Raw genomic sequence first — 72,089 nt, forward strand, 5'->3', positions numbered from 1 at the left:
TTTTAATCGCGCTCTCAATCCTGTGGTGAAGAGAGTTTTTCAGGTGCCTTACAATCCAGAAGGCAGTGGTTTGCGCAAATGTGAAAATACATGTCATGTTCAAAAAGGAGAGAAGTAAAGCACAAAAGAAGGGAACAAATTCCGATGTCATCTATGGTTCTGTTTTATAGAATAAATAATTCTCCCTGCGTAATCGAGGTCTAGGGCACTCTATACTCGTGAGATATTGCGATATTATGAGAGTTCAGAGATTGAGTAGCATTCTGCATTGCTTCACAGCATTGTTGCACAGGCGATTCGAGGCTGCAGGCAACGCTACCCGTGCAGCAGCTAAGCAAGCCCTTTGTTTTCTGCAGATCGCTACCTGGCACATGAGCATTTACATTTACATGGTCATCCTGAACGAAGCACGGATCCTGGCACCACAGCAGCGCCCTTCTGCGGCAGGCCTGATGATATAAGCCGTCGCAGGAATCACCGAGCCATCATTGCTACACAGGCGATTCGAGTCTGCAGGCAACGCTACCAGTGCAGCAGCTAAGCAAGACCCTTGTTTTCTGCAGATCGCTACCTGGCACATGCGCATCTACATTTACATGATCATCCTGAACGAAGCACGGATCCTGGCACCACAGCAGCGCCTTTCTGCGGCAGGCCTGATGATATAAGCCGTCGCGGGAATCACCGAGCCATCATTGCTGCACAGGCGATTCGAGGCTGCAGGCAACGCTACCAGTGCAGCAACTAAGCAAGACCCTTGTTTTCTGCTACACAGTGCGACTGTCATATCTTTTTCGCGAAAAGCAGCCCTCGAATCGTTTATGCACAATGACTGTTGGGTCTCTTACAAAAGGACTTGAATAATTCAAGCAAATGTTTGAAAAAAGAATGAAAGAAATGCTTCAAGCCATCAGCGATTCAAAAACAGAATTAGCTCAGCGTTCTAAAAGCGAATTTGACGCATTAAAGGCTGAGATTGAAAGTTTCAGGTCAAGCATGACTTTTATTAATCAAATATTTGAAGAACTAAAGACCGTGTGAGCTGACATCGACGCCCAGTGCAAAACGCTTCCTGATAGCAACAAGCAGCTCGCTCACCGTGTGGCTGAGCTGGAGCAGTATTCCCGTCTTAACAATCTTGAAATAAAAGGCATGCACAAGGTAAGGACTGCAACCAGATAATGCAAAAAGTGGGCGACGAGGTCAGCTGTGCTGTTAGAACTAAGCATTTTGAAGTTGTGCATCGGGTTCCTACACGTTCTGACGAGAAGGATCTGATAGCACGTTTTCGTTCCCGGGAAAAGCGAAATGAGTTCTACGCTGGAAGACGCGGCTGACAACGAAAAGTATTGGCTACTCGGCGCTGCCTGAAAATGTTGTGTGCGTAAATGAACACCTCACAACAAAAGGCTGCAAACAAAAGGCTGTTTGCCGCTGCAAACAAAAGGCTGTTTGCAGCGGCGCTGAAACTAAAGAAAGAAAAGAAATTGATGTTCCTTTGGACAAACAACTGTGTCATCAGAGCCCGTCAGTGAACAGACAGCACTGTGTTCAGGATAACATCCGAGAAGGATTTGCGGGTTTTTTCTGAAACTTCAGCCCCATTAGCCATCGAGTGAATGCATTATTTTTCAACTTCAGGTTTGGCAAATAAACTAGGCGGAAACAATCTTACTTCGGCTGTACATTTTAATGTCCGGAGCCTAAGGAAACATTTCAGTGACATTGCTACCTTCCTGAATAGTCTTCTGGCGGGATAGTTGGTGCTGTTCGTTCATGGTTAAACTGCGCTCAGTGTGTACGTGTGTTTCTGTCTCTGTCCTTGTTTTCTTCGCGCAGTTTAACCATGAACGAAGCTACCTTCCTGCAGTTAACAAACCATCACTTTTCAATCATCTGTTTTTCGGAAACTTTGCTTCACCCAGCAGACGAAAAACTGTTCTGCTTACAAGGTTACAATGCTGAATTTCTCCATCGCAGTAGCAGTCCCCACGGGGCGTTGCCATGTACGTTTCATCCTCCCTCTCGTACAACAGGCGGGATGATTTAAGCAATAACGTGAATAAGTGTGAGTCCTTGTGGCTGGAAATTGAAAACTTTTTGCCTCAGTACAACAAAAAGAAAATAATCGTGGGCACTGCTTATCGCTCCCCTTCATGTTAAACTGTTGACTTTTGCGACTCTTTCTCCCCTACGGTTGAAAAAATATCTATCGAAAACAAGAACGCGCTAATATTGGGCGACTTCAATATTAATTTACTTGATGGTACATGCCCAGGTTATGAAGAGTTCATTAACTGCTTTAGTGGATTTGGCTTTGAGTCTCTTGTAAACATACCGACCCGATGTGTGCCGCATAATCCATATTCTTTGTTGGACACTATTCTGTCTAATGTCGAGCTTTCGCCGAATGTTGGAGTAGCAGAGGTCGACATCACTGACCACTATCCGGTGTCTTTTTACTTTGACTCCCATCATAACTACAAAACTAATTATGTTAAGACGAAACTAGATATGCAGGCTTACAGCGATGAAATAGCACGGGCAGATTTCTCAGCAATTTTTTCACGTTCAGACGCTGAGCAGGCCATTGATATGTTCTCAAGTCTTATAACAGCTGCCGTTACATCCTGTACAAGACATATAACGACCAATAGGCATCGCGCACCTCGCTGCCCCTGGGTTTCCCCACAAATACTGGAATCCCTGAGGAAAAAAGAGAACTTATATAGAAAAACAAAACGACAACAGTTTAATACGCGTCTTTTACATCGCTACAAGATTTTATCTGAACAAATAAACCAGTCACTTAAAAATGCAAAAGAAAAAGTTTTTTGAAACCAAGCTTATCGAATGCAGTAATAATGCGAAAAGAAAGTGGGAACTGATCAATCAATTTATAAACACGAGACATAGTCAACAATCTATTAAGACTATCGAGAAAGATGATTCAGCTCTGCGCGACCCCTTACCGATAGCCAATGCGTTTTGTGAATATTTTTCCTCCTCTGAAACAGTTCAAAGCGTTGAAGTTCCTGTTTTATCACGTCAGCCGCAGTCCTTGTTTCTAAGAGCATGCACGCCTCAGGAAGTTTTAGGTGTAATAAGCAACCTAAATAACACAGGTGCTGGATTATACAATATACATTCTTCCCATATTAAAAGTGTCAAGCACCTTATTTGCGAGCCTCTCTGTCACGTTATTAATGTCATTTTTGGAACAGTTTTCCCTACTCAACTAAAACAGGCTAAGATAGTTCCAATATTTAAGAAAGGCGACCGATCACAAATTCAGAATTACCGCGCTATTTCTATATTTCCCTTCTTAAGCAAGGTTGTAGAAAGGTTACTAGAAATACAAATACATTCCTATTACGTCAAATTTAATATCTTGTCTCCTTTTCAATTCGGTTTTAGACGTGGTCATTCAACGGAAAGTGCCCTTTTATATTTTTCTGACTGGATCAAAACACAACTTGACAGCGGTATGATAGCCGGCGCTGTCTTCATAGACTCTACCAAAGCCTCCGATAATATTAATCATTGCATTCTTTTTCTAAACTCGAAAGCTATGGTATTACAGGCCCGGCATTGACTCTAATCAAAAGTTATTTATCTGACAGGTATCAGAGCGTGTGTATTGAAGGTATATTGTCATCTCATAGACTAATTAATAAAGGAGTGCCCCAAGGTTCAATTCTAGGCCCCCTCCTTTTTCTAACCTATATTAATGACCTTCAGACTTACTTAAATACAATCCAACGTCTCTTGTACGCTGAAGACACAATCATCATGGCTACTGGTAACACGTCTTCTGAATTAACCACAAATTTTGACTCGTTGCTGCTATACTTAGAGAACTGGAGACCGCTAACTGTATTAAAATTAATCCGTCTAAAATCAGTTTTGTGGTATTTCACGCCCCTCAAAGAATAATTACTCCACCTTTATCAATATCTATCAATAATGTTTCCATACCGCAAACACATTCTCCTACATTTCTAGGTGTGATTGTTGACTCGAACCTATTAATCATCATGTTGCCTGCGTTGTTAATAAAATTCGTTTCGGAATAAGGGCTCTCATCAGAACAAGGCCGCTCTTTAGCTTACCTACGTTGTTTTTAATCTATTACGCATTCATACACTCCCATATTAATTACTGTATCACTTCATGGGGTAGCACATACAGAATTCATCTTTCTATACTCATTTCTATGCAAAAACAAGCACTTAGAATCTTCACTTTCTGTTCTTTTACCCAGCCTTCTGCACCTTTGTTCCATTCACTTCATGTCCTGCCCCTTGAACATCTTCACAAATTTCAGGTCCTGGTTTTTCTTTTCAAAGTCATCAATAAGTATATATGTGTTAATTTTCTCCCTGAAAATATAATTACTAATAATAATGTCACGCTTTTTGCTTTGTCGAACAATTTATTGTTGCCAAAAGTACGGACTAATTATGGAAAGCAAACTACATCGTTCTTTGCCATCTCCACTTGGAATAATTTGCTCCCTTCACTGAAATCCCCAATGTCATTGTACAAATTAAAAAAAATGTTAAAACACCACTTGTTTGAATCCTTAGATGTATAATAACGTTGTGTTTGCCCTCACTATGTAACATTACTTTGCTGTACACTTCCTTCCTTTTTGTCTGTTCATTTGCCTTTCTTTTTTCTTTTTTTTTACCTCGGATTGTTGCGCATTCGCCAGTTTATGTACTCTGTTCCTGTAGCCATAGGAGGCCCTATTTGCAGTTTCGACTTTTGGGCCTCCTGTAACCATGTACTGTAGTGTAGCTATGAAATAAACTTGATTTCATTTGATTTATGCGCTATTGGGCTTACGAAAGAAATTCATACTGTATACCTCCTAGTAATTTTTACATGCTGCACGGAAGAAACAAATTAATTTCCAAAACATAACTTTGTAAGCCACAAAGCCGCCACGGTCGCTAAGTGGTTATGGTGCTCGGCTGCTGACCCAAAAGATGCGGGTTACATTCCGGCCGTGGCAGTCGAATTTCGATCGAGGATAAATCCTAAACTCCCGTGTACAGTTCAATGTCAGTGCACGCTAAAAAACCCCAGGTTGTCGAAACTATCTGAAGCCCTCCACTACGGCGTCCGTCATGGCCTTAGTCGCTTTGGAACGTAAAACCCTATAAAACCAAACATGTAAAAGAGATTGTGCTTGTGTAGAGTACTATCCAGTAAGCAAGGAAGGATCTTTCAGATGCTGATTAAAATTTCTCCTGACATGTATGGGAAAATAACTTCTTATTGAAGCGGTATACTGGACAGGTGGCGTTAAGCTTGCCGCAAATTCTTAGCAAGGTGAAGGCCCAGTTCTCTTTTAGTCACTGTGATCAGCGTCCACATCAGTTGTTTCTTGTGAGCTTTAAACTGCGGACCGAATAGACCATGAATTGGCGGTTCGACATGGTGTTTGGCAGCGGGCAGGCAAATTTTGATCTGATATTTTCTTCGGCCCCCCACACTCTAACAAATACATCGAACAGATATTTTAACTTCATAAGTAAAAAGGCATAAGCTGAGCTCCGCCCCCTTCGTCTCTTTCTCATCTTTCAGATTTTTAGGTCTGGTATGAAGTGGGAAGGCATAAAGTTTAAAAATCTAGGCGAATGGCAGCCGCTAACATTTTAGAAAGCATGGTTAGGCACCAGGCCAATGGCATTGAAAGTTGAAATATGCTATCGGGAAAGCAAACGTGTAGTAACCGCGTCACTCTCGTTGCTCACCGTTAGGATCGAAAGACAAAGGAGGAGTGACAGAAGAATTACAAGAAAATGCGCGCAGCGGAGTACTCTGTGTTTGTTTTGCATCATCTGAGGTTTTTTATTGTGCAATAACATCGTACAGCACACATGCATCTTTTGCGTTTCGTCGCCAACAAAATCCACGCCCTCCGGCTCAGAACAGTGCCGCTGGCTACACGCCAGAAAGTGAACTGTGTGAACATCAGAAGGAGAGCCTGGGAAAGGCGGCTGTCGAAATTCAGCGGGGTTCTGGGTGGTTACCCAGGCCGACCTCAGTCAGGAAAGTTTATCGCAACTAAGAGATGACGCCCTATGGTCCATATCTTAGGAGACGAAATTGCGCGCTTCCGTTGCAACGTAGTACTCTTGGCCGAGAAAGATATTTCATTCCCGCCTCTCACCGCGTGTAAACACGTCAGTAGTGGAATATATATCTCTCTTTTCCAGAGGCCTTTAACGCCCAGCCTCTTACTCACAAAACCAAGCTAGGTCGCTGGATACCTCATGTTAGTTACGCATTTATTCAAGCCCACAATTTTCCGGGGTTTTGACTGCAATTGCAATTGCCGACATTCATTATGTTCGCTGCAAAGGCGTCGTCATCACGGGGCAAAATGACGGCTCAGGTAACGACTGTAAACGCCAATATTGCGAGTTGAATTTATTTGTCGAATTTACCTTCGCCTTAGGGAACGATTAGAGCGCTTGAACACTTTCTCGAAATTTGATAAATTACCGCAGAAAGTTTCGTACACTTGCATACATTTCATCGGCGTACCGCTATACATGGCCTCAGGAGTCCAAAGTACCCGGCATCCTTTTCCTGAAAGTAAAAATGTATGCCAAAAGTCTTATGAAAGAACCTGGTTTCAACTTTCAGTGTTTAGTTACATTACACGAACACAGAGTATGGCATTGTAGCCTACCAGGCTTCCACAACTGCAAGTACAGATGTCGCAAAACTGAATTGGACCTCTGTCCGTGCAAATATTGGCCTTTTCCTCCTTCGCCGCACAAGGTGTGAACATCAAAATAGAAGTAGAGCTCAGCCGCATGCACAAGATCCGGTCATGCTGTATGCACCCGCATCCGCTTCTATAGCTCACCGTATTTTGAGGTTTACTCTCGTTTTGTGGTCCATTCAATTTTGGGACACCCGTGCCAGCGACATAACCAGTGATGAAGACAGATTGTTATGAATTATTTCCTGTTTTATCTGTGATGTCGCTGAAATCATTTCATTAAACTGTAGAGAACTACATTCATTAACTACATTCATGAACTACATTTCATTAATTTGGTTATTTCATCTTCTCTTACTTTCGGCATGTTATTTTTATTCTCTAGTTACTTTGCTTGCTGCTTTTTATGAGTAAAAACATACGGTGTACAGCCACACACCAGCCAGGGCAAAAACAAGAAGAATGTTTCCCCACTTAGATTATTTGCTGTGAAAACGGCTTTATTCGTAGGTGATCTTGTGCGACGCCCTGGTAGGGGAGGCAAAGGACCGTTCCGTACTCAAAACAGTTGGCGCCCTAGTCTCCCGGCGCGTGTCAGCTCCGCTGCTGCAGCTGCCGATCATCTTAGTCTTAGCAATTGGCCCCGGGGGAAGAAGAGCTATCCTGACAATTTAGGGAGACAACAGAACGCAAGGGTTGTAGTGCGGCTTCAAACAAGACACGTGAACGGTCGCTCATCCACGTCGCTGGGATCGGTCGAGGACGTAACGGGCTCGACGATATAATTAACGGCAGAAGTGCGCTCAAGAATGCGGTGGGGTCCATGGTTCTTCGGAAGCGACCTCGCAGAGAGACCGGGTGAGGCAGAAGGCACAAGTAGCCAAACAAGAGATTGATGAAGAAAACTGTCTGTGCCATGTAAATTGTCCAAGACGTATTCGGCACGCCTCGTCGCCGGACGTGAACAAGCCGAGGTGCCACCAAAAAAAATGAAAAAAAAATAAAATTGGTTTTTGAGGAGAGGAAATGGCGCACTACTGTCTCACACATCTCGTGGACACCTAAACCACGCTGTAAGGGAAGGGAGATCGGTGGGAGTGAAAGACGAAAGAGATGCCGTAATAGAGGTCTACGGAATAATTTGGCCACATGGGGATCTTTAACCTACACTGACATCGCACACTACAAGGGCGCCTTTTGTTTGTCACCTCCATCAAAATACGGGGGCACTCCAGCGTATCTGGTGTGTACATAAAGAGTTGTGGACTCCAACTAATCAGAATGGTGCCAAGTGATGAGGATGGTTCGCTGCTGTACAGAATGAGAAATGGCAAGAAGCCAGTAGGGCTCTGCGTAGCGGCATTGTATGCGTAGGTGCCTAACGGTAGCACTACATCCCAGTTGGAATGATCAGCAGCCACGTACAGTCGGGGACGAAAGTCTTTGGACCACGTGTTTTTTAAACGAAGCTGATAGCTGCGCACTAAGCCGGCGACTGGAGACCATACTTGTGGAGGAGAAAGTCAAAATTGTGTTGCTTCATCTCCACAAGTGTATACTCTCACCCGCCGTCTTACTGAAAAACTATCGGCTTCGTTTCAGGAATACATGGCTTTCTCCCCAACTATACATTGAAAAGATTTGAGCTACTGTGATTAAAACGTTCGGTCAGGCCTTTTGTCTGCGGGTGGTAGGCCATAGCCCTGCGATCAATAGTGTTGCGCTGGAGCGGAAAGAAAGAAATGACATCAGATAGAAATGCTAGTCCACGGTCGCTAAGCAGTTTACGTAAGGCGCCGTGCCGAAGTATGACGTTGTGAAATGGGAAGGATGCCAGATCCTGCGCCGTAGCAGCAGGGAATGCGTCAGTTTTGGCATACCGGGTCAAGTGGCCTACAGCGACCATGACCCAGTGGTTTCCGGTAGTACTGTAGGACAGCGGTCCGTACAGGTAAATTCCAAATCGGTCGAAAATCCTTGATGGGCTAGGCAAGGCAGCATTGGGACGGTGTAATGCTGGTGACCAGGCTTGCGCCGTTGACAAATGGAGCAGGAGTGGACGAACATGCGAGTGTAGGTGTACATCCGGCGCCAGTATTACCAGAGGCGAAGCCGGGTATATGTCTTCAAGGCTCCGGAGTGACCGGCTTGGGGGTCATTGTGATATGCATTGCATATTCTGGAGCGTAAATGTCCGGGAATGACAAGGAGCCATTTCCGGCCGTAAGAGAGGCAGTTTCGGCGGTACAAGAGTTCATCACGAATTGTGAAGTGGACAGCCTGACGGCAGACTGTGCGCACGGCCTAAACGACTAAAGGGTTTCAATGATAGCTGACAATATAAGTGACAAAAGCTGACAATATCAACTGCAGTGCAGTCATTAGCCAAAAAAATAAACTCTGCTTTAAATGACAGCACACTTGTGGCTGTGGTCTTTCTAACTTAAGAAAGGCTTTCGATACCGTTGACCATTCTATCGTTTTGTGTAAGCCAAACACTAGGGTTTTAGAGAAGGGATTTTCGAGCTGTTTTCTAGTTACTTTCATCAACGTCATCAGGTAATCGTAATGAAGAAGGTATCATCGTCACGACAACGTATACAAACGGGCGTGCCCCAAGGGTCTGTTTTGGCCCCCTGCTTTTTTCTTAATATTTTTGCGATCTTCCACGTGCACTACAATTCGGAGATATGCTGATGTACGCCGACACCAACGCTAAAATTATTACATGAAAGAACATCGAGGAAACTGAGTCTAAAACGAACTTAGATTTAGTAAACATCTCACTGGTTTTCAGCTAACAAGCTTTCTGCTAATGATGAGAAAAAAATATACTATATTTCACTCCCGTAGTTGAAAAGTAGTGATTAACTTTATGAACATTACCATTTACAACTCTCAACTGAAACACGCACCTCATTTTAAACATCTTGGTGTAGTCTTTGATGGGTGGCTTGACTGACAAAATCACATATCAGCAGTGGTGTCGAAAATGCTATCCGGGAGCTACAAACTGCTGCAGGCACGCGACTTCTTTGACAGAAATATACTACGCATTTTATATTTCCCCTTTATCCACAGCCACCTTTCATACTGCCTCGATTCGTGGGGATGTACCTATAGCAGTTATATTCAGCCAATTCGGTATTTACAGAAACGATCATTAAGAGTCATAACTCATTCTAAACAGGATCATCCCACCAAACCATTATTCTACGGCTTAGAGATACTACCTTTCAATTCACTGCGCCTACTAAAACAGCAACTGTCGTAAGCAGCAACGTAAGATAGAACCATCCTTTCCATATATCCCTCTTCCACACGTCATCACGTCCCACCAGCAATGTAACGACAGGAAACTTTAATCTACCACCCACTCACAACGCATATAGAGAACGACATCTTGCTTTTATTGGGGCAAAAATTGGAAATACCCTGCCACACGAAGTAAACTACGCTCAAAATTTTATTCCGGCCTTCAGCAAAAAAATTCTTTCGGCATATGCATAATGTGAGCTAACGCTCATTCAACCTGCTGCGTGACTTCGTTTCTTTTATTATTACTATTTCTTTTTTGACATAAGCGATGTTTTTATTCTTTTTTATATTATGGAATTGTTCCTTGTGATATCTTGTTCTTTTCATTTCCGCACTTGAATTCATACCTATGTCTCCCCCACTGTTACAAGTTTCTGGTGTATTGTGTAGGAGCGTCTGTTAATTTTTGGACCCATCACTAGCCTACGGCTACGAGTCCAGACAGTGCTGGACACACCTTTTTGTACTTCGAAATATAATTAAAGAAATTTAATTTGATCCAGGGATCCGTCTAATGCTCGGTGGACATATTGTGCAACGACGAGGGGTTAAGTGCCAGCCCATTCAGCGGCCAGAGGTGAGAGAGACAATGCGTCGTCGTCGTGATGCTTCCTGCCAGAGCCATAGACGACACGAATATCGGACTCTTGAAGGCGTAAGGCCCAGCTGACGAGGCGACCGTTTGGGTCCTTGAGGGAGGACAACTAACAGAAGGAATGGTGGCGCGTAATGACCTCAAAGGTTAGCCGCATACGTAAGGACGGAACTTCCCGATCGCCCAAACGGTGGCAAAGCACTCATCTTTCATCTTCCTCTTCAGAGCTGTTGTTATGGCACCATGTTGCATGGCTCTGGGCTGAGAACGGGATATTTATTTTAAGAAGATTCATTTTGGAATTTTAAGCTGGTCTGATTTTTCATTCCGGACACTTTAAAATATAATATATCTGGATTGGTCACCCCCACAATGCTCTCTCTCTTTTCGTTTGCACCATGTGGTAGAAAGGTGGCTGAGGCCCATCCTGATCGCAGGCAGTTTTTCATTACGCCGAAAATTGTGTCTTTTAATACAATGTTCTCCCTCCCGTTTCGCATATTTTTCGCTGCATGTAGTAAGCATACTAGATACTCCGCGTTTGATTTCAGCTTGATCGCACCGCAAAAAAAAATGCTAGCGAAGCACCGAAGAATACAATTTCACATTTGCCGCCGCGGTGGCTCAGCGGTTACGGTGCTCGGCTGCGGTCCCGAAAGACGCGGGTTCGATCCCGGCCGCGGCGGCTAGAATTTCTTTGGAGGAGAAATTCTAGAGGCCCGTGTACTGTGCGATGTCAGTGCACGTTAAAGAACCCCAGGTGGTCCAAATTTCCGGAGCCCTCCACTACGGCGTCTCTCATAGCCTTAGTCGCTTTGGGACGTTAAGGCCGTTGTACGATCGCTTTTGAGCGGATCCGCCAGGCAGGCGGACTGGCGGACCGAACGACCAGACAATAGGCATTCGCCCCGTTCGGCAGGCGAAAGGAAAGTTGGTGAATTTCAACTTTGGGGCGGACGAGCGAACCGCCCGGCGACCGAATTGCAGCGATTGGCTGCTTTTTACGTGACGTAGGCATCCGCTCCTGCCGGGGCAAGATGGCCGTCCGTCGACTGAACTGGGGAGCGAGGCATAGGTCGTGGCTGTAGAGATGGCACCTATGCCGCGAGGCATACTTCTCCGCGTGCAGCAGCGGCGAGCAGCGACAGTTTCCCGAGTTGAAATCGACGCTGATGTAGTTGACAGAGCGCCTCTTCAAACAGACGCAAGACCTACGCGTTGGCGGTGTCACGAAGTGTTTATATGGAGCTGTTTGTGGTTGCTGCAAGCGTTCCTAATTCCTGCGAGGATCATCACGCACAGCGGCGAGCAAAAGCTGCTCACGGTGAACTTCTGTGCGTGCATGAGCTGCCTAGCACAGTGACTAGTGTCCGCGTAGTGAAAGTGATTGCGATCGAAGCGAGTGCTTTTACGTCAAGGCAGTGAAATGTGCATCTTCGAGAGCTCACTACGCACGCCGTGCTTTCCGAATGCTGAAATGAACGTGGCGTTGTGCAGCTAGTCGCATTCGTTGCGATGGTTGCAGTGATCGCGACCGAAGCGTGCACACGACGTTGTTGCTGGCTACGCATTCGTTACCATTTTGTTCGCGATTCGTGTTGGCACTGTGCTTGAGAATTGCCGTGTGTGCGACGTGACGCGACGCGAGCTTGGCTGCACGGCCGTAGGACTGTTTTGCGGCGACAACAGCGATGTCGCCATCCTCTGCGCTTTGGTGCTCCATTCAGTACGTTTTGTGATGCTGGGTGCTCGGGTTACGACTCGCCGGAGAAACTGTGCAACCTGTGTTAAAACATCGGTGCAGTGCAAATGTATCTTCGGGAGCTTCATTTCTTTTTATTTCCTGCCGGCTGTGCGCACATTTGCCTGCAATAAACATATCGGCGTGATGAATGGGTGACTGAACACTTCCGCTAGCCATTTCAGTTTAGGTTGTAACAACATGGAAACAAGAATCATTGCCGCTTTTGAATCACGACTGATTGACAGTGTACAAATCTCTAATATGTGCCAACTCATAAGTCTGTTTTTCATGAGCATTTCAATTGATGTAGCGCAGAAAAAAAAAAAGTGTGGCAGCAGCTTATGCAATCAAAACTGACCACAGAGCAAGTTGAGCATAACGAGTCTTGATGAAAAAGAAAAAATAGTGAGAAAACCTTTGCCATTGCTTTTTTTCTCTTTTTGCATAGCAGTGTTAAGTCAATATTGACAAATACTTGGCAGTATTCAGTTCAAGTGGGATGTTGGTTTCCACTGCAATCAGAAAAATACAGTGGTCTTGAAGCACCTCATAGGCAATGACAGTGTCTGTTGTTGATTTTGCTCATGGTCCTTTTCGATCCGGGGATCAGTGGTACGAAACTGGATGTGTTCGCAATGCTATTGTTGCAGAGCTGCTTGCGAAATCGGCCTTATTGGTGTTAAGTGGTTGTTCAGCGGTGCTTCCTGGGTCAGCCGCAGCACTTTGTTTAACAAGCCATTCTCAAAGCTTTGAGAAGATCTCGTCGATGCACTTGCATATGTCTGTCTGCTACCACCTTCATTTGCCTGTGACTGCTTGCTACAGACATGACTACTTGCAGACTGCAAAATAAGCCCTGTGGAGCTGGTAAAGCTACGCTAGGAACAAAGACGATGGTAACAACATCACTGCACAGGGTAGCAATTCTTGCTCTGTCGTCGTCCCTTAGCACAGTTTCGACATGCCAACTTGCCACCGGTGCACCCCACAGTACGCTATGATCAAGTTCTGTGAAATTTACAGAAAGCAACAACGGGAGAGGAAGTAGGTTGTATAGGCATATCTAGTGCATGCTGTACAGATAGCTTCCTGCCTTATTATAGCCTGGCCCCTCTGTTTATAATCCTTCATCACCCAGCACCTATGGCCCTATTTGTGTTATTGGCATGTGCTGCAAATCACCAAACACATTTCATACTCTTGACCCTGCTAGATTGTTTTGGCCCATTAAGTTGTTTGATTCAAATTGGCAAGCTTTTAGAAGACATTTCTGCAATAGCCAACTTTTTCTTGTTCTTCACGACATGCACCGTGACTGCAACATCCCCCTATGATGCTTTTGTTCTTTGCTTTGAAAAAGCATGCATTTCCCCTATTTATGTGAGGCTGGTTTTCTCGTGCTTTAACTTGCATCCAATAGCTCTAAACTGGATCCAAGCTTAAACAGCCAGCCTTCGGCAAATTTCCCTTGCCAATTCTTATGTATCTTGCCTTTTCCTGCAATCTCGGACGTCCGCCAAGGCACTCCTTTGGGCCTCAGCTTTTCATTACTTGCATTATTACCATCCCTTCAGTGTTTTGTCATATGCCTTCACTGACAGCCATATGGTGTGTGCCATATTGCAATCAATACCAGCATTTCAGTTCAAAACAACAATTAGCATGCCCTGGATTGTCCTGTTTGCTAATGTTACTAAGAATGCCGTAATATTGTTTTTTATTGTCAGCATTACATTTTGCCAACTTATAAGGCCTTCCGATAAAGGTATATTCACTGTATACTGGTTCAAATACCTAATAATCCTCATACACCCACCCACAACCTAGGATATTTACACCATGACGTGTTGTTAGTATCACCGTCTTCCAAGTTACTTGCATTCAATTCCCCTGTGTGTCATCAACTTGGGTATTCTAATGGCACATGGCACAAATCTAACTTAACTAGAATCCTTGAATTAGTTCAGTCTTCAGTCCTGAGCCGCTTGTTTTATTTTCTCAGGCCATTTTTGAAGGTCCAGTGTGACAGCACCAAAAGTGCATATTTGAATGTCTTCATCTTATGCAGGTTTTTTTTGCTCCTTACCAACACGTCCCCAACTAATCAGTCCCAACTTGTAGTCTCTCGTGCACTAGGTGCACTAACACTCTTGTGCCTCGTTTAGCTCATATGCCACTGAATTTCAAGATTCGTTTTTGTTCGTGCCACAGAAGGCTGTAACGGTCTTGCATCCCACAAGGCTGTGTATCTTACTGTCCTGCGAAGTGGTTACTACAGAAATCATGCTATAAATTACGAACTCACTGAGCTCCTACCTGGCACACCATTTTAAAGCTCGCTACTAAAGTAACGTCATTTAGGACCATTGAGGTGTGATAAATATGAAAACAAATAGATCTGATATAGTGCTCAGTCACTCGGTCACCTCGGCAAACCAGTACAATGCTCTCTTATGCATAACGTGTTCATTGAGAACTATCGGGGCAGATTTACACAATAGTAGCATTTGGGCTAACTTTGCGCAAGCTAGCTCTAGCTACCTACATTCGCTCACTGCAAAGCTAAACATGCATTAGTGCACCCACCTGTTGTTGACCAGGCTTCTTTTTGTGTTTGTCTGTTCTGCTCAGCTGAGCAACACACTGACTTCATGATGTGGCTCAGTGAGAATTCTACATCTGTATGCTTATGCATGTAACTTGTATATAGTCACATGTACTAAGGATAGTATTAACTGGGCAATTGGTTCAGCTTAAAAGCTCTCATCATCAGATTGCAGCAAAGAGATAGCAATAAAAGACAAAAGTCATCACTGCCTTTCTGTTTTTCTTCGTCATCCTTCAGCCGGACTTCAACTTGGTTTTTTTCCAACTTCCTTATGACTACTGATGGCTCAGTTAATTCGTTTCCTTGCAACCCAGACTGGCAGTGGAATAAGGATATTTTGCTAAGAAATTGGTAATTAGTAACTAGTACGACATCATTCTATATATAACAAGTGGTGCGGATATCGATTAACAAATACAGATTCTCTCTTTTGCTTGCTGCTTTGGGAATCATAGTTGCCCTTAAAATTTCTCATATTATTTTTTACTGATCAGAAAGGACGTACCTTCAAGATTGCTGTAGAGCTTTACTGGAGAACTTAAGCATCTATGGCCCACACATACTTCAATGGCTTATTTTTCAATTCATTCTGTCCTGAGATATCATAGCTCTTATTTCTGAAAATTAACTTTTTCGCATTCTGCTTGATATGATTGTGTTTGTTTGAGGTAACTGCAAAATATGAAGCAGTTCCCGTTCCCTTGACTATACAACGCATTCTATCCTAGTCTCCGCCAATATTTGCTATGTAAACTTTCCAAATCGGTTCTTGCATTTCCTTAACCTCTAGGCCAGTGTACTTACTCCCTTATCTAATTATGTATGGATTAATGAGGATGGCACATGTATACTTTTCTGAAATATGAAGCAACCACTTTGTTTTAAATTCATGGGACAGTTATGAATGCTTTGTGGTCGTACTCACAATACGCCACCTTGTTTCTGTGCATGTCAACATTGATTGGCTCTCAACAGAACTTTCCACACTTGTTTACTATGCTGCATACTGGTTTGCACAATGTTCACTGCAATGTCACCTCAGGAAGCACTGGTAAAAGGAAGCGGCCTGCCCACTGTCACTGCAGAACAAAATCGTGCACTTCAGTACAGTGATGCGCACCATATCCGCTTTGAAGCCACTGAGCGGTATTTCTATTTCGATTTTCGTAATGGTGTGAAAAACATGACGAAAAAAAATCAGAAAAGAAATCAGTATTATTGCGTCGTCATTTTTCTGTGATATTGTAAACACCTGCAGTTAACACTGATCTTCCATATTAGTAAAGGTTGGGAACATTGTAATTTCCTCATGTATAGATGCATTCATATCTGATGGTAACATGCTAAAATATGCTGATTTTTTCATGCATGCATAATACACACATACACCTTTTCTTTAATGAGAGACAGTGGCGTGTTTGATGTCATTTGACCACACATACTATGATGTGGATAGAGTTGAAGTGCGGCGGGAGTGAACAGGGACACAAGAAGAATGATATACAGGTGATGCTGGATTTCCCACAGCTGAAGAACCAAGCTGGGCAAAAATGATCTGGTTTGGTTTGGTTTATGGGGTTTAACGTCCCAAAGCGACTAAGGCTATGAGAGACGCCGTAGTGGAGGGCTCCGGAAATTTCGACCACCTGGGGTTCTTTAACGTGCTATGACAGAGCATTGTTAAAGGCTGTGAACAAGCAGTCCACATCAGCAGCAGCAGATGCCCTCTCTACAGATGCAACAACCAATCTTGTCAAGGTCACCTTGACGTCAGAAGCAGTAGCATGGACTAAGCCTCGGTACTATTCCCTTTTATCTAAGAGCACACAGAGGCATCTGCTCTACGTCACCTCTTGTGTAGGACAGTCCAACATACACTGTTCGTGATATCGCTTTGGACAGTTGGCAGTATCTGTGAGGTGTTTGTTGCGGGTTGTCTCTTTTTGTTTCATGTTAACTATGCGTATCTATTCCTACAACAAATATTTTTGTTTGCATTGAATTGGCATCTAAGCTCAGTCAACAACCAATGTTCAGTTTTGGTTTTTGGCTGTCAGAACATGTTATCACCGAACACTATAGTCAGATTCAATTTAAGTCTGCAGTGAAGCTCTGCCATCTGGACCGCCGCACAGAATTCTTCTGCGCCAAGAAAAGTAGTCCGCTGTTAAAACTTTTATTGTATACTACCATAAGAAGCTTATTACAAGAAAAAATGATAACTTCTAGAATTCTGATACCTGGATAGATTAATAAAGTCAAGCATCGAACAACTAATTTTGTTTACTGTTATTGGTTAGTGGAGTAATACAGGATGCCTCGGGCCATGACCGAGTGCTAACAACTGCTGTTTCTTTTAAGTTTTATCCTACTATACATGAGGTACGCGGTATGTGAACCAGAATCATAAAATTTCAGTCACAGCAATTTGATCTTGCTCAGATGTTTGATGTGGGTTCCACAAGGTCACCATCCTCAAATCCAGCAAACCATTGTCATGAAATGCACCATTATTTTTTTACTTGCAGTTATGTTGTAGGTAGGTATACGTCTGTGTTAAGGTACTCCACTCAGGATGTCGGTTTGCTTCTGCAAACAATGGAAACTCACTAAAAGCATGTGTTTGATTGCACAGACGGTTACCAGTTGAAAATAATAACAGTCATATTCACCCGACATCACTGCTATCATTCAGCAGCACAGAGAACCCTATGCAACAATTTTGTGGCAACAAACGACAGAGTGCAGGAACCACTGTGTATGCGCATGTATGGAGTGCATGCTGCACGTACTGTTTCTTACTTCAGAATGCTGGCCTTTGCCAGTTACCACCCAGCAGCTATTGCCCCATTTCCATCACTATGCAAGATCAATGCTCAAATGCATGTGCGGTAATTAGTATCCAACTGTACAGCACTGCATGCAAGAATTCCCAGTAAGTGTCAGTTCACCCATGATGGCTATTATTAATCCTGCTTTTCAATTATAACCTCAGGAATGCCTTCAGGTACTTTCCCTGGGCCTTTTCACACCTCTGTCCCATTATGGGGACAGTGCTTCTAATTAGCCCCCTCAGTTCATCCATCAATAACTGTTCCCTCTTGAGGCTGTTCACTGGTACATATGTTCCTCCATAATGTCATTTTCCGCCTGTCTTAGTTGTTTTTTGGGCTTCTCCCAATAAATGCAGACTTCATAATCTCTTTTGTCAGTTAAATTGTTATCCTTTGTCATTGTATGACCGTCGGAGCATTCCTTTCTGAAAATTTGACATCCTTCATTTTAAATGCCCCTAGTATGCGGTCTTGACATTGCGCGCATCCATCCCGGCATCCGTGGGATTGGTACGCGTTACAGATTCCGCAAATATGTGCTTCCGAATTCGCTCACGCGGATATGTACAGGTCACAGCCTGCCTTAATTTCGAGTGCTACCATACTGTACATGCGCCCGTTTCTTCGCCCTCCATCACGTGCCCCAGTAGTACGGAAGCTCTTTCGCAGCGGCTCAATGCGCGGGCACAGCGGGGAATCAAGGCATCAACCCACAAGACGATTCACTTTGAAACCGGTTCGCATCTCCGTGGTTCGCCGCGTGGCGTCACCTTTGCGTGTGCAAAGTTCTTCGCCCTGTTGCCGGCTGAACTTCGGCACGCCATGGCTATGCCGAAGTTCAGCCTAGGTGCCGGTCGCCGAGGAGCAAAAAAAGACCACGTTTTCGCGCCGTCTAGGTTGCCAACAGGAGCATGCTATTGGACAGACGGCAATCCCGGGCGCGCCAATCGGAACGCTTTAAACCATCCGCCTCGTCCGCCAGCTCCAAAATGATCGTACAACACCCATTCCGCCCCACGCACGAGCGAAGGCCGAAAGCGAGCGGTTCGCTCGCTGGCGGATCCGCCCAAAAACGATCGTACAACGGCCTTTAAACCCCATAAACCAAACAATTTCACATTTGTGGCAGGTGATTAAAATGCACATTTGCGAGCAGAAGACTGTTGAACAACCTGCATTTAGAAAATTCAATTATGTCGTCTGTAAAAAGCTGTTCTTCAATTTAAGCGGCACCGTTCAACCTTTCTGGATGTCTACCCGGCTACGTTTAAGCGCACAAGGAGGTAAAATCTGACTAAATGCACAATCACAGTTTAAGCAAAAAAATAAGCTGAGAAAAACCAAAAGGATCAGTGCAGGTGGCTACACTCTCATATATGACGATGTATTCTGTGATCACGCAATATTTTTATCACGTCACAAGGACGTTCCACTCGTTTTTCTCAGCACAGGGCTTGAGTGTTCTGGTGCCTTCTTTTCATAGAAGTGTGTTCCAAACATCTCTGAATATTACACTCTACCAGCAGCAGTAATGTAGGCAGAAATTCAGGTAAACTAGATTCCTCGAACATATATGCTGTCTACCTGTTAAATAAATTGTTCTGTTTCGTTCACGGGGTTTTACGTCCCGAAGCAACTCAGTCTACGAGGGACGCCGTAGTGGAGGGCTCCGGAAATTTCGACCACCTGGGGTTCTTTACCCCTCAAATAAATGCTTTGAAAGCTGAATATTTCAGTGCGCAAAAAACGTATGTTTTTTGTAGGCTTATCATTTTCGCATGTAACCTGTGCTTTTAAAGTGCGCCTTTGTAAACTCACAACTTGAAAGCTCTGTCATAACGGATTTGAAAGAAAACCTAGAAAGATTTTTCAAATTAAGATTACATGTCAGGTGTTAATTTTTCATTTTCTCATTCTCTGCTTTTTTTATCTATTATTTCTATGAATTATTAACGTGAACTTTTATTGCATAGCAATCATCATGCTAGACCTACAGCATATTTATATTTGTTTTCGCAAAGTCTCCCCACCTCAAATACAGCGGAGAAAAAGTTACCCTAGTGGTAAGAAAGTGTGCAGTTCATTGACAAATGTGCTACATTGTTGTCATTTGTGCATTTTAGAACTATTACGAAGCCGTGAAACACCTCTGGCATATTTTCATTTTCGCGTGTGTTAACGAAATTTTTGTTGTATGTTTATCTTTATGTTATGTAGCCAGTACGTAAATGCACACCAGTTCGATCTCCTAGTAAGACACTTATGAAACATTCCATTTACTTCGTTAACACTTTCAGTTGTTTGCACGTCACAGCATTACCTTTTCATTAATAGTTGTTTCGCACTTACTCGTTAGCTAAGACTCACGACTACACAATCTTGAGTATCCAATCATGAAAATATAAAATCTCATTTTAAGCCAAATTTCTTCAACATTATAATTTTAGCCTGCAGCCATAATAAACAGATATTCGCTATCTCCTTCCTCTCTCTTTTCTCTCCTCATTTTGCAATTCCGTTTTTTTTTCAGTTTGCGTTAGTACACAGAAATAATCATACCTGAATATAGAATTGAACAGCTTCCGTAGTCACTGTAAAGCAAAGTGGAATTTATTCCACGTTGTTTATGAGTTGTGCCATGTTTTCCTGTAAATAGAAGGATTAACATTGCGCTGTGTAAATCTTACAAGGATAATTCATACAACAGGTGGTTCACGCACTTTTCAATCATGCAGTTATTAAAAAGCATAAAATCTTTGTAAGCGGCTTAATTTTAATAGTGCCCGACAAGCCCGTAAGTACAAAGTGCGATTGGTGTAGAAAACTGAAACATCGTTCCCATCCGATCCCCGCAGTTCATATTTTCGCTGCCGTGCAGCCGTGAGCAGAAATATTACACGCCAGAGAAGTCGGAAAAATCTTTGATGCCCACCAATAAAACACATGTTCAAAAACAAAAGCTAATAACTCCACCCTAGGGAATTATTCCACACCAGATTTCTGAGCAGCCCATACTCTACACATAAGAACCACCTTACGGAACATCCAAAATGATGCGAGCCACATATGGTGTCATGCAGATCATGTGGAAATGATGTCCAATTTATACGAAAAAACCCAAATGTATAGGCCATAAGGCGTACGGATTTTAGTACTCAAGGAAAACTTCCTGGGCCAGTCGGTGCATGATATGGACTGAAGAAGTACACGAACACAAGAAACCGACACGGACAAGTGCTTATATCAACCCCATAATACCATTACTTCATTGCAGTTGGTGGCTATGCAATTTTTGCATAGTTATTGGACAGTCATTGCAGCCCCTGAATCACAATGTTTCATTCGAGCGCGTTTATTTTCTCGGCACATTTAAGAGCTCCTCAGGCATATGTTTGTGCACTGCTACCTGTGAAAATGTTTTGTGCTAGCATTTCTAAAACCGATTGAAATTGAAGACGCGTCGGCACCAGTAACATTTAAGAGCAGCGCTGCCTCGGGAACCCATCCGCAGTTATTGAAACCACAACATATAGCATGTACGACTCTCAGGAAATACAGGCATTTTATGCAGTTCGCTTCAGGGACCATGCAAGATATTTTTTTATGAACATCCTGATCCTGTAAATGTTTCCTGCCAAGTAAACGTACGTCCAATTTGAGTATACTTATCACAGCTTAAGCATTCGCATGCGCAGTCCATTTCAGCTTCTTGATTTTTCAAGCATTAAGCAGGTATGATTCCCCAATATACACCGAAACTAGAGCGTAATATACGGATCCTTCTGATTAAAACCGTTTTTTATCCCACGAAAAGACTTGGCAGAAGATTACACATAAATATTACCTGTCTTCCTAATTGTAACTCCGTTGTAGATTGTACGGTTAGTTACAGGGTCTTTTCTCGAATCATCCGTCGCAAAGAAGGTTCCACGAAAATGCAGAGATCTCTTTTTCCTGTTGTGAAGTAAGTACCATAAATATTCTTGTGGGCAAGCAATGCGCTCAAAAAGAAAATTTCTGAAGTGCAAATATATCCTGTTTTTAAGAAATTCCGATGAAACTATCAAGAATGTATTTTTAAATATTGTCACGTAGTGGTGACTGCAGTCCGGCGAACAGCTAGGAACACAGCGAGAATGTCTTCGAAACTAAACTCTTTATTCGGGCTGACTTGCGCCCGCAAAGTGAATCACTCGGCGGCGGCGTATCAACAAGCGTGCACGGCGGTCGTCGTACAGAATGCCCGCCGCTGTCGGCCGTGCTCTTTTTAAAGCTGATAGTGAACCTTCGAGATAAAGCGTGGAAGGTTCTAGAACTTTCTGGCACAAAGTAGAATTGGCTCCGCCTGGATGCGATCAATCGAGATAATTCTAGGCGCGTCTTGCCTCACAAACGAAGCGATAAAGCGGCGTGCCGGCACCCTTGAAGCATTAACAAATAAACACAACAAACAAACGCTACAAAGATTGGCGGCAATATTGAGATTGTAAAACGTGCAGAAAACAAACGAAAGAAAAGCAGAATGTTTCCAAGAGAACATGAGTGTAGTTATCCGTTTTAATAGTAACCCATAGCAAGAAATTTCTATTGGTAGCTGTCTAGAAGGGGGGCTCGAAAGCCGTATTTAATAAGCTGAATGCTGGTTCTTAGATGCGCCCGCTTCTCAACAACATAAACAGCGTCCCATCGCTCAAGCTTCAAAGGGATATCTGTTCTATTTATTAAATGTTGTCTCTTTACAACATTGTTCTACATTTCATAGCAAATAGTGTGTCTACGAACACAGCTAAAGCATGTTAAATAAAACTCCCAATGTGGCACACTTTTATTCACTAGTCCAGCGGATGACAGGAGAACCTATGCATTTTTTTGCAAAATGTCTTCTATATATCCGAGAAGCAAACTCATTTCTTTAGGATCTGACTGACATCCATGTTCAACCGAAAACCTAAATTAATTTGCACTTGACAAATTCTCGGGGAATAAATTTTTCACGTAACCTTTCAATTTCATGAAGTCACATTTCACAATTCACGAACCTACAGAGGAACTTCTTTTGGAAAAGAATCGATATTAATCACCGCGACAAAATCTTTTGTTCATGAAATCTTATACTTGTTTCTCCGGGCAATGCTCTCCAAGCCTAATTATCGCAGGTATATTACCGTGCTTAACACATAGTTTTCGCTTTATAAATTATGTTCAAATGGGTCCTGCAGAACGTACTGGAAAATCGTAAATGAACTCTGCGATTTTACGATTTATGTCTTCATGGACTATCTGAACTCTTTCTGCATCATTTCACCTGCAGAAAATTTGCGTGTAAAACGTTAGGCGCACAGAACATGAGCTGAAACATGAAAAACAAAGTAGGAAAAATGCGCAAGACAGTCGCTTATGATTATGAGAATAACACTCCGGACTGGGAGTTCTGTTCGCTTCGACGTTGTGAAACTAGCACCATGTTCATGTTGCCGAACTGCTGTATTAATCATACATTTGTCACATCACAATAACTTCATACAGCTATTCAAGAGAAATATCACCAGGTGCTACCTCGCAAGATAACTAAAAAACTAAATCAAATAAGAACTGTGAATACGTAAAAGATGAGGTTTCTTTGGGTTGGCCGGGTAGAGGACCGCCTACCTCTCAGCGTGGCTTTAAATAAAATTCAGAGGAAAGAAAAGCACAGAAGAAATTATTGCTGGAGGATATGCATAAAGCACTGAACATCGACTGCACACCGGAGTTGTTTTTGAAGCCATTTTAGGGCCCCAGTGAAATGCCCAAACAATTATCTAAACAATGAGAAAAGTGATAAACAGCGCAGTATTGTCGGGCGCAAGGATAAGTTTTTACGGCGCATACCGCTTCAAAGAAATGAAAAAATTGAATCCGTAAGATAGAATTTTCTAGATGAAATATTTGAATGCTTTTCTCTCACAACCGCATGAATAATCGGTATTTGGGAAGTGGCACCAGCTGGAATAACGGGACAGCGGACGAAGACGATCAGATAAAGAGGGGCACTGAGCTTCCAAAAACTTCAATTATGAACGTTTCTTCACGTCGTCATCTTCATGTTGTCATACCAAAGGCTATCGCCTGCGCATGCGCAAATGCGGCAACCTACTTGTCTCAGAGGCCAACGAAAGGCGTGCTTACGCATCCCTCAGTTATAATTGCAAGATTTGCCATCTGATACGCTGTTTGCTTTCTCACGGGCAATCGTAGAATCAGAAAAGCTTTCTATGCTTGAGGACAGCTGCCTAAGCACGTCTTCTACTCCCCTCTCAGGCAAGGAGCAGGCTGATTTTCTCATGCGCACACCATAGCCTTGACTCGGACAACATATAAATTTCTGAAACGTTCGGAATACAAATTGTTGAAAGTTCAGCGCACGTCCTTGCCTCCTCGTCTTCATCCATTGTCGTTTTTTCCCCGCTGCTGTCACTTTACGATACTAGGAACAAAAAAGTCCGATTCGCAGCATTAATCGGCACTTCCTTTCCAGCAAAGCTATAGATTACTGTGTTTTGATCATAAATATTTGCAAACTTTCACTGATGGCGAAAGAAATGCTGCTTCCTCCTACTCATTTAGAGCGAGCCTGAAAAAATTTGCATTTCACCATGAGTCCCCTATTTGAAACTAGTCCCTTTGACCGCAGCCATCATAACTACACTCATCACTGGTCAACGATAATTTGACAATCGCGTTATATGTATTTACAATATCCTTCGATGCCTCAACAGATCCTGCTAATCAACTATAAATATGAAGCTATGAACACGGTCAGTGGTTTTAATTCTCATGGTTTCCTATATTTACACAAAGTTTTCTGTATTACTTACCCGCCTGCTTTAATGTTGTACTTCACGTAAACAACTTCTGTGGAAGACACGTGTATATTTTTGTAAATCCCAGCGCTCATTGCTTCACTCTCTCTGTAGTTGTAGTTCACTCCGTAGAGCAGGAGGGATGGCAATGATTTACACGCCTGAAATTGAAATCACAGTATTTCGTAGCATCATTAGTGGTGATTTTTATAAGGGATGTAAATGTGCGTCCTGTAATGACTAAGAACCTTGCAATTTCTCTGGTTTACAAAGTAGCACAGGTAGTCATTTCATCATACAGAACGAGATAGTTTCCTCTGCCTTAAAGCTACGGCAGCAATCGCATGTCTGAGGGAAGAAATTGAACCCGTACTACGGCGGCAGAATCTTCACGGTGGCTAGCTACAGAAATGTCCGTTTGCTGTGTGATGTCAGCGTACGGTAAACAACCTCATGCGGTCTAAATTCCAAAAGGGTGCAAATTATGACCCAGTTCTCTTATAAAAATGGTCTATAGACAGTCTATACACTTCTTATAGACTCTATATCTCTATTGCCTTCCTATAGGTATTTATTTCTGTCTCTTCATAGTATATAGACTGTCCAAAGAAAAAAGTGTACTAAAAGTGCATGGCCATAAATCTATACATTGTCTATAGATTGTCTAAAGCTTTTGTATTGCCCATAGACTGTTCTCTATGGTTTGTCTATAGACAGTCCATAGAATTTAAAGGCAGAAGTCTATAAACTGCTTATAGACTGTCTTAAATTTTTTTGTAAAGGTTGGCACGGAGTCCCTACTCTGTTCTTTCTTCGTTTGCGTTACTGCTCTCGTGATGCACAACTGTATGGTCCAAATAATATGGTCAAATGTCGCATTAGGACGTTACACCCGAAATACCAACTTGTTTGCTAATAAGCCAACAGAACGGTACGAACTTGATGTGGCATGCCGACGGAGAAAAATACTATCTCACTCCGCAAGCTATAATTCTCTGATTTCTCGGCGGAATGCACTGAGGTACTTTTCTAAATTTGTAATGATAGAGAAGACATGGGAAATATGCATTTCGCAGTTTGAAACGTGTATGGTGGACGTTGAAAGAATTATTAGAGACTGTGAAACATGTCATAATAGCCACTGTAGGTTAATGCGGCATCAAAAACTTATGTCACAAAAGTACGCGCACGCCACAGCACTGATAATAACATTTTCCGCTGTATTGACTGCACAGTACGCATGTGCAAAAACTCTCTGCTTTTGGCTGAACATGATAATTTTAAAACACGCATGTAGCTATATCGTCATGGCCGGATTCCGTCAAAAATTTCTGATGAAACAGTTTGCTTGAAAAAAAGTGCATACTACGAAATACAGAACTTTGTTCGTAGATTGTCATCAAAGAATCTAATATATAATCAAGGGCTTCTCGGTCTGCAGCCGCGAGCGCATCAAATAAAGCGAAGTGCGCATACATGGAGATAATTATATTTCTTTAGCATAGTACGCAGCAAATAGTAAATCACCTAGGCCCCGCCGCGGTGGCTCAGTTGTTACGGCGCTCGGCTGCTGACCCGAAAGACGCGGGTTCGATCCGGGCTGCGGCGGCTGAATTTCAGTGAAGGCGAAATTCTAGAGGCCCGTGTGCTGTGCGATGTCAGTGCACGTTAAAGAACCCCAGGTGGTCGAAATTTCCGGAGCCCTTCACTACGGCGTCCCTCATAACCTAAGTTGCTTCGGGACGTTAAACCCCAATAAACCAAACCAGTAAATCACCTAGGGCGCAGCAGATTGTAAGACATGAGTCATATACATCAAATATTACTGCTGATTGACACTCAAACAGGAATGTCGAATGAATGCCAAAAATTTGCTTTCTCAGAGCATAAAAAATCGAACAGTATAAAAAATATTCATGCTTCGAAAACGTGCAAACTTCTTAATGTATTCGTTATTTGTGGATAAAAACAAGATATTTCTGCCGCAAGCGTTTGGAACAGGGCCTTGCGGACGCAGCAAAGCACAACCTTGCAGATTGCGTTTACTGCTTCTAATTTAGTGAGCAGGCTTTTCAACTTGCCTTATTGTGCTACACACGAAAAAGCTTCGGGTCAACACGACCTATCCTATCGCGCGTACGTTCAATGAGTTTACAAGCCAAACGGAATACTCAATGTTCTACGACCTCGAGCCCTTGTCTAGATGATACAGCTTCGTCTTAGCTACGGCCGATATATATCGCGACGAAAAGCTGGACACTTCGCCCCATTTTCGAAGGAGGTGTAATTTAAGGCATTCGTGAGCCGTAAATAAGACATTCAATGAAGCATGGCTGCTAATAAAAGCAATTATTTATGATTACGTAACTCTTGTCAGCAACAGAATGGAAACAATTTTGGGAGCCGTGCATGCAGCAAATATTGGTGTTACATCTTGGCATAAGAAAGAACAACCTTCGTAGTCGGGATTCGATTGCATCTGTCATCCATACAAACTGACGGCATCTGACAAGAAATTAATGCATTCATCTCAGAATCAGGCTCGTGCCTTCCTCATTTATTATTGACCGAGGTTTTATATAGAAGCACTGAAATTTTACGCCTTACATGGGGAGATAAGTGCTCCTCGTGCCCTTTCACCAACTGCCTTCTATCGGCGCGGAACAACAAATCGTATTCACCATAGTTCACTGCTCAAGGTCTGTAGCTGTCCCGCAGCATACCTACGAAGTCCTCGTTGAATATAAACATTTCTCACTCCTCCCTCTCCCCAGAAGCAACACCGCAAGAGTTGTTCCTGCCCCACCCAATGGTGGGCAATGATTTAGAACAACATCGGCCGGACCGATGTTAGCGGTATTTGTGGTTAAGGCATATTCAGATCGGTGCCTCATTCCTTGCGCACCTCATTAAGATTACACAGTTTCTTATATTGGTGTGAACAAGATACATTTTCTTTATACACGGCACCACAGTTACAACGCAGTTTACCTCGTAGGAAATTAACTTTTGCCCCTTTTTTAGTACGAGTCGAATCGTATTCGTCGCTTACCTTTCGGATGTCTTGAAACTGAATGTTGATGTCGGCTTCTGATGCCTCTGTTTCGTTAAGTATAGATTGGGAAGAAGCTGAATAGGCGTCCATTATATGAATTGCTGCCAAAAAAATTGTTCGTACCGCTGACATCCTGCTCATTTTTCTTCGTTTGGCTCTTATTCACTTCGTCATCATCAAAGTTCGTATACTCTCAGTATTTTAAGCAAAACAAACGAAATTGTTTTAAGCAAAACAAACGAAACAAACGAAAGCGCTGTACATTTTCTAACACCATTGAAGACCGGCTACTGAGAAGTAAGGCATGGCGACTTACCTGCGTCAATGAGTGAATAAAATTGGGTCAGTAATGTCTGTTTTCACCAGTTCTTCCATAATGATATCTACGTCCAAACAGCGCAGGAGGTGCAACTCAACTTAGATATTGGGAACTAAATGCCGCGTCGCCTCTTATACCGTCCTCTGTGCAGAAGAATTTCAAACCCTACCCTCCTCTCTTTTGAATGCTGACAACTGCAGGATGAAATCATGCTGTCATCACTCATGCACGTGACAAAACACCGTCTATTCACGTGAAAAAGCCATGAACAGAAACAAGATTTAGGAAAATACATAAGAGGTGCTCAGCGAGGTTCACTAGATTTTTATCGGCTTGATTTGACGTGTGAAAGAATACAATATGCTGCTTACTTAGCGTTGCAGAGTGCAAGTATGTTAAGGATGCCCCTCGGTAACTGCTCGCATCGATCTATTTTCCGCTTGGGATGCATACCCTGGCGCATAGCTCTTAAAGTATATCGTGCAGTTTTGCTCTGTCGACAATGCGACAATGCTGTTGCAAGAAAGCTGATATCACACCAGGAGATCGTTGTACGTGAAGTCTAGGCTCACACTCGTTCACCGTATGGCAAGACAATCAGCTGTCATGTGTTTTGCTTACCATAACAGCCACTCAGAGCTCTGGTCAGAAATAAATGCAGCCATTCGGTTGTCCTGAGCGTACGTGGCTCATCCGAGAGGGGCGGTCGCCCTCAGTGCGTAACATTTTCGTTATCTTCTTAATCTCAGCCCGTTCTACTCCTCCCCTAAACCCACCACAACACAGTCCAGGTGTCAATGCAGTCTAAGGCTCTCACCGCGTTTTATATTTACTTAATTCCCACACAGATGCGCACGAAGTGCCCGAGAGCGGTGCTTTGCGCGCATGCATTTTTGCGCATGCGCAAAATCACGTATTTGCGATTTGTGCTTTTGCGGAAAGAACTGCATGTCTTCATATTGGCGTCTCTAAGGCGGAGGGCTTTTCTTTTAGTCTGTATCTGCCGCTTCTTTCATTAACCTGACTAACGGAATTCTAGTGAACTAATGAGAAGCGTCAATTAGTCAAGTGATCAGCTAGTGGAGAGCTTGTCGGACGGCTACATGCTTGCGAGGACGTCACGACGTAGATTTCGACACTGGTTACGTGTATTGCTCCGGTAACGCTCGGAGTGCTTTAAGCGCACTGCCATGGCTTGGTGCATTAGACACTTTTAGTTGGCCGTACGGACCGGGCTTGCGTACGCAGGAGCGTGTCGCGATTGCGCATGCGCTGAACATTCCGTACCGCTGGTCCGCTTGCATACGTACGCACGTATCGTGCCGTTGCGTGCGCGCGCTACGGGCACGTTACGGGATGCGTTGACAAGATGGCGGCGCCCTGCTCGCCCGCTTCAGAATAAAAGATGTCACCGCTGGCTTCTTCGACGCGATAGCTCGCTCAAATGGTGGCGGTTCGCTTGTATTTCGCCCACTCTAGAACATGTGTAGAGGTATAAGCGATAACTGGCCCCTGTTTTCAGATAATTGGCGACATTCAAGCTCTTAGGCCTATCTAAATGCGATGTTTTTACCTCGCTACAACGGCACCTGGTGAAGCAGTTGTCAACCTTTCAGTCATTTGTTACATTTTGTTCTATTTGCATAGTTTTTCTTCTTGAAACGAAAAAAGGCTCGGAATGCACCCGCCCTAGTTATCAGTAATTACGGTCTAAAATTTCATCATCACTGCGTTGATGTGCTTTGGCGTCTTCTCACTAGATGGCGCTACCATTTACGCGTGCCCTTGAGGGACGCTACGGCACGGCCAACTAAAAGTGTCGTGTTTACACTATTTGCAGCGCAACCAAGTAAGCAATGTGTGCGCAAGCTTACTACGTACGTCCAACTAAAAGTGTCTATTGTGAGGTGGCCTGCGATAACCAGATAGGCGGAGCCAGCCGCACTTGGATGGCTGAATGTTCGCCGACCGTACCGCCAATACACACGCTCACAGGACCGGCGCTGAAGACGTGGGGTGGCGTGACCGGTTGCGCAATAATAGCATCAAAGTCGTGTGAACTTCGACGTGCAGGTGACCTCATGGCAAAGTGACCACAAGATGGTCAGGTAGTATGCTGCACCGCCATCGGACGCTGCTCAAGCTAAGATTGAGTGCTTGCCGTCTGCTTTGAAAGAGAGCGTGTTTTAGCAAAGTTCTGTGGGCTTTCGGCCCACAAGGCTGCACCAACAGAGGCAGCTTGCGCGTACTGGAAAAGTGCACAACGAAAAGTAGAGGAAGAGACGCCACGTCCTTTCGGAACCATCAACTGTCGACAATTCTCTCTGGACAGCAGTGCCATAGTAAATCTGCCTTCTCCGCCTGGGGCAAGGTCCGCCACTTGCTCACATGTTGAAACATGTGCTAGGCGACAAAAATATTTTGTTTTTGTGCATAGCTTATCCCTCACGTTGAGAAAGAATTTTTGGTGAATGTTGGTGAAAGATGCTCCGCGGTCAAGATTAGCCTCATAATCTTAATTTAAACATTGACCATTTTGAAGTCAAAGAAAATATAAAGAGGTTCTTGCACAGATGGCCGCTGGCACCCCTTTCGGTCACGCAGCCTGTGGGCCTTGCGCTACGCTAAGAGGTTCTACGCCCGCCGCTGTGGCTGTGTACGATGCTTGTAAGCGCTCGCGAGAACACCTTCAGCTCAGGTGGTACAGCACCATAGACTACATGTGAATGTCGTTGTTTAGTATTGTACAAGCGGCATGAGATTGCCGTTTCGTCTAAATTAGCTCCTATCTAAAAAACAGTTCCTCTAGTACTTTACACTTATCAAGAAATTCGACGTTAAAAATAAACAATTAATGGAAAAATCAGAGGTTATGCGCACAAATACCGAGCCTACTCAACGAATATCCAGTCATTTTTGAATTACTATCGGCCAGCTGATCCCACCTGACCATTAAGGAAACACTGACACTTATTCACCATACATTTCAACATTTTTCACATAAACGAGTAACATTTAGCACGAGTATAAACGCATTCAGAGGCATTTCCAATGATCCCTTACTTGGTGGGTTTATTCTTTCTGTATTCTGCATAACCACGCATAGAATACCGCTGGTATTTTAATTTATATACTTTATGTAACTGTAATATTTTTTTTATGAATTTGGTCTGCAATTTGATACGTATCACATTTTGTCTGATGCATTGTATTATATTGAAGTGACGAACGTACTTAGGAAGTGTCGGCCAATAGTATCTTTCTCGAATACGTGAAAGTGTCCGACTGTAGCCAAGGTGACCAGCTGTAGGATCGTCGTGGCAAGCTTCGGCGACCTCGGCGCGTAGGTCTTTCGGCACAACAAGGAGCCAGGACCTCACCTGCTGTCGAAGTTCTGCTTGTACAGTACACCGTGCATTACCTTCAATGTCGGTTAATACGCTGGAAAACGCCGGGCACCGCAGTTTAGTGGCCTTCAAAGTGCGCCATCAGCTGACCAAACTGAGGATCACTGCGTTGCTGAGCAGCCATATCTGTCGTTTCGAATGCCCCAAGTAAGCCGTCCTCGTCGTCATTTTCGCCTCCCGGTGCCAGCTCCACGGGGGCTCGAGACAAGTAGTCAGCATCATGATGTTTGCGGCCGGACTTGTAAGTGATGGTGACGTCGTACTCCTGTAGCCGAAGGCTCCACCGAGCAAGGCGGCCTGCTGGATCCTTAATATTGGCGAGCCAGCACAGCGAATGGTGGTCGGTGACGACACGAAAAGGGCGACCGTACAGAAAGGGCCGGAATTTGGTGATGGCCCAGATGACATCGAGGCACTCTTCAGTTGTCGAGTAATTGCCCTCCGTCTGCGAAACAGCTCGGCTGCCATACGCAATAACCCTCTCAGCGCCGTCCTGGAATTTCACAAGCACTGCCCCCAGTCCATTGTTGCTGGCGTCCATGTGGAGCTCGGTGTCGGCGTCTTGATCAAAATGGCCTAGTATGGGGGATGCTGCAAGGGCATGTTTTAATTGGAGGAATGCTGACTGCTGCTCCTCGGTCCACTGAAAGGCAACGCTATCCTTCGTAAGGCGGTAAAGTGGCGCCGCGATCTGGGAAAAGTTCCGGACGAAACGTCTGAAGTATGCTCAGAGACCAAGAAAGCTTCGGATGGTCTTCTTGTCCGACGGTGGAAGGAAGGATGCGACGGCAGCCGTTTTCTCGGGATCTGGCTTCACACCCACATGGCTGACGATATGGCCGAGGAACTTCAGCTCACTGCATGCGAACCGGCACTTTGAAGGCTTGAGCGTGAGTCCGGCGTTCAGAAGGGCTTAAAGAACGGCTTCAAGACGAACCAGATGATCTGCGAAAGTGCTTGAGAATATGACAACGTCATCCAGATACACGATACATGTCTGCCACTTCAGAACGGCGAGCACAGTATCCATGATTAGTTGAAATGTCGCGGGCGCTGTACACAGGCCAAACATCATCACCTTAAACTCGTACAGGCCATCCGGGGTTATAAATGCGGTCTTCTCGCGTTCGCGTTCATCCACTTCGATTTGGCAGCATCCACTCTTCAAGTCGATCGACGAAAAATAACGCGCATGGCGAAGACGGTCGAAGGTGTCGTCTATGTGTGCTAGTGGATACGTATCTTACTTGGCCACCTTATTGAGTCGCCGGTAGTCAACGCAAAATCGATGGGTCCCGTCTTTTTTTTTTTTCACTAGTAGTACAGCTGCGGACCACGGACTATTGGATGGTTGGGTGACGTCGTTGTTTATCATTTCGCGCACTTGCTCCTGCATGGTTTCCCTTTCCTTCAAGGAAATGCGGTACGGCGGTTGGCGAATCGGGTACGTTGCGGTGTCGACAATAATTCGATGCTTGGCGGCGGGCGTCTGGCGAACTCTGGATGTCGTTGCGAAACAGCCGTTATACCGATGCAAAAGAGAGAGCAGTTCGCGTGTTTGGGAAGGCTTAAGTGTGGGATCGATATCCAGGGGCAACTTTGTAGGGTCTCGTGACCCGGGCGGGTCCGTCTCCTTAGGCAGCTCAACAGGTTCACGAACGTCCATTTGGGCTATAACTGACCCTTTCGTCAGGTGCTGCGGCTCGTTCCTGAAGTTGGTCACGAAGATGTTGGCACGTTCTCGTTGAACATTTGCGACCCCTCGAGCAACACCAATGCCACGCGAAAGTAACACCTGGACACTGCCTTCCAGAACGCGTTCTGCACGTGATGTAGTATCGGCTCGGACCGGCAGGAAGACTGTCGACAACGGCGGCAAGTGGACATGGTCGGCATCAACTTTCATGACAAAGCGGTTGGCCCGGGGCAGTAATGGCGATGAAGAACGTGCGCGGAGGGCCAATCTGTTCCGCCCTATGTCGATTGCGGCACCATATTCGCGGAGAAAGTCCATGCCCAAAATAACGTCCTTGCAGCAATTCTTCAATATGACGAATGTGGCGGGGAACGTCTCACCGTGGATCTCGACGCGCGCAGTCCACTTGCCAACAGGGTTTATGATGTGGCCGGCCGCGGTACGTATGGGCGGTCCGTCCCACTGGGTGTTAACCTTGCGAAGACGCCGAGAGAAACTGCCGCTGAAGACCGAGTAATCGGCGCCGGTGTCGAGAAGCCCCGTGACGTCGCACCCATCGATCAGAATGTTCACATTGCTAGAGGTTACAAAACGGTTTGCGCTTCCAAGGATGCCGTTGGTCGAGCTGGGACATTCCAATGTAGGCGAGGGTTCTTTGCTTCGTGCGACTCCGGCAACATCACTTCCCGGCGTCGACGTATTCAGTTTTCCCGAAGTGGCAAAAGGCTCTCACCGCGACACCCGCGAGAAGGGGTTGGTGGGCAGCGAGGTGGTGGCGACCGGGAGGTGCGAGGTGGAGCTGTGACCGGCGATGGAGGACGTCGAAAGTAGTCTTGTATATCGCGCGGCTGTTCACCGTAGCAGGGGCACGGATCAGCCCGGTTTAAACCCCTTAGTCCGAGTTCGCGGTATGGACAGGAGCGATACATGTGGTCAGGCTCACCGCAGTGAAAACACAGCGGTCGCCGGTCTGCAGTCGTCCAGACCTTGTCGAGAGTGCCAAAGGCGCAGAACACCGCCCATACAACCAGCTGGTCCTCTCCAACCAATCGAACTACCACCTGTTCCGTTCCGCCTAGTCGGAATGGATTTTCTTGGTTCATTTCCAACGTCGCAGTCAGGCAACAGGTACATTATCATAGCGACGGACTACCTTATGCGATACGTGGAGTCCCGAGCACTTCTGTCGGCGATAGCTGTTGAGGCAGCCAATTTTTTATTCAGTGCACTGTGCTCCGTCACGGTGCCCCTGCCGTTTTGATCACTGACCGGGGTGCCGTGTTTCTGGCCCAGCTCACACAGGAGATCCTCCGTCTCAGCTGCACCAGCCACCGCCGAACCACTGCGTACCATTCGCAAACGAATGGGCTGACGGAGAGGCTGAACAAGACAATGGCCGGCATGACCTCCATGTACGCGGACGTCACCAATCGCAGTTGGGACGAGGTACTACCCTACGTCACGTTCGCATATAATACTGCTGTCCAGGAGACAACGACAGGTATGTCCACTTTCTAGCTGGTCCATGGAAGGAAAGTCAGCACGATGCTTGACGCTATGCTACCACTCGAGCCGCCTGTCGACGTAGCCGATGATGCCCGACTAGTATGCGAGCGCGCGGAAGAAGCTCGGCAACTCGCTAGACTCCGCATCCAACACCAACAGCGTGCCGACGCTCGTCTGTACAATCTCCGTCGACGCGACGTTCATTTTTACCCTGGAGACAAGGTCTGGTTGTGGACGCCGGTACGCCGCCGAGATCTCTCCGACAAACTCATAAAGCGCTACATCGACCCGCATACAATTCTTCGCTGCATCGGTGAACTTAACGACGAGGTGTTGTGCGAAGGAACGCGACCGTCATCACGTCGTTCACCCCGCCCTGAAATGGTGCACGTAGTACGGATTAAGCCGTATTACGCGCGATGGTCACCTGCCGCCTAACTGATTTTCCCACTCCCTTTTTCCGTGTGTTTTTGCTATTGTGTTAGCATCGGTACGATTATTCTTTATAGGGGGAGGCAGTGTAGCGAGGAAAAGAAAAAGACGAAGAGCGATCGCCGCGCGCCTACGACGACGTTGCTGCTGGCGGACCTGCCAGTTTTTCTGTGCCCTCTGTCTTCAAGTGTTCTCGCCGCCGGCCTGTACGTCAAGCCGTGACAATATGTGCTTTCGGTTGATTTCTTTAAGTAGTTGCCACTGCTGTTAAGGGTCGGATGGCCTTGTCTGGTTGGGAAACTGCCTTTAGCCTTCCGAACCCAGACAAGCTTAGTAAATTTTTTTTTCAAATGAAGTCGACTACTACTACGTCGCAGACACGGATGCTTGTTTTTTCTTTTATGGTTTTTATAACTTTAAATTGTTAACCACAAGACACACAATACTTACCTTTAAGCAAGTCGAGCGTATGTTCCTTAGTGGACGCTAGAGAAAGATTTTCTTCTAAATTCCTACAGTGCGCGCTACCTTGTTGTTTCCCAACCTGACTCGAAACCCTATGATATGATTCTTCTGATTGGACTTCATAGCCTTTGGAAAACGCGCATGCAAGACCGCTAAGCTGAACCTCTTGTTTCACCCAGAATTCATTTTAGCTGAATGTTCCTGCAGGTAATGGACATTGTAATTACAAAGAATCGGACTTTTTACCGTATTGGTTTCCTCTCCTGATTCACGGTAGCAGCACGATAAATATTAGATCCACCTTCTGGTTTTGGTCGAGGCACGCCTTGAGGGCTGCCTCGATTTTGCGATGAACAATCTTGACCATACCGTTGGCACCGGGTTCATATCTGGTGGTACAGCAGAGATTGGTGCCAAAGAGATGGTGCTGAGAAGTGAAGAGGGCGCACTCAAATTGGTGGCCCCCAGTCCATTGTTGCATTGTCTGGGCAGACGAGGCCTCTATGAGCAAATTAATTGTCCTGAAACTTTTCTGCAGTTATCTATGGAATACACCCAGCTTCACGAGAGGTGACAACAGTCAGTTATGGCAACCAGGCAAGGGCAGTCGCTTTACGGGGAAACGGTGCAACCACTTTGATGTGCGCATAATTTAAGTCACAGCGCTGTGGCGGGAAGGGGTGGGGCTGAGCGTGGCGCAACATTCGGGCACACTAGTATGTGCACTAGCGGCCCCACCGAAGAAAATCGTATATACCGGAACCCGTGAATAGCGAGGCGTAACGATGCTCTCAGTGACTCGGATGTCGCATGAGCTTGTGTCGTGACGAATGAAAAATTGCGAGGGCAAGGCCGGAATAAGCCGCCTAAATATTATAGCAAAGCAACGGCAGAAACAGATCAGGAACTAGCCGTCGACTGATGAAACGAGGATCGCCACGCACCACATAAAGTGCAAGGCATTAAATCTGCGCTTTCGCTAACCGCTCCCGACCTATGGCAGACGTAGATGAACCGTTCGTGGCGGTGCAAGAAGATCACGCACCTATTTCATTATTGATGCATTTTGCGTGATAGTTGTTAGTAGTAACCTCAGATTCCCGAGCGAGTAGAGGAGGTTATCGTAGGGAATAATTGGAGGTGTCCGTACACAATACATAATCCAATGGCTTCAAATACATGGTCATAAAAGTACAGACCTTTAAGCAGTGCCAGAAGACCAGGGTAGTTTTGTAGATTGTGAGTAACGCACGATTGAAAACGGTGTAGAAGGTCTGGCAGGCTGAAGCACCTCTTACAAGAAAATCCAGAGGTTGCCGTTCAGACTTGAGTGCGCGCGAAACCAAGCACGCGTGTTATCGCGTACTGCCTGCGCATGCTCACTGTCCGGCTATCTCATATCGGATAGTCCGTGCTGGCTTTAAAAGACCGCTCGCACGGGCCCACCGCGCTCAGTATGTAGCCTGTCGGCTTCCTGCCAAGTAGCAGGAATAAACGTTCTTTCGATGCTGCGTCTACGCCGCCCAGTGCTTGGATGCCAGACATGACATATTGGCGACGAGGATGGGATGACCGCCGTACGGAATTCGCAGTGTAAAGAACCTGGCCTCTGTGTAAAAAAGCTTCCCGCCACGAAGATTTCCCTGCGGTGAAATTGGCATCACGTCAGCCGAAACTTCCAAATGAGTCATGAGTCACATCGGCCACATTGAATTTTTCGACGAGACCACGAGTGACTGGCGCTCGTACGAGGAAAGGTTGAAGGCCTATCTTTTGGTCAACGACGTTCCAGTAGCAAAGAAGGTTCCTGCTTTCCTAAGTCTCATCGGCGCGAAGACCTATGCGCTGCTCAAGTCGCTGACGGCACCGGACGCACCGTCGTCACGAGAGTTTGACAGTCTTCTGAAACTCCTGAGCGATCACCTGGTGCCGCAGTCGTCCGTCATCGCAGAGCGTGCGAAATTTTACAAGCGGTCACAGCGAAGCGGTGAGTCCATTACCGAATTGGTCGCGGAACTTCGAAGGCTGGTGCAGAGTTGCGAATCTGGAAGTTTCTTGGATGAAGCGCTCCTGGACTGTTTCGTTTGCGGCCTGCTCCGCGAGGACATTCAGCGTGTGTTGTTCACGGAAGACAAAAAGCTAACCTTCCAGAAGGCCGTAGATAGAGCTCTTGCCATGGAAACTGCAACTAAAAGCGCGGCGTTCGCGCATAACAGAGCGGCGTACGAAGTGAATAAGGTTCGAGGCGAAAAGCAGTCTGTGATGTCGCCAAGCTGCTTCCGTTGCGGGTCACCCAATCACTCTAGCGAAGCATGCCCTCATATCGGCGATACGTGTTATAATTGTAACCGAAAAGGGCATATTCAACGCGCTTGCAGGAAAGGAAAGAAAGCTAGGGAAGCAAAGCCCCGGAAACGTGTGAAGATGCTCACGTCCTTCCGAAACGAGTCGTCTGTCCCACTTCAATCAGAAAACGCAGACCCATTTACTGTACCCGTGAACGTTGACGGTGTCCTACTGACGATGGAGCTTGACACCGGCGCCGCCGTATCCGTCATATCATGGCGCGAATTCCAGAGGCCGTTTCCACGTAAGTGACTTCAGCCAGCATCATTAAAGCTGCGCACGTATATTGGGGCTATGGTAAAACCGAAGGGTATGGCGAAAGTCGTCGTGCACCACAACGACCAGAGCGCGGAGCTTCCCCTGTACGTCGTGGACACTACAGGACCGGCACTCCTCGGCAGAGAATGGTTGCAAGATATTTGTCTGGATTGGTAATAAGGGAGTAATTACTCATTAGCATCCACCCAAGCGCAGCCATACGGCTACAAAGGAAAGCTATACAGCTTTCTCAGAAACGTCGTAGTTAATGAAAAATTCGTCCTGGTCCGGGATTCGAACCCGGGACCACCGCTACACCGGAGCAGTCGCTCTACCAACTGAGCTAACCGGGACGGCAAGCTAATGGTAGGGCGAGAGCGAATTGATCAATAACTCGAAGTGGGAACAACAGTGTTGGTCAAATGTTTAGGGGAATCCCCCAAGGTGGAGTAAATTTGTAATAAGGGAGTAATTACTCATTGGCATCCACCCAAGCGCAGCCATACGGCTGCAATGGAAAGCTATACAGCTTTCTCAGAAACTTCGTAGTTAAAGAAAAATTCGTCCCAGACCAGGACGAATTTTTCTTTAACTACGAAGTTTCTGAGAAAGCTGTATAGCTTTCCTTTGTAGCCGTATAGCTGCGCTTGGGTGGATGCCAATGAGTAATTACTCCCTTATTACAAATTTACTCCACCTTGGGGGATTCCCCTAAACATTTGACCAACACGTCTGGATTGGAAGAACCTAGTTTTTTTTAATCACCCTGGTCTCTCTGGAGAAATGTCAAAGCACTGGCAAGAAAAGCTGGAAGCCATGCTAGACAGCCATTCCGAACTTTTCAAGGATGAGCTAGGTACCATCGCGGAAGATCAGGCCGAGCTTGTCCTTCGTGAAGGGTCACAGCCGAAGTTTGTAAAGGCAAGAAGCGTTCCCTTTGCTCTGCAAGGTGCAGTAGAAGCTGAACTTCTGAAAATGGAGAAGCTTGGCATCATAACGCCTCTTGCTACAAGCGAATACGCAACGCCCTTGGTACCGGTAGTGAAGAGGGATGGAAGCTTCCGACTGTGTGGCGATTATAAAACCACTGTCAATCCCTGTCTGGAAGTAGACCGCTACCCGCTACCTCGGATAGATGACCTTCTAGCAGCGCTTGCAGGAGGAGAGGAATTTTCGAAGATCGACCTGAGCATGGGCCTACCTGCAGGTAGTTATGGCGGAAAGCTCCCGGAAACTACTGACGATAAACACGCATAAGGGCTTGTATACTATGAACCGTCTGGCTTTCGGCATTTCGTCCGCTCCAGGCATATTTCAAAGAATTATGGACAACATGCTGAAAGGGTTGGAAGGAGTCAGTTGCTACATTGACGACATCCTGGTCACAGGCAAGACCAACCAAGAGCATTTCCATAACTTGGAAGCCGTCTTGTCAAGATTGCAGGAACGCGGTATGCGCATCCGGCGCGATAAGTGCTCGTTCTTTCAACGAGAGCTCCGTTATCTGGGCCACGTTATCAACGCCGACGGTGTTCGCGCATCTCCTGAAAAGGTATTGGCACTGCTAAATGCGCCTGCTCCAAAAGACAAGCAGCAACTGCAGTCATTCCTTGGGATGGTCAATTATTACGGCAAGTTTGTTCAGCGTCTCTCGACTTTGGCACAGCCGTTGTACAGGCTGCTAAAGCAAACAACGGAGTGGACGTGGGATGCGTCATGCCAGCTTGCTTTCACGGAGATAAAAGCAGCTATGGCTTCCCCTCCAGTTCTTGCCCATTATGATCCGAAGCGACCGCTTCAACGTGCCTGCGACGCATCTCAGTACGGCATAGGCGCAGTTCTTTCGCAGAAAATGATAAATGGATCAGTTCGACCGGTTGCCTACGCATCCCGCACATTGTCAAGTGGCGAAAAGAACTACAGTCAGATCGAGAAAGAAGCCCTTGCCCTCTTATTCGGCGTAAAGAATTTTCACTTCTACGTCTACGGAAGGTTCTTCACGCTTGTGACTGACCATAAACCACTGCAAGCAATTTTCGGCCCGAAAACAGGCATTCCCGCGATGGCAGCTGCCCGCATGCAGCGTTGGGCGCTGACGCTGTCAGCCTACAACTATGCTCTTGAATTCAAGAAATCTACCGATAATGCGGAAGCAGACTAGCTGTTTATCGCGCTTGCCGCTCGACAGCAGCGAAAAAGCAATCGGCAGAAGGAAGCGAAACTTTTTATTCGCTTCGTTTTGAAACGCTGCCTGTCACAGGCCAAGACATCGCTCGTGAAACGAGGCGTGATCCTTTACTAAGCAAGGTACTGAACTTCACAAGTGCTGGCTGGCCGTCGCATGTCGCTGAGAAGGAGTTGAAACTTTTCTTCGACAAGCGTTTGGAGCTCACAGTTCATCAAGGGTGTTTAATATACGGCATGAGAGTAGTTGTGCCTCCAAAACACCGAGCCTTCTTGCTTGAGGAACTTCATCAGGGTCATCCCGGTATCGTAAGATGCAAAGCACTCGCGAGGAGCTACGTCTGGTGGCCTGGTATCGACGCGGACCTAGAGCAACACGTGAAGAAATGTGAAGAGTGTCAACAGCAAGGGAACGAACCAGCACCGGCTCCGCTTCATCCATGGTCATGGCCGACTTCACCGTGGCAAAAAGTTCACTTGGACTTTGCTGGACCCATGAAAGACAAAATGTTCCTTCTTGCTGTGAACGCACACTCAAAATGGCCGGAAGTTTGTCATGCAGAAGACTACGGCGTACCACACAATTCAGTGTCTCCAAGACCTGTTCTCGCGTTTTGGCGTACCCGAGACCATCGTGACCGACAATGGACCGCGGTTCGTTTCCGAAGAATTCAAGAGCTTCGTCAAAGGCTTCGGTGGTCGTCATATCGTGAGTGCACCGTACCATCCAAGCACGAATGGCCTTGCGGAGAGATTTGTACAGACAATGAAATCTGTGTTGCGGAAAGGACGACCCCAAGACTCCTTGCAGGCAACCTTACAGACGTTCCTGATGACGTACCGCAACACGTCGCATGCGACTACAAGAGAAACTCCAGCAAACCTTTTCATAGGTAGACGACTGCGCACGAGACTCGACGCAGTCAAGCCTTCTGTCGGGGGAAGAGTGGCTCAGCAACAGCTCTCCGATATGGTGCGACGCAAGGCACGTGAGCGACTGTTCAACATCAACGATGAGGTCCTCGTTAGGAATTACAGAGGTCCTGAGAAAGGGTCCCTGGCACTATCATTCAGCAGTCTGGCCCCGTTTCATTCAAGGTCCGAGTTAGGACGAATCGTGGGGTGCTCGTTTGGCGTCGCCATCGAGACCAGCTACTGCTCAGCATCGACAGCTCAAAGCAGAGCATCATGGAAGATTTTATTCCAGATTTCAGGGATCCTGAGAGCGCCAACGAGCCACTTCCAGCTGCGGCCCCTGCGGACACCAATGACCCTCCAGGGGAGCGACGCTATCCACAGAGGGACCGGCGACCTCCTGATATCAGCCATAGCATTAGTTGCATTGTATAATGTAGCAAAAGGACTTTGCGCTCATTAGGAGGAAGGAGATGTTGTGTGCGCGCGAAACTAAGCACGCGTGTTATCGCGTACTGCCTGCACATGCTCACTGTCCGGCTATCTCTTATCGGATAGTCCGTGCTGGCTTTAAAAGACCGCTCGCACGGGCCCACCGCGCTCAGTATGTAACCTGTTGGCTTCCTGTCAAGCAGCAGGAATAAACGTTCTTTCGATGCTACGTCTACGCCGCCCAGTTCTTGGATGCCAGACATGACGAGACTCAAACTTCTTGCTGGAGAAAAGCACCTATGGGCGTGCTTGAAGCCTCCGCCGTGGTATGAGTGGGCAACTTAGGCACTGAATACATTACATTCCTTGCATGAACAATGGCTAGTTCCGCAGGTGTGAAAGCACCCTGAACTACGGAACATCAAGGAGTGGCTAAAGATATCGCTGATGGTGATATAACCGCTTGATGGGTGCAGGAGCACAGTGAAGTGCGGAATAACAAGCCAGGTGCAGATGACAATTGCAAGAACTCATGCAACTTGCGGAAGGTAGTGGGTGGCGGGAAGACGCAACTTCGAGGGGTGTGACAGCAGGGGAACTGCTAGCGCTGAGATGCGGTGGCTCAGTAATTCATTCCCAGAAGTTCCGCAGACGCACTTCTGGGAATTGACAATGAGTCCAGATTAATACGGCACTGGAAAAGTTCGCTAAAATGGCACTCACTGTATCGCATCCGAGCTATCCAGTCTGCCCTAACTGCCCTCAACCGTACGCCAACCTACAGCACTGCCGCTAGACATGTCCAGTCGCGATTCGATCCCCCCACTTTTCTTACCCACCACCAGGCATGGGCTAATTTGAAGATTAACTGGCCCTGATGGAATGTGCGCGTTCTACCCTCGGCGACTGAAATGAAATTGCCTGTCTCGCGCAGTGCACAAGTCTTTCCGCCGCCTTATGCACTGCGTCTGAGATGCGTAGTCCGCCTGGGAAAGTTGCTTTTTTGGCTGGAGGTAGAGGCGCTTATTCCGTCGGGGGATCTCTAGGCGTGTGGAAAAAACGAGTTTAGAGAGGTTAGAGGGTATAGACGATGTGCCCTGCTCAATAGCTACATTCTCCAGCTAGGGCGTCGTACATAAAGTTGCTATCGAGACCTGCATTTCCTGGGACTCAGGTGATGATGTGATTATGATGAAGATGGCCGCCCAGAGCGCGGAGAGCAGTGCCCATGACAGGACCGCTCATGTCTTATCTGCAGGCGACTCGGGAGCCTGTAAAAATATGGAAGCTGTTCACTAACCGTCCAACACGCCTCTGGAGCAGTGGGAGGTGGCATTGGCCAGCGGTACCCTGGAAGATCTGTAGGTTGTAGTCGCCATTGCCAAAACGTCTGCGGGAGCTACTGGGTTCCTGAACTCAGGAGCCCCCCCACAAATCGCTCCGGTCTCCTTTCTTGCAATAAAAGTTTATTCTCTATATAGCATTACAGTGGAACGACCGCGGATGTTTCTCATATCTCGACACACCGCAGAGTAGCACGAATTAAAACTCATTCGAAAGCGCTTAAAAGTAAGGCGAGCGGAGGCTGGGACCAGTCGCTTTTCCAAATACAGTCTAGCCCGGTTATAACGAAGTCGGCGGGAATCGGAAATCACTTCGCTATATCCGCTATTTCGTAATATGCGGACTACGAAAAAAAATGCAAACATCGGCATACTGATTTATTGAGGCTGAAAGAAGTCGTCCAGCGTCCCCTGAACACGTTTCGCGAGTGCGGACTTCAGGATTGCGGCTTCCATACCATCCAACTGCGAACCAAACATCTGGTCGAACTCCGGACTCCCGAGGTACATCCGTAGCGTGTAAACAGCTGCGATGGCCGCTGCGGAGGTGACCGGCTTAGGGGCACAACTAGCATCGTCGCATTCGCTGTCGGAGGCGCTCTCCGCCAAGGTCTCTTCCATGACACTCCCGGCAACTTCTTCAGTCGTCAAGTCCTCGGTGGCAACAAGGTCTTGAACGAAGTGCATGTGGCTTAGACCCGCAGTCACAAGGTTCAAGTCGCTAGCGGAATCCCAAAGCTGCTCCAAGCAGGCCGTCGCGGCGGCAGCATCAGCGGTTGCTGCGACGTCAATCGCGGTAGCTTCGTCCCCAGCAAGCGCCGCCTCCGCGCTGCTGCTTCGGGAGAAGCCGGCTTTCTCGAAGCAATGGGCGATGGTCAGGTGCTTCACATCCCTCCAGGCTCCGCTTGCGAAGAAAATCGCCTTTACATTTTTTCCCTGCGCGACGTGCTCTACCGCTCTACGTCGTGACGCCGTTCAAGGACGGCGCAACACGAGACCGGCGTGCCATGCGATGCAGTGAAGCAACCCTTTGCTCCGCAGGAGAGCAGACGACGACACGAAAGGACGCCGTTAGCCGAATTTTGCTCTTATTTTCGCTGAAGAAATCGCCTCAAGGACGCAAAAATGTGTTGATTGGCAGATTATTTTTCGGTTGGTATTAAATCTCTTCGTTATATCCGCTGACGCGCTCTTATTTACTTCGTTAAAACGGGACCCAAAATGTATTGAAAATGCAAAAATGGGAATGTGAAATTGAAATCTCTTCGTTATAAGCGCTATTTCGCTATAAGTGGCTTCGTTATAAACGGGCTAGACTGTATATTTAAAAATCTCGCCACCAGCCACGTGGCCAACGCTGTACACGGCAACGAATGGACGCATCATTTCCGATCTCTTCGCGGTGCTTCGGTATCACAGACGCAGACGTGCGTCCGTGTGCGCTGTGTGCGCTCGAAAACGCAACAGCGTCATTTCTTTAGGAAGGCAAAACGATGGGCCAATTCTCTTAACTCTTCATGAGCCATCAGGGCAGCCTCGACGACGTAAGGAGTAGCTTTGCCGGCGTCCCGCCTCTTCGCAAAGGAACCTTGGGACTGCTTTCTCATGGGCATCAGCCAGCGCTGAACCCTACATGTGAGATCACCCGCAAGTAGTCTCGTAGCCGTCTTCCAGATGAAGAAGATGGCGAGGTGCAATCTTGACATTCGAACTGTGACGCTGAGCACTCTCTAAAAAAGCCGGCCACCGCTATCAACGACAAGTTCACCATAGTGAGCCACCCAAACCAGCGACATGCTCTCCTGTCCTCATACTGCCGACCGGCGCCAATTAGCAACAAACGCTAAAAACCCTATCCTCCAGAGTTGTTAGATCAGGTTTCAAGAGCTTTACCGATGTGCCACGCACATCTCAGCACGAGGTGGTTTTCTTTTAGTCTTCCCATCTGATAAAGTAGTAAATCACCTGCACAAGAGCAGCAACCTCACAGGCATTGCTCTCACTGCAGCCATCCCTTATGCTTGCCAGAAGAATACAGGCATCATCAGCGCAGTTCCAAAATGGCATAGAGGTCAAGAACTAAAGAAAGACTTAGCTCCTCAAGGAGTAATCTACACGTGACGCGTACCGACGCGCTTCAGAGGCGTCAATAGTGAACTCCACATGCCTGTGGCGTAAAAAGACCCTTCCTAACCTTCTAACCTTTAAAGCTAACAACGAACGCACCTCATTTTTTTTTTTTATTGAAATTGAAAAGATTTATTTGAGCAGAGCAGTTACAGCATCTGCTGCAGGGGCAGAGGCTAAAGGCTGTGGTGCCTGACGAGGCCTCTGTCCCTCTGCAGTCGACGGAAGTGCAATACAAATTTGAACATAAGAAGAAAGCAAGTCACATAATTAAAACGAATGTGGGTAAATTATGTCATTATAATCACAACGTTAACAGAGTATGATAAGTACAAAAATATGCAAGGATATTATACAGAGATTTTGTTCAGTATACAATACATTGAAGGACACTTATAACAAAAAATAAAGTGAAAAACCATGGTACAAGAGAAGGATACAACCTGTGTATGCATGTCATAAGTACTCGTCACTCCCCGTACAAAACACCTGATATTATTAGGACATCTTTAATGTGCTTTTTGAATGTGCTAATATTAGATGCGAAATTTAAGTTACCTTCAAGTTTATTAAGAATTGAAGCCATTTGGTAAGGAACTGTTTGTTTACCATAATTGGTTCTAGTTTTTGGCATGCGTCTTTTATTGTGTCGGAAAGGATAAGTAGAGTTCTCTTCCCTGTCGCAAATGTGCAGCTTCCGGAGTTGTACCAACTGAAGTAATTTATAGTAGTATAGCTGGTCGGCCCTCAGCATTTTATATTTTAAGAACAAAGGAGAAGTTTGTAGGAGCTGGTAACGTCCATAATAGTTTTCATAACAACGTAATATCTTTTTCTGCAGTATTATGAGCTTATTGTAATTACCTTTTGTTGTGGTTCCCCACACCATCATGCCATATATTAGTTTTGAATAGAACAGAGAGTTGTACAACAATTGTTTTAGCCATAGAGGAATTATGTGCCCTACTTTGTATAAACATCCTACGGTTCGTGCTAGTTCATTTGTTAGATGATTCACATGTGGCGTCCATGACAATTCTTCCTGGAACCATACGCCAAGGAATTTTTGTTCTTTAACCGAGGAAAGACATTGGTCATCAAACTTAAGTATTATTCTTTTGTGCAGTGGTTTGTTAACTGGGCGAAATACGATAAATGTTGTCTTTTTTGAATTCAGTTCTAGCATATTTTCCTTCAGCCAGCTGGACAGGTGCACTAGGTAGTTATTTACTTTGGTTTCGAGTGCTGTTATCTCCTGCGATGTGAAAAAAATATTAGTGTCATCTGCATACATAATGATCTCTGGTGATTCAGGTATTTTCACAATATCATTAATATACGCGAGGAAGAGCAACGGTCCTAATATCGATCCCTGAGGGACACCCTGAGTTAGTTTTAACTGTGATGAACTTGAGCCATTAATGAGTACTATTTGATAGCGATCATAAAGATAATCTCGACACTACACGGCATATTGTAGCCTCCACAAGGGTTCCTTAAATGCAAGAATTTGGAGCATGTTGCAAAAAATTGCTGCGGGAACACTGGTTGTGTGAAATGCCTCATAAAGCATGACACCAAGCATCCTTCCCGAACACGAAGCCAAAATGCCCCAGTTGTAATGGTCCTGATAACTCCTCTTCCAAAGGTTGCAAATGAATCCGCCTCTAAACCGTCAGGACTTTTGTAGAAAGGTCTGAAAGTGTGCATGAGTCAACGCATTACATACCAAAAAACGTAGTGGTTTAATTGGTGCTATGCCTAGACTACATCACCGTAGGAATGAATTTATTACCACCTTTTTTCATTGGTCAGAGCAACACAGTTTACGCGTGAAATTTCCAGTGCTCTTTCCGTCTCAAGAAGTGCATGTTCTCTGGAGAATTTGTGACCAGTGGAGTGTAGGCAACGAGCAAATGATTGCGAAGAGCGTAATCCCCGCGGACCGCCTGCTAGCCAGGTTCAGAGTACGTACCGAGGATTGTCATTGAACGCGCGCCTGAGGGGAGGGGCTGCCATGAAAAGGTATCGTAATGCATGGGACGAAGTAGGCCGCGAAAGAAACAAAGACGCTAGCTTTGGCACAAGCAGAATACGTGTTTTTGCATTGCGCGTGCTGCTGTCGCTACCGCATCGCCGCCACCAGTGCTCACGCGCTGATTGGTGAATACTCATCACGCGTACTGCACTCAGATAGCCGGCACATGGCGCCATCTGGCGCCCTAGGGACAGACTTGGAATGCCTATGGTTGCCGTTGCATTTTGTCTCAGTACAACAATCCCCTGTTTGATGTCGTGCCTGTCGTCCTTCTCAAAGTCGTTATTAACGGTGATTACTTGAAACCTCGCTTAGCTGACAGGACAGGCCGGGACGGACGGAGGAAATTTGCGGTTAAGCAGAAGTAGAAATGTAAACGACAATTGCATTCCTGCATTAAAAGGATACAAGGATGAAGTCTTACGAAGCGCATACTAAGACTGAGACGGGCAAGCAGACTGAGGCACAAAATGGCAAAATCTCGATGTTCTCGATACACGGGTAATATATCCGAAGCGCGAATTCCTGAGCCACTTGCTTGTTTATATTCTAACAAAAGCCAGCGGAAATAAACAGTACCAAAGGAAGGCATACGCACACACTGTCCCTGAACATAAAACAGATTTAGTTTTGGCTTGTTCATGTACTAAAATCCATTTTCTTGCGCAAGGTCCCATACAAATGAAATAATCAAGCCCGGTCGCCATTATTCCCAGGTAAAAAGCGCCACTCTTTCACTGCGATGACACCAGAGGGGTCAATTATCAGACGCGCAAGTTGCTGGGCGCGTTGGTACTGTTGCATCGTGGTGGAGCAGCGCTAAAGACGGGACACAAGACACAAGGAAGGACGTACACAGGCACTGACTATCAACTGAATTTTTATTTCGAAATACCGAGAATATATAGCTATCATAATTATAGAATTAAAGAATATTAGAATTATATAGAATTAGAGGATATATAGCAATCATAATTATGCAGAATCACTCATTTTTATTCATGACAAGTTCTTCAAGCAGTTCTCACTCGTGCCTGTACTTCCGCATGCCACTACTGCTCGTGCAGCGAAAGAAAGGGGAGCATCTGCTGCAGTCCTTCACAGGGAAAGACAAGTTGTTCCCTGTGTCCGCCCTCAACGTGTTGTGTTCTCTAAGGCACTCATTCAGGCATTGTAAATTCTGCCCGACCTATAATTTCTCTCAAGACACGGGGACAGAAAGCACGACGCGCAGTGCGCACTTTGTGAACTTCTTTTGGTGGCTGCTGTTGCAGGCTTATTCTCTTTCACAGCCAGACAACCGGGCGCAGAGACCAGAAAGCTTAAGCTGGGCTGAAGAAACGGTGTTGACGCCACATTTTTGGGACACTCTTTTCAGCCCGTGAGAAATTTCATGAAAGTACGTGATCACTTCAGTGTTTCTCCTCGCATCTATCTCATTCTTCTAGTTTCCCACAAGGCCAACAACAAAGTGGACGGGAAACCAGAAGCTTTTAGCCGGATCGCCTGCTCGGCAAGGCATTGATTCATAACATGCGGACAACTTTTTTTCAGTGCAAACAAAGGCTGGTAATCATGCGTTTATCCAACTTCGATTGGGTACACTCGTAGGGCAAAAGCGCCGCTTGAGATCGATGCATATTTCCAGCATACGTCTCCATCAGATAAAAGCTGTTGTTCTAAATCTAGGTAGGTGACGGTATTGTCAAAGTGTAGACTTCGATAAAAACATGACCACCTCTTAGGTGTTGAAAGAGCTCGCAGGTTGTAAAGAGCGTCCCAAAAATTTGTTCTCAACATGGTGTCTTCAGCTCTCTGTAAGAATTCGGATCTTTGCTCCCGAATCTCCGGCTGTGAAAGACAACAAGCCTGCAATACTAACCACCAAATGAAGTTTCAAACTGTGCGGTTGGGGTTGTTTATTCAATCCCCATGTCCTGTCAGAAAGTATTTATCGGGCAGACTGGGCAATGACTGAACGACCTACTCAGCGAATACTCGACACGTTGCGAGCGAGCGCACGGAGCCCCTAGTTTTGTATGTAAAAGACTATCGAAAATATACTCCTCTATTTCACCACAATGCATCATTACCAGGGGGGAGTCCACGCACGAGCGAGAACTGCTTAAAGAAATTGTAATGAAGAATGAGTGGTCCTGCAGAAGCGATCCGTCTCTCTCTATCACGGAGAAAGAGCGGCGCTTTGGGCGGAGATGAAATGACGACTGGGCGTGATTTTTTTCATCTGCATAAGCCAAAAATAAACTGTTTGCAAGTCCAGCGCCAGTGAGTGTGAGCCCTATTCTGCTCCTGCGTCTCGGTTTTGCGATGACTTTTTGCTAGGACATGGGTAATACACTCAACCAATGCAAGAGGCTAGCAGTTGCAACGTGCTCGGAAATCCAGAACGAAGCATGTCCCAACTATGCATCTGTTGCTAGGGGCTTGAAGATTACAGCACTCATGCGTTTTTTGCAAACATCATATCCAGAGCCTTACGTCAACCACGTTATTTCTCGCGAACGAGCCGTTATATCGTAGAAAACATAATAAGGCTGCTGTTCGCAACGCTAAGAACAATTTTTAACAGCTTGCAGCCGAGAATGTGCACGGAAGCCCTGCGTTCTATTTTAATTATAGACCGCAGCTTCATTGCTGCAATGTATACAGCTGGCAGCTTTCTCATGACGGCTTCAGGTCGCTAAGAATGTCAGAGGTTCAAAATTCCGCTCATGAAGCATTGGAGCTGCGCAGACTTAGAGGCATGCCGTTCGCATTGATATATATTTTTTTTTAAACCATGTGGTTCCCATTTCAGCTCGAAGTGAAGGCGGTTTACCCCATGCAGGCAGAATATCTGCAGCAGCAAGATGTTTTCTTATCCATCTACTGCATGATTTATCAATGAAAATACGGCCCTAATCCCAGAGGTAGAGCACACTGTAATTGATGTGCAGGATGTCACCGCCGCTATTAAAGTAACCGAGCACAAAGAAAATGCTGCTCGAAATGGTTGCACTTCATATCAGTATACCCACGATGCCGATGATTGATACCATGCAGTGACCCAATGAAGGTCATTTGAGGATGCCTCTCCACCCTCGATGCCCGTTTGTGGCGACTGGAATGCACACCACTGGTTATAAGGACCTTATAAGAAAGACAAAAGAGGCCGTTCGCTTGCGAGGGCTTTCTATGAATAACTGCTAGTAGTAGCGAACGACGGTACATAGGATTGCTTCGCAGCGCGAAACATTCAATCTGCTATCGATATCGCACCTCATTCGGCGGTCCTTTAAGAGAAGCGGGAAGTTAGAGCTCCAATCATTTTCTTATAACCATTTATTTATAGAACGAGAACATCACTGGGCAGAAAACTTTCCTAGGGGGCTATACAGGGTGGCCCAAATCTGGGGGAAACTAGGGACCTCGCCCAACTGATAAAAACTGAGACTTTGGCACGCCACCTAGCACCAATGTTTCAACTATGAGGACTCCAAAGGTTTTCACCACTTGCGCTCAACCTCATGGGCTTTAAGGGCGGTCGACAAAGTACGACTCACGGGATCACACCTTCGATGCCTTCTCTCAAGTGTTTATCGTTCAACTGAGTGTCGCGTAGCAGTGCAAGTAATATTGTTACGGTGCATAGTTGCTAGGCGAAGACGACGTTGTTTTGGACGTTCGGCAGTGGACGACGACGAGGACGTGGCAGTTTGTGCTGGTCGTTGTGCTTTCTCAGTGTGGCCTGTCCCGTCTGCTGCTGGGCTAACCCCCCTTAATATTTGTTGTAGGTGCGGGGTATCACACCGGGACCCTGCCCTGGACCTCCGCAGCGGTCGTCAGCTTCGAGCCATCACTATGCCGTCCAACCCACCTCCAGCCGCAGCATCACCACCAGCGCCGACCGTTGTCGTGGCGCAGCCTCGCGACCCGGGCACCTTTTGTGGCACCGATGACGTCGATGTCGAGTATTGGCTCGCCATGTATGAGCGATCGCAGTAAGCACAACCGCTGGGACGCGACGCTCATGCTTGCTAACGCTATTTTCTACCTGGCTGGCACGGCGCGCGTCTGGTTTGAGACGCATGACGAAGACCTCTCCTCTTGGGACAACTGCAAAGAAAAGCTTGCTTCTCGAGCACAGTCGTCTACGGAGTCATACCTCGTACATCCAGGACGTCCTCGCTCTGTGCCGAAAAGTAGACAGCGCCATGCCAGAGACCGACAAGGTGGGCCACATCCTGAAGGGGTTTGCTGATGATGCATTCAACCTTCTTCTGTGTAAAGATTGTGCAACGGTGGACTCCGTCCTCCAGGTATGCCGGCAATTCGAGCAGGCAAAACACCGCCGTATTGCTTCTCGTTTTGATCGCCTTCCGAACACGGCGGCGACATCCTCCTGCGAAGACCTGCCAACACTGCGACAACTGTCCCATCCTGCCAATTTAACTAGAATTGTACGCAGAGAACTGGAAGTTATGACTCCCGTCACCTTCGCCCCTCAACCGGCCGACTCTACGATTGCGCTGATCCAGGCCGTCGTTCGCCAGTAGTTTGCGAGCGTGGGCCTCAATTCTGGCCTGCCGTCTACGTCGCCCTGTTTGCCGAACACCGCTCTACTGGTTGCTGCTGCTTCACCGACTCCGACCATACTGCCACGTCCTCGTCGTCGTCCACTGCCGAACGTCCAAAACAACGTCGTCTTCGCCTAGCAACTATGCACCGTAACACTACCCCCCCCCCTCCTCCGCCGGGCGAAAGGTTTCACAGTCCCTGGGCGTCCTGAGGTGGTGGGTTTGAATGGTGGGGCTTAAGACGGGCGACGTGTACGAGCTGTGTGGAGGGGGCCGCACAAGGAGTGTGGGGTTGCAGGGCGCGATTTCGTAGGTCACATTGCTCAGTTGCCACAATACGCGGTAAGGACCGACGTAACGGGGCAGCAACTTCTCACACAGGCCCACACGATGCGCAGGGAGCCAGAGAAGTACGAGGGAGTCGGGAGGGTAATGGGTGTCACGGTGATGAAGGTCGTACCGTCGTTTTTGAGCGATTTATGAAGCGTCGAGGCGATCTCGAGTGATTTGGCGGACGGCGTCAGCTCGGGCAATGGCGTTACAAGCGTAACCGCTGGTACAAGGGTCGTGAGCCAGGAGGCTGTCGAAGGGTAGCAACGGGTCGCGGCCAAAAAGCAGGTAGAAGGGGGAGTAGCCGGTGGTATCATGGCGTGTGGAATTGTAGGCGAACGTCACGAAGGGTAAACTCACGTCCCAGTCACGATGGTGGTCTGAGACATACATAGACAGCATGTCCGTCAGGGTGCGGTTAAGGCGCTCAGTAAGGCCGTTGGTCTGAGGATGGTAAGCCGCCGTGAACTTGTGGCGGGTAGAGCATGAGCGCGGAAGGTCGTGGACCACTTTAGAAAGAAAGCAGGGGCCTCGATCCGTAAGCAGTTGACGAGGACCGCCATGAAGTAGGACGACGTCATGGAGAAGAAAGTCGGCGACATCGGAGGCACAGCTGGTAGGGATAGCGCGCGTGATAGCGTACCGGGTAGCGTAATCGGTCGCAACGGCAATCCATTTATTCCCAGAAGTTGATGGGGGTAAAGGACCAAGCAGGTCGAGACCAACGCGGAAAAATGGGTCAGTCGGGATGTCGATGGGCTGAAGCTGGCCACTGGATGGAAGTGGGGGCGTTTTCCGGCGCTGGCATTGATCGCAAGCAGCAACATAACCACGAACAGAGCGGTAAAGGCCAGGCCAGAAGGACCGCCTGCGCACGCTGTCGCACGTGCGTGACACGCCTAGGTGCCCTGCAGTCCCAACTACTGTGGAGCGGAGATGGGTCGGGACGACGAGCAAGAGGTCGGCGCCATCTGGGTGCATGTTGCGTCGGTACAGAGTATCGTGATGCAGCACGAACATTCGTAGAGCAGGATCGGAAGGGTCGCTGCGGAGGCGGTCGACTATGAGGCTCAGAGATGGATCACGGCGCTGCTCGTCACCAATGTTTAGAAACCCCACACTCCTCGTGCGGCCCCCTCCACACAGCTCGTACACGTCGCCCGCCTTAAGCCCTACCATTCAAACCCACCACCTTAGGACGCCCAGGGACTGTGCTTCCTTCCGCACGGCGGAGGAGGGGGGGGGGGGTAGTGTGAAGGTGCATAGTTGCTAGGCGAAGACGACGTAGTTTTGGACGTTCGGCAGTGGAGGACGACGTGGACATCGCAGCTTGTGCTGGAGTGATTTACCTCGGTGTGCCTGCTGACTGTGGCCTATCCCGTCTGCTGCTGGGCTAAGCCTCCTTAATAATATGTAGAAAAATACCTGTAGTGCCTTGCTATGAGGAACTTTATAGTACTTTACACGTATTTATAGATTTCGAGAGGTAAATGTGTGCTCTTGAGATCAACTTGTGAATTATTACGTTTCCGTGTCGTACCGCGAGACAACGCTAAGGCCGCATCATCAGCCGGACTGCCTTTGACTTCACTCAGAAAGTCCGCAGACCGCGGATTCCTCTTGTTACGTCACCTAGCAGACGGCGCGTTTGATCCGAATGGGTCGGTGGTTCTACAGGTTAGCTTTGCGCGTGTAATGCGGTGCGCCGAAAAGCAGCGAAAAGTTCTCTTTTTCTTTGCACCTCGACGCAGTTACTTTCATTTTAGCAATCGCTGCAGTCAAGATCGGTATTTTATGAACAAAGGCCACGTTAGCACACTGCATCGTTGCGAAACAAAATGAATGAAAATCGCAGCTCTAGAACCATGAAGTTGGTGTCCATCTATAAATTAACCAATCCAATTCTAAACATCATATACGCCTGTTATCCTGTGATCACCCCACTGACTATTTTTGAACGCTTTTTTTGCACTTCCATAGCAGCATCGAAAGCTTTTGGTGCATCTTAATAGTTTTTAAACAATGTCAAAGAAATGCGGTTACTGGATATGAAATGCAGAACATCAAGCCCATTTCGTAAAGTGGGGTTGGCAGTATTTATGGCAGAAGGGTAGCTTCTTCTGAACATTTTAAAACATATTTCAGTAGTAACACTGACCAAGGTATGATTACAACGCAAAACAGCGACACGCAAAATGATAGGGCGTTTCAGCGAATAATCTGCCCGCAAATCGTCTCAAATTCACATCCTAGCTGTCTTCTACATGCCTACCCACGCGCAGCCTTTTGTTGGACCGTATACGTCAGATAACAACCGTGCCTGAGCGTATACCGCAATCACAGTATAGAGTAAATGCAAAGCGAAACCAGCAAGCTCAGCTGCCTTACACAATCCAGTGTTTTATCTCACCCGGTACTCACCTTGATAGTTCGGTTTATTTTGCGTTGAAGACGAACTACCCGAAGCCTTAGCTGAAAGTGAATGGCGCACTTTTTCAATTTCCAAGAGTTTGGTCATTGCAATACATGGTGTTGTTTTGATTTAGTGTATATACATCTTTCAAACCGCCGCCGTGGTGGCTCATTGGTTATGGTGCTCGGCTACTGACCCTAAAGACGCGCGATCGATACCGGCCTGCGGCGGCTGCATTTTGATGGAGGCGCAATGCTGTACGATGGCAGCGCTCGTTAAATACCCCCAGTTGGTCGAAATTATCTGAAGACCTCCACTACGTCGTCCTTCATAGCCTGAATTGCTTTAGCAGGTTAAGCCTCATCAAAGCATAAAACCATAAACACCTTAAACGTGTCAACGTGTTTATGTCAAGAGGGCAGTGGGGCAGGAGAATGAAACAAGAGGAAGATGAAGGCGCTAAAGATGAGAAATAGGATAATTTGATATTAAAGAAGGGAGATGACGAAGACTGTGATGGAGAGAAATAAGATGAAGTGGATTTGGTTAATGGATTAACAACAGAGATTCAAATATTTGCTACAAATAATAAATCAGGATAGGAGATTAAAGCAGGAAATTCTTTTAGAAGAAGTGGTTTAAGCAACGGGAATTGTCGCTCTGTTCTCTTGCCGCTGGAGTCCATACGGCACGCTCTTTTGAGACGCTGATTAAAGTCTTTTATTCATGAATGGGTGAAAGAGGTGCGCTTTGGTTGGATTCCAGGTCAATTCGGTATTTTTCAAAAAGATGCAGCAGAATTCTTCGCAAAATTACCCCTAAAAGCACCTGTCCCCTGTAGCCTCCCTAATCTCATGTATTTCGGAATTTTCGCTCGTGGTTTATGGTGGTTTAACGTCCCAAAGCAACTAAGGCTATGACGGACGCCGTGGTGAAGGGCTCCGTAACTTTAACCACCTGGGAATCTTTAACCTGCACTGATATCGCACAGTACATGGCGCTCAAGAATTCCGCCACCATCGTAAGGCAAATGTCTCGTTTTCCGCGTTATCAGTATATATCCCCTACATGCAACGATCCCTTGCTTTTTACCGCTGCCATCTCGGCATAAATCTCGGCACTGCGAGGTAGCGATGACTCTTATGCGGTGCAGGATCCCCCGCTTATGTACCTTAAATCTCTGCTTATGTAGATGCGGTTTCAGTACCACAAACCTTTGCGTGGCTTGTGAAGAAGTAGAAACAGTGAAGCATTTCTAACTCTCTTGCCGAGAGTTTGCTCATAAGAGCAGTACGCATCTAGAAATTCCCATTACAATGTTGGGACTCACTCTGTCGGTTCAGATTCTTATCTCCTTCTGCGCGAGCGCCTGAGGTTTTGCATTGCATCAAGTTTGCGGATACTTTCACTCTTACATAATAGCTACCGGCAGATTCCCTTGCTGATTTTATCCAAATTGTCCAGATTTTGAAAACTTTCAGCAATTTTGATGTATTCAATTTTCTGATTTTGTCTCCCTGTTATTTTTCTTTCCTCCTTAATGAATCTTTGTCTTATTATGCAAAGCACAACCATTACCTTGGCGCCAGTTTACCCTCTTCACTTGGCCCTGCTCCATGAACCCTGGCCTATCCTCCATCGTGGTTACGATCTGTGTCTTCCAGTCTTCTGTGCATAATTTGGTGCATAAAATAGGCCCTTGACAACTTAATCGCAAGTATATTTTTGATGTTTTACTGTGTATCCACGCATTTCGCTCCAATCAGATCATTTTACGTAGTGTGATTCGCGCAATTGACCGCCACTCCCTAGGAAGCATGTTGTAATAGGCAAAACGAAAATAACGTAAGGGGAGAAGCACTTTCAGCTGATCAAAGGCATAGATCAGGGCGCATATGCGTTTGCGCACTATTTCTATTCATAAGTAATAAAGATCTCATGCGACGCTAAACTTCCTTGGGTGACGACGTTTAAGTAAGCTCAAGAAGCCATGTCACATGGTTATCAAACATTTAGAGGCCAAGCGAAACCCCAAAGCCAGCGTGCTGCAGAAGATTACTTTGAAAGATATTGCTTTTCAAAACCTGTTGTGGCGGCTCAATATTCAGGTCCCTCTACTGCTGAGCCATAGTACGCGTGTTTAGTCGGGGCCGCGGCGGTCCCGTCTCGCTGAAGGCGACTCGGCAAAATGACCCGCGTGAAGTGAGATGTCAAAGAAGGTCACAGAAACTTAGCTGGTTGAAATTAATCCAGACCCTTTCCCTACAGCGTTTCTTTCACCCTTCCTTCTTTCATACCTTCCTTTATGTCTTCCACCAAGGCGCGGCTGAGATGACCACCTAGAAGCGGCAACTTTACCCCGTCCTCCTTTTTTTTCAGTTTTGTTTGACGCCAGACCACGAGTTCTACGGTTTTGCAGCAGTATACCATGGACATTCGAATGAATTTTAAACATCTAGACATCTAGCGCATAGAACTTTCAGCGATGAGGCAAGCGGAAACGAAGAAGCCTTTTAAGAATGTACGCGCTTAAGTAAACCCTAAGCGGCAACACCCCTATTATTCATGCAGCTCCAAAATCTCAATCAAATGCTAACAGCTATTCGGGATTGGTAGTGGCAATCGGAAACATTTTCTCTGGCCGCGGGGATAAAATACGCTCATCTGTTATGCCGCATAAAGAAATGGGAATGCTGATTGTTTCGTTTATCAACAGACATGCAAATGGTAACGGTCAAACGATACGCCAGCTTAGAAAATTTGTTCACAGATAGCATGGATGTGCACTGTCCATACAGCAGTCATATTTCAGCGTGAATTCTTGCATTTGGTCATGGGGTTATCACCAAGCCACGCACAAAAACTGACGAAAAAAACGCCTTCTTTGTTGCTACGTTTGAAATGTTTTTTTCTTTAGACGAAGGCATTCGGCAGACATGCCACGGCACAGCCGCACAATTGTATGTCAGCCATGTTAGGGACCGAAGCAAAAAATAAAGATAAAACTCCATTGTTACATATTACTTGTGCTGAAATGTCCCGGGTTCACCGACTCCAGCTGCAATACAGTTGTTGAAATAACCTGACGCCTTCTGCGAGTCTATTTCTCAGAAGCGGCGCATTGCGAATGCTCTAAGAATCTCGAGGGAGTGAGCGCATTGCTAATTTCTTTAATGCTTTATTTTTTTACAAAGACATGCGCCTGCGTTCCAAAGACTGGATAACGACGTTCGACTGAAAGAAAAAAAATTGGTTTGGTTTGGTTTGGTTTGGTTTGTGGGGTTTAACGTCCCAAAGCGACTAAGGCTATGAGAGACGCCGTAGTGGAAAAAAAATTGTCCGCCCACACTGCCTCAGTGTTCGACTTGAAGAGCGTTAGCTACGGGAGCTTCAAGTGTTTATTTACAACGGTGTGCTCACCCGGAACACTGGCTCAACACCTTAGGCTAGAGAGAAGACATTTTTCACCGCCACAAGGCCACTGACTCATCATCGTCCTTTATTGACCCTTAAAGGCCCTTGGGTGGTGGGGCATTACATAAGAGAGGGGGGGGGGGGGGGATTAAATCACAATAATACAACAGGTCACAATCAGTACCATATACATATACTGGCAGGATGTAAAGAGAAAATGAGCATGAACTTATCACAGATAGTGGTCAAACATATATAAAATGGTAGTAAACCACAAAGAGAAGAATAATCAACATCAGGTTTTTAAGTGTGACAGCAGCAATTGGCGGAACTTACATGGATCGCGTTCGATGACAATGCACTCGGGTAATGAATTCTATTCTTCGATGGCAACAGGTAGAAAAGACTTGTTAAATGCGTTAGTGGAGCCGTGCACGCGTAGAATGCTGATGGGGTTGAAGAGACGGCGCAAAATTCTGAGGGGCGGAAGCAAAATGGAGTCCCGAAGTGACGGAAAACAATGACAAACGTGCAATTTTCCGCCTGTGCACCAGAGGAGAATACAAACAAACACGTTTCCAATTCTTCACATTTTACACAAGATCAGACCCACGAAATACCCAACTTGCTGTCCGTTGTGCGGAGCAAGCCCCACGCTCCACCTTACATCTTGGGAATGCCAGGACAAACCGGACAAAACATTAATAGTGCCACACCAGACACACGAGAAGTGGGAGCAGGCCCTGACCAGCGACAATCTGGACCAGCAAGCCTGAATCATCAATCTAGTCCACAAGTCAGCTGCCGCCAGCGGAGCACTGCACTACGGGCCCCGACCACCTGCTCCTACGAATTACTCTGTTTTAATTAGAATTTTTCTCTCTCTCTCCCTCTAAAGACATTCCCTCTAAGACACAAGAAATGCCATCTATCTCATCGATTGCGATCTATTGTGATTTAAAACCTCCTTGGCTATATCCGGCATATTTCCTGTTTATATATGTTAATAAATTTGATAACTGTGGGCATCACAACACAACGAATCGTTTGACCCCATTCGGAATCCCCCGCGACAAACGGTTCGACCGTAATGGCCGCCTGAAAGTCCTCGGAATGCACGGTGGGGGAGACAAGCGAAGGCATCCGACATCACTTGGAACTTTCTGCGTCAAACCCCCTCCCCCCCCCCCACCCCCTTCCCCTAAATTTTATGCTAATGCTCTGCTGGAAGAGCTCTCGTTAGCAATGGGGAAAATTAGTGCTCTCAGTTTATAGAGCGTGGGCCTTTCTGTTTCCACGAAGTTGTGACGCCCGCAAGGTGATGCGGGCGCTAGGGTGTTGCTTTGATACGAATATGCAGGAGCATTGGTCTATTTTTACTGCCAAATCCGGAGGCTCCGAGCCTAGTGAAAGCGTATTTGATATGTGCATCTCGGGAGCATAGAGAAAAAAAGAGGCAACAAAATAAACTACATCAATAGCCATGACTGGAAGTCGAACCCGCAGAGGCACAAACACATCAGCTTCATAGGCTGCTGCGCGAGACCACTAAGCTATTGCCGCCTTTTCTTTCCTTTCATAGTATTGTAAGATGGGTACTGGGATGGTTAGAGGTACTGGGCGCCGGCGGTAGACACAGAGACACAGGCCTCGTAGACACAGAGGTCGAGCACCACGAGCACACACCCAAAGCGATGGCAATGCCGCTCAACACAACAGTCAGAAGTTCGTCGTCGTCTTCGCTTGAACAGGAACTTCTTCGTCATTACAACTGCCCCCCAGGGAGGAGAGGAGCCATCCTGGCGACTTACGGCGTAGGTGGGATGGCCGGGTCATAATACGGCTTTAGGCGCTGCACGTGAACAGTCTCGCGTCCGCGCCGGCGAAGATCAGGAGACGGCATCAGCGGTTCCACCACGTAATTAACAGGCGAGGTGTGTTCCACAACTCGGTAGGGGCCGCGAAACTTTGAAAGAAGTTTCGAGGAGAGGCCCGGAGTACTGGACGGAATCCAGAGCCACACGAGGCTACCAGAAGAAAAGTGCGGGGACGTGTGATGGCTGTCGTGGAGGGATTTCCGACGGTATTGGGCCTCAGTTGTTAGAGAACGGGCGATTTGGCGACACTCTTCTGCGTGTCGTGCAGCTTGCGAAATAGGAGTACACTCAGATGCGTCAGGCTGGTATGGGAGAATGGTATCGAGTGGAGCAGAAGGATGACGGCCGTAAAGAAGATAGAACGGAGAGAAGCCCGTAGTCGACTGCGTTGCGGTGTTGTAGGCGTACGTCACATACGGAAGGACGAGATCCCAATTGGAATGGTCTGATGAGACGTATATATAGAGCATATCGCCGAGGGTACGGTTAAATCTTTCTGTAAGGCCGTTAGTTTGCGGGTGATAGGCAGAGCTTGTTCGGTGAATGATGTTGCACTGGCGGAGCAAGGCTTTGACAACTTCCGATAAGAAAACGCGGCCTCTGTCACTCAGCAGTTCGCGCGGTGCGCCGTGGCGAAGAATGAACCGTCGCAAAATGAAGGAGGCTACGTCAGACGCTGAGGCGGATGGAAGGGCGGCGGTTTCTGCATACCGCGTCAAGTGGTCAACGGCGACGATAGCCCAACGGTTACCGGCTGCAGTGTAGGGAAGAGGTCCATACAAATCAATGCCTACGCGGTCGAATGGGCGCGGTGGGCAAGGTAGCGGCTGCAACTCGCCTGCAGAACGGTGAGCAGGGGGGGGGGGGGGGGGGGGGGGGGGGGGGGAGAAGCCGCCGTAGGGTTAGAGAGGAAATCAAGCAGAGACGCAATCCAAGGGTCCATGCGCTGCGCTGAAGGCATGTCGGCGATGTAAAGCAACGGAGGGGAGTCTTCGAGTGTTGAGAGGCCGGCGAGCTCAACCGGAAGGGGGCAGCGAGAAAGGGCGTCGGCATCTTGGTGCTTGCGTCCAGTGCGATAAACTACGCGGGCGTCGTATTCCTGCATACGAAGAGCCCATCTTGCGAGGCGGCCGGAGGGGTCTTTCAGGGAGGATAACCAGCAAAGCCCATGGTGGTCCGTCACGACGTCAAATGGACGACCATAGAGATAAGGGCGGAATTTGGTAAGAGCCCAAACGATAGCCAAACACTCTTTTTCCGTTACTGAGTAATTGGACTCTGCCTTCGTCAGGGTGCGGCTTGCATAGGCGACAACGTACTCAGCAAAGCCAAGTTTGCGCTGCGCGAGTACAGCCCCGAGACCAACACCGCTGGCGTCGGTGTGGACCTCGGTAGGGGCCGTCGGGTCGAAATGGCGCAGGATAGGTGGTACGGTGAGGATGCGGCGTAAGGTATAAAACGCGTTGTCGCATGCGGGTGACCACTGTGAAAAGTCGGAGCTGCTGGATAGGAGTTGTGTTAAAGGGGCAGCAATCGATGCAAAGTTTCGAATAAATCTTCGAAAGTAGGAACACAGGCCAAGGAAGCTGCGCAGTTCTTTGACAGATGTAGGCTTGGGAAAAGCAGCGACCGCACGAAGTTTGGCTGGGTCTGGAAAAACGCCTTCCTTGGAGACAACGTGCCCTAAGATAGTGAGTTTACGAGCGGCAAAACGGCATTTCTTCAAGTTTAGCTGCAAACAGGCGTCAGAAAGGCAGGTCAAGACGCGCCTCAGGCGATGGAGGTGGGTGTCAAAATCCGCAGAAAAGACGACGATGTCGTCGAGGTAGCAGAGGCATACCTTCCATTTTAAGCCCCGCAAAATGGTGTCCATCATCCTCTCAAATGTTGCAGGCGCATCACAAAGGCCGAATGGCATAACTGTAAATTCGTATAAGCTGTCGGCGGTTACAAAAGCGGTTTTGGGGCGATCGGCCGCTTGCATGGGGACCTGCCAATATCCGGAACGAAGATCGAGGGAAGAAAATAGTTCGGCCCCTTGCAAACAGTCCAAAGCGTCATCGATGCGCGGAAGAGGGTAGACATCCTTCCGCGTAATCTTATTAAGGCGGCGGTAGTCGACACAAAATCGGATGGAGCCGTCTTTCTTCTTGACCAGCACAACAGGCGAAGCCCAAGGGCTACTGGAGGGCCGGATCACGCCGTCTTGGAGCATTTTATCAACTTGCTCTTCGATAGCATGGCGTTCGGTGGCAGATACACGATAGGGGCGCTGCCGCACTGGTGCGTGGTTGCCGGTATCGACACGATGGGTGACCGTTGAAGTTTGGCCCAAGGAACTCCGATGACAGTCGAAGGAGGAGCGGAACTGGTGAAGGAGGTTAAGAAGCTGCGTCCGTTGCGGGGAAGGAAGATCGGTGTCGATAGAGCGAAGGAAGAGGTCTGTAGCGGAGGAATCAGGCGCAGAAGATGGAGGGCTGAGCGCAGTCATGGCTAGATGAGGCGAATCGGCGGGGTCCTCGAAGTTGAGAATGGACGCAATAAATTGTACACTGCCGAGACATTCGCCATGGCGCAAAGCAGTAGGGAAGGAAAACGGGTTAGAGACCCATAGCACGGAGAGGCCAGCAGAAATAGTGAGCACAGCGTAGGGCAGCGGGAGGGAGTTGCGGCGCAGGAAAGTGCAGGCCGGCGTGAAGAGAACAACGTCATCACAAACAGAGTCACAAGAGATGCTTACAAGCGCAGCAGAGCTGGGAGGAAGGACGATGTCTTCGGTGACGACGGCTTTAGCGCACGGAACAGAAGGAGCAGCGTCTGGCGAGACATTAGGCAAAGCAGAGAACCCAACTTCTGCGCGAGCGCAGTCGATGACAGCTTCGTGACGCGACAGGAAATCCCACCCTAAAATTAAAGAATGTGAGCAAGAAGGCAGCACGACGAACTCGATGTAGTATAGTGTGTCCTGGATTCGAACTCGAGCGGTGCATGCTGCTAACGGCGTAATCGGCTGTGCGCTGGCCGTGCGCAGTGTGAGTCCCGAAACTGGCGTCTTAACTTTCTTTAAAGAAGTACATAACTTTTCGTCCATTACCGAAATCGCTGCACCAGTGTCGATCAGAGCCATCACAGACACGCCCTCAACAAAAACATCAATAAGGTTCGCAGATGATCGATGAGGTCTTCGAAATTTCGAAGGGGGCGCAGTTCTTGCCTCCGGAACTGCGGCGCCTAGTTTTCCTGCTGAGGAGAATTAGGGCGACGTCGCATGGGGGAGATAGAGCGGCGTCGTGGCGAAGGGGAGCGGCGGCTGGAGAGGGCTGAACGATCAGGGGAGAAAGGACGACTTGGCGTTTGTTCGACAGCCTCAGAATATTGACGGGTTGGAGGCCAGTACCCCGAAGATTGCGCGCGTGGTGCTGGCGCTTGTAGATGGCGACGGCAGTAGCACGCGACGTGGCCAGGCACTCCGCTAGTGTAGCATACAGGACGGTTGTCACTCGTGCGCCACGGATTGCTTGCTCTTCGAGCTGGTCGCAGGGCAGGTGAAGACGCTTGCACAGGCACGTACATTGTAGGATACGACGACGGCGGGGGCTGTACTAGAACGTCGGCGTAAGTCCAAGGACCGGCTACAGGTCTTGGGGCGACGTCGGCGCAAGGCATGGGACTGGTGACAGACCTTGGAGCAGCATCGGCGTAAATCAAGGGTGCGGCGACAAGTGGCGGAGGATGGAAGGTTGGAAGCGCCTCAGTAACCTGGTCTTGTATGGCCTGTCGAAGAGCCGGGGCCAAATAAGGCGGCGCCTGTTGAGGGCTAGGCAGAAGAGAAAGTTGCCGAGCTACCTCTTCACGGATGAAATCTTTGATTTGCTGCAGCATAGAGGTGTTGTCAGCTGCAGACGCCAGTCCAGAAAGCGATTCAACCTGGGCTTGGTGTTGCCGCGTCAATAACCGCTGTTTGCGCAGCTCCTCGAAGCTCTGGCAGAGCGTGAACACATCCTTGACGTTGCGCAAGTCGCGGGCTAATAGCATCTGAAAGGCATCATCGTCGATACCTTTCAAGATGTGTTTTATCTTGTCGGCTTCGGACATGTTCGCATTGACACGTTTGCATAAGTCAATGACTTCTATATAGCTGGTGAAGCTCTCGCCGACGTGCTGCGAGCGTTCACGCAAACGCTGTTCAGCCCGAAGTTTCCGGACAGTGGGGCGACCAAAGACTCCGGCAAGCTTCGTTTTGAAGGCCGCCCATGTTCGGATGTCTCCCTCATGGTTCCGATACCAAAGGTTAGCGACCCCCGTTAGATAAAAAATTACTTTGTTCAGCTTCGTATCGTCGTCCCATCTATTGTACAGGCTCACCCGTTCGTATGACGCGAGCCAGTCTTCCACGTCATTCTCATCGGCTCCGCTGAAGATTGCCGGATCTCGCTGGCGAAGGGAGCCGGCGCAGATGAGAGCTGGTCCCGTTTGCACAGATTGGTTTTGGGTGTCTTCTGGCATTTCAAGCGTGGGAAGAGTGCGGTTACGAAGCTCCACGATGGAGATTTCTACCCGGCGACTCCACCAAATGTAAGATGGGTACTGGGATGGTTAGAGGTACTGGGCACCGGCGGTAGACACAGAGACACAGGCCTCGTAGACACAGAGGTCGAGCACCACGAGCACACACCCAAAGCGATGGCAATGCCGCTCAACACAACAGTCAGAAGTTCGTCGTCGTCTTCGCTTGAACACGAACTTCTTCGTCGTTACAGTATTTATTTATATGTTTTTGTACAGAAAGTATATATATACATGCGTGTGTGTGTGTGTGTGTGTGTGTGAGCACACACAAAAAACTATTTACAGAGCACTTAGGTGAGCACTTCATGCCACAAATATGATAGTAAACATATTAGAACTAAAAGGCCGGTAAGGATATACAGCGCATCAGGAGAGGAAACCAATCCGGTAAACTTAGTAGTTTCTTCCAATTTTAATGAAGGCTATCGCCGCCTTACTTTTTTTAACATAGTATTTATTACAGTGAAATAATTTTCTATGTACATGAACTACGTATAAACCATGTTAAAAACCAAGCACGAGAACCGACGCAACACAGGACACATCACCGCAGCCAGACAGAGATCATGTTAAACTCCCCCACACACTCGCGCTGTGCACTTCAGAGTATCGTTTTCATCAACTTCAGTCTGCTCCGTCCGGCGGCACTGCCCGCTCGTCGTCGTATTCTAGGCAGCACAAATGCACGCTCTCGCATTGATTCAAATGTGGTAAACATTCTCTCCACTTTTTTCGCGGTATTTTTGTAGTGGTCGCACAAGCCAGATTCCTACCTGTCTATTATCAGAACAGGCTAGTTTTCGTTACCAATTTGCTTCCTCAGTTGAAACGCTAGAAACTAGCAGGTCATTTACGTGGTACCTATCAAACCAAGTGCACCACGGTAGCTAAAGCCCCGGAAGTATGCTATATCAAGATATAGTAATGTTCGACTGAAATAGGTTCATGTTAATGCAAGCACTACTGCTCTCAGCACTGCGGTCTATTAAGACCAAGGGAAGCAACGGCTGGATGTTTCATCTCCTTGTAGGCTCACGCTAGTGGTTCATTTTGATTACCCGCCGCGGTGGCTCAGTGGTTATGTGACTCGGCTGCTGGCCCGAAAGACGCGCGTTCAATCCCGGCCGCGGCGGTCGAATTTCGATGAAGGCGGAATTCTAGATGCCCGTGTACTGTGCGATGTCAGTGCACGTTAAAGAACCCCATGTGGCAGAAATTTCCGCAACCCTTCACTATGGCGTCCCTCACAGCTTGAGTCCCTTTGGGACGTTAAACCCTATAAACGAAACCAAACCATCGTTCTGATTAAACCAGGTAGCCATAATACACGTATAAAAAAAATTTGTCAAATTTCTGAATTTAGTATTATTCTACTAATCTTACTTTGTGGCATATTGCTTTAAGCCGAAAAATCACTCCACGGTTGAACTTTTTTCAAGTTACATCATTCCACGTTTAGTTAATTCTCCATGAACGTTCACTTTCACAGCATACCACCTACAAGGACGAATTCCCTACCTGTGGACCGAGGTATTTTGTTGAACATAGTGGTACCAAGAGGCATATTACTACACCTTGATTTGCCTTTCTAATCTTTGATAAGCGACATTTCTACAGCTTTTGTTTCACACAGCACGCAAGCATAGAAGTGCCTAAGTGCTTAAAGGGGCCATGACAGCCTATTTTCACGCATACCCTGCGTATTGCATTTAATTCCCAAAACATTAAACAATTCTCCCAATTTGCAGTTGAATTTGTGCGGCAGAAATATTTCAAACGATTTTTTTTTTCGTTTGTTTTGGAAACTATCTGCTGATCTGGCAACCTCTAATCGCTGACGTCACGGAGGCATACTCGTCCCGCATCGTCTGCTGCGCGCTGTTGGCTGCGTTGATGTGCTTCCATGTACATCGTGGACGGCGCTCGCTCGAAAAGTTTTTCTGTTCAGTTTAGCAAAATAAAATGCATTTTCCTTTTTTTCTTTCCGGAAGCGTTCCGCTTAGTAGGGAGCTTAGCGATCGTTGGGATCACTAAGCTCGCGTTCATGCCTTCACTGCGTGGCGTTCTTTCGCTGGCTATCAAGTTCTTGCCCGCTATTCTTCGGATCGATAATTAAACTCCAACTATCACAAGGTGGCACTAGAATAAACTTGCAATGCGAAAGCAGCAGAGAAAAGTGCCGAATGCGATGGATTCTCCCCTGCATGTGTGCGCGTGCAAGTCGTACATGTATTCCTTTCGGCTCGTAGAATGCTTTTGCACAAGCACTGGCCGTTGGCAAAACCCAATTCCACCCAACGCATCCGATATTCAGACGTCGGTCGTGCTCACGTCGTCTGTCTAGCGTGACAGACCAGAGCGTCAGTGACGTCCTTTGCTGACCAGCCCACCGACAGTCTATCAGTGTCGCAACGGCCTATTGTGACCGGACCCTACCTATAACGAAGAAAAACAACGTTGCTCTTATCGCTTTTGCGGTACCAGTCATTCATATATGAGAGACGACTGCTACTTATATTGCCCACGAAAGTAAGGGGCACAAGAGACATCGCTGCGCGCACTGCAGCAACGATAGCATACGAAGTTGCTCCGTGTATGTCCCTGTGACGTCACTAGAGCATTCAATATGGCGGTCACTGCCGTTGGGAGGAGTTCCCGGTGTCAATTGCGATCGCATTTTTTGGAACATAGAGCGCGTCCTCGGCATCCGAGTTTTGGAAATTGAATCGTAGGCTCTTGAATTAGTTGATCATGTATACAAAACCGCAGTATCAAAAATGACCACGTCATGGCGCCTTGAAGCTGCCCATTAATGCTGTGTGTGACACTCCATGAACAAACAACAAGCAGTTACAAGCGAGGACCTGCGCATCGACGAACTCTAGTTTGAGCAATAACTCAGCAGCACTCATAGGTGATCATATTACTAAGCGAATTTTCCAAGCGCGCTTGGAAGCTGCGCACTGCTGTCGAGTATGTTAATAGACTATGGCCGCGTCAAACAACATTGATATAATACCAATATAAGCATCCTTCTATCTGGTGGGACTTAATATAAACTACATTAGGCGGCAGGGTAGGGGCCCCGTGCCGTAAGAAAGCAATGTCGGCGTTGTAGTCGGCGTCGGCGGGACGAAAAAATCTAAATTCGCCAAAAACGTGGTTGTTACAAGAGGCTAACATATATGGCGCCAGCCAGACTAGCAGCGCGTGAATATTCAGGGATCGCAGCAACTGCGCGCAACACGCCAAGCTCACGGGCCGCCGTCTTCCTCCTCACCGTCGTGTAAACACGGAGCAAACGACGACTGAGCTTACAAAGGTCGCCTCTCAAGTTGCCACGCCGAAGTCCCATTGCAGTATTCCTAGTAGCCGCACCTATGTACCATACAGAGGAATCAAACTCATGGGCCCCGGGGTACGAGTCACCCACGCTACCCCTAAGCGATGCAGGCATGTTCGTACGGCTTGTTTACACGGAACTTTATATGCATGACATGTGGTCCCTCACATAATGATTGTGAAAGCGCAAACAATGTCCTTGTCTGCGTGGGATAGGGGTACCGCTATCGTGTCATACCCACAAGGGCGGAGATTAAGCGTCTCCCAATATGCATTCACTGCCCAAGGGCCAAGCTGTATTGCAAAAAAAATTCTGACCTCACGGAGCAGCGTGCCTTCTTTACGCAGCGATACTTAAAGTGCATGTGGCGGTACTTCGCCATTACTCAGTCCAGAATCTGTTTCTAGATACTAGTGCTATGTTGTCTACGTGAAATATTCTTGCGGTTCCATAAAGCATTGACCCTACAGGAACCCTGCGTATGTGAAGCATCACTATCCACTATTATAGATGAGTTACTCAGTCGCCAATGTCCCGTACGACGATTTCCAGGCATCCTTGATATTTCAGTTCTTTGAGGTGCCCCGTAAGGGTCACCCTTTCTATGAAGCACCATAATATCTTCCCTTTGCGCATTTCATCTCGCTGGATGTTTCATTTTCAAACTACAAAAAATTCTTGCCCTCCTCCCGCTGCCTCAGCCTGCTATTATGCTCCTCGCTATCAATGGAGTATCTAATTTAAGCCCCCGACAATCAAAGCTGTTCTCATAATTCGAATAGCCGCTCCAATTCAACATTCGAACATCACGATTGTCTACATGCATACGATCAGTCTACTCGATTGCTCATACATGGTTGAGTTTATGGGGGTTTAATTAACTTAATTCCCAAAGTGACTCAGATTATGAGGGACGCCACAGTGAAGGGCTCCGGAAATTGGGACCGCCTGGGGTTCCTTAACATGCACTGACATCGCAGAGTACACGGGGCTCCAGAATTTCGCCTCCGTCGAAATTCGACCCCGCGGCCGGGATCGAACTAGATTCTTTCGGGTTCGATTGCTCGTACAGGAAGGCTGGCTAAACTGTGATGGCTTTAATTTGCACGGGTCGTGACAGGAAAAAGCCACGAGATGCTTATTATATCTCAGACTACATAGGTTTTGGTTTATGGTTTATGGGGTTTAACGTCCCAAAGCGACTAAGGCTATGAGAGGCGCCGTAGTGGAGGGCTCCGGAAATTTCGACCACCTGGGGTTCTTCAACGTGCACTGACATCGCACAGTACACGGGCCTCGAATAGCTAGAAAAGCACTGAAAAAGCCAGTGTGTAGACTGTGTGTCAGCCTTGATGACTTAAAAAGCAGCGTCTACAGCAAATGATCAAGCTACAGCTGTCACTGCAAACTTTCATAGTGGCGGCTTGCTTTAGCCCTCTAGCCCCTTGAAGGAAAATTATCATCGCCATTGAAGACAGCTTCATCGCGCTCATTTTACCCTTAATAAGTTGCATGACAAGAGCATTGTTGACTTCTCCGATTTTTTAACACATGTACATTTTCCGTCTCTATAGCCAGCTTGAAACATGGACGTGAAATCGCTAATGGCATAATAAAATTCTACATTCTGTTTCATCTGCGCTTCTACACGAAGCCAATCAATGTTGAGAGGGCTGCCAAGAAGGAGCAGCTGCAGCTTTTAAAGATGAGACGATGCCAGTAGGTAGCGGAAACAAAAATGTGAGCATCCTGACACTGAGGGCGAAACTGACGAAAATAAATGTTTTAAACATAGGTTTTTATTTGGTGTCATACATCAGTGATTCTTTGCTATATTTTCCCTGACAGTACGTGTGATCTACATTGCATGCGCTATTCACGCTATTTTACCAAGCACGGAATTCAAAGAAACTACTCAGAATGCATGCTTGTGTTTACTTCGGTAACTCCGTTGCCTATGCACTAAGGAATGCATGCCCTCAGTTCGCATAAAGCACGTTGCGATTTGCAGGGCTCAGGTTCTCATCTTGCATGCTTTAATTATGCATGCATCTAGAAGTTTCCAGTGTTCAATCTGTGTTCTAGCTTCATAGTCCGTACAAGTTGAGATCAGATTAATAGCATGATGGAAAGCGCCGCTGTCAACAGCGCTCTGTTGCAAACACACAGTCTTGGGGTTTAGTATCCTAGAGTAATGTTCTTGATGCAAGGCATTTTTATTTATTTAACTTCCTCAGTAGACGGTATGACGATGCGGCACGGCGGCAATATTCAGAGAGGAGAATACGGTATAAAAATAAGCGGGTTTGTTTCACCTTCAACTCAGGAGTACGCGCACAGAATTCGCTCGCAAAAAAAGAAGTTTGCGTTGCTACGTCGATAACTGATGTGCGCATTGAAATACCACTACTAATCTAAAATTAAAGAAAAAAAGTGCATTCGCGTGCACAAAGTATCTGATAACGCGCAGACGCCGTTTCCGGCATGGCACACCGGTTGCTCGCAGCGCCACCGCGGCGATCATTCAGCTGCAGCCCCCGCCGCAGCGGCGGACGCCAGACTAGCAAGTATTTCTATCACTACCTCGCAGCAGCCTTCCGCAGAGTTGTGTCCTTACGGGCCTTGTCTGTTAATTTCACTAGTGATTTTAATTTCACTAGTTAATTTCACTCTCTACCAGTCCAAACTATGTTTTCAATTGCTCCGCTTATTGTTTGATTAATAGTCCCACACTGCTCAAATATATTAATTTCACTAGTGATTAAAGCACTGTCTACCAGTCCAAACTATGTTTTCATTTGCTGCGCTTATTGTTTGATTAACAATCCTACACTGCTCAAATATATTTTTTGTGTTCTTGCAGCCCTGACTGGACGAGAGAGCTCTGCCTTCCGTAGTGCTGCAGACATCTTGTAGAAGCACGTGCCAAGCAATGAATCCTTCCCCAGACTGGTGTCCAATGCTTTTGCTTGCATATTTATATGCTTCACGTGTCCCCTCTCCAAGGATGACGAGTTCCAGGTAAAAGTGGCAGAGGCAGGAAACGAACTCCGCTATGCATCAGTGCTGGCGCTAATGACAGCAAACAAAAGGGCCCTTCATGGAACTCGCATGCGCATGTTTCCGCTGACGTGCCATGGGAATTCGCTGGCGCCCTTTCTTCAGTGCTGGGAGTGGGCAGTCCTGGTGACTAGATCTACACGCGGACATTAGGCTTCGGCACTTTTGTGGATGTTTGCGGGAAACGCGCGGGTGGGGAGCTCGTGGTTTTACTGAGAAACCTCCGCGTGGACCGGAGGCACGCAGTGGCCTCAAGCTAAAGTAATTAAAAATAGGGGCGTTAGTGAATCGCGGTCTCAGAGTAAGGATGACCGCGACGTCAAAATAATGCTTGATTCCCACATTACAAATTGGTGAAGTGCATTCCCCTCTCGGGAATACAATCCAGTCAGTAAGTAGAAATCGATTCCCGAAAATAACATTGACAACTTCCAAAATACCAGGAAAGCTGACTTACAGTAAGATGCTTTCCAATCAGGAAACCTCGTTCACAGACTGAGTTTTCGCGTCCTGCGCTACCCACAACAGGAGTTACCATCAGATGAGATGAGTCAGTCGCCCTCTATTGTAATCATTTAAGAAATGGAGAGGGGCATTGGTTGCCATCAGTTTTCGAGGTCGAATGTAAAGGGCACATGTCGAAAGGGTACCATGAAGCCTTCACCTGGAGGGAACCTGTCTCTACTTGCACCTCGTGTTCGCATTGCGATCTCACCCCTGCTAGGAACACAAAGAGAGAGAGAGAGCATAAGGTGTGAGGCGTAAGTAGCCGTACATTTCTTTTGCTTAATGTTGGGGACAGGTTGGCTACGGCATGGACATTTTGGATTCACTGGAAATATCACACAGTGATTTATGGTGTCATTCGTCCAATTTCCTTCTAAAGCAGGGTAAGAGGAATCTTGCCCTTTCTTTTCGGAACAAGAAATTCAAAAACGCCGTTTTCATTTCAAACCTCCCTCCCCACTACAGTCACAAAGCAAGGATGAAGGGCATTTGTGCCAAAAGACTTCTTTTCCTAGGAACATACTTTTCTCCGTCAGAGACTTCGGCCACGCATGGACGCTTCGCTTTCTCTTCGGCAGATCACGTAAACACACGTCCGTCAGCTAGCGCAATGTTGCGAAAATCGCAAGCCACACTGGCGCCACTACTTTGGTCTGATAAGTCTATGGTGCCCTTAGAGCACGTCAAAATTAACTGCTCCACATGAAAGACGTCACTACCCTCGCATAAATAACACAAATCTCGGCACAAGCAAGGAATGGAATTATATTAGAAGGCGAGCGCCTATGCG

The sequence above is a fragment of the Amblyomma mixtum genome, chromosome 4, assembly GCF_055824585.1.
Source record: "Amblyomma mixtum isolate Tamu chromosome 4, ASM5582458v1, whole genome shotgun sequence".
NCBI classification, from domain to species: domain Eukaryota; kingdom Metazoa; phylum Arthropoda; class Arachnida; order Ixodida; family Ixodidae; genus Amblyomma; species Amblyomma mixtum.